At 42.5% G+C, this 72,089-nt stretch overlaps 1 protein-coding gene across 1 annotated transcript; it reads right to left on the bottom strand.

The window, feature by feature from the left end:
- Positions 1–29,522: 29,522 nt before the first annotated feature.
- On the bottom strand, positions 29,523–55,350 carry Eif2s3 (eukaryotic translation initiation factor 2 subunit gamma). The gene is made up of 12 exons (XM_052170699.1): positions 55,234–55,350; positions 54,409–54,472; positions 52,972–53,099; positions 52,767–52,888; positions 47,713–47,807; positions 46,607–46,765; positions 45,413–45,547; positions 43,030–43,124; positions 41,830–41,974; positions 38,405–38,574; positions 37,423–37,595; positions 29,523–32,027 (listed from the first exon to the last, which is right to left on the bottom strand). The coding sequence occupies exons 1-12, from the start codon at positions 55,300–55,302 to the stop codon at positions 31,964–31,966; spliced, it is 1,419 nt and encodes a 472-aa protein (XP_052026659.1). The 5' UTR covers positions 55,303–55,350; the 3' UTR covers positions 29,523–31,963.
- Positions 55,351–72,089: the final 16,739 nt, after the last annotated feature.

The following is a 72,089-nucleotide window of genomic DNA, read 5'->3' on the forward strand; positions in this document are numbered from 1 at the left end:
GGAACATTCTCTAGGATAAACTGTGCCATAGGCAGTGAGACACAGCTCTTTAAATTTAAAGGAACTGAGATAATATTGCACATTTTTGGACAATAATATATAAATATAGAAACCAAAATGTCTCGATGTATGGGAACAAACATCCTTCTAAATATTGAATAGGTCAAAGAGAAAGTCATTAGAAAACTATAATCCAGCAACTTTTAAAACATAGATACTAGATGGCTACTTATATGAGGGATGTAAACCATTCAAATTCATAATAACAGAAATCAGAATGGTGATTAGTCACAAATCAGAGGAAGTTATAAACAGTACTATTTAGGTGGGCACAGTAGCATATGCCAGGTACAACTCAGGAGACAAACACAGTGAGGATCCCTGTGAATTTGGGCCTAGCCTACTCTACACAGCAAGTTTCAGGCCAGCCTGAGCTACATAGTAAGACCTGCCTCAAAAAAAAAAATGAAATAAAACATAAAAATAAAAAAGTCTATTCAATGAGTGCTGTGTTCCACCACTGTGTATACTGCTGTATTCCCCTTTTATTTTAATATATACTCAGTCTGGCCAAGAATTCACTATATAGCTCAGGCTGATCTTGAACTCATGATGATTCTCCTGCCTCAGACTCTATAGTGCTGGAATTAAAGATATATGCTACTATACACCTGTTTTTCAATTTTTATGTATGTATGTATGTATGTATGTATGTATGTATGTATTTTGCAGTGCTGATGATCCAACTTAGGGACTTACACATGTCAAGCAAACTAGTGTTCTGCCCCTGTGCTAAGTCAATTTTTGTTTGTTTAGACACGGTCTTTCTATGTAGACCAGTAAGAAGAGAACCTGCCTCCTTCCACCTCAGCCTACATACTGCTGGGATTATAGGTGAGTGTTACCAAATGCAGCTTTCTCTCTGTGTGTGTGTGTGTGCGCGCGCGCGCGCGCACGATAGGGCTCAAAACCAGGGTCTCACACATGCTAGGAAAATAGAAAAATGTTCGACAAATGAGCACTACCCATAGTCTGGGTACATGGTTTTAAGCTAGCAAGTTTCATACCTAGGAATCTAGTTCACAGAACTATGAAAATATTTATTAATACTGAACTGTACACTTCAAATCGTTAAGACATGCCTGGAAATTTGGCTTAACAGGTAAAGGTGCTTGATGGCAAGCCTGATAACCCTCATTTGATCCCTAGAACCCATACTGTGGAAGGAGAGAACAGACTTCTGCAAGTTGTCTTCTGACTTCCACGCACATGCCATGGTATCTTTACTCTCCACCCCCAATACACACCACAAATAAAGAGGTGAAAAATTGTTTTTAAGAGGCTAAGATAGGTGGCTGAAGAGATGACTCAGTGGTTAAGAGCACTGGCTCAATTCCAGAGGATCACGGTTCAATTCCTAGTAACCACATGGCAGCTCACACCAATCTATGACTCCAGTTCCAGGGGATCTGGCACCCTCATACAGACATATATGTAGGGCAAAATGCCAATGCACATCAAATAAAATAAAATAAAAGTAATTTAAAAAGAGGTTAAATAGTAAAATTTGTTATATGTTTTTAAAATCATAATTTAAAATGTAAAAAATTATATATTTGGGATAAATTCTAAAGGAAAATAAATCACTTATTACCAAAGACAGTGGACAGAAGGAAAACAGATGTTTAAACATTTGCCAGACACAGTGCTGAAAGGACAAAGGCTCCAGGCATTTATCTAAGCTGCCATCAGAAAAGTCTAGAAAACAACACATCAAACAAACCCAAAAGAAGCAGAAAAAGAGATAATAAAGAGAACACCTGGAACTGGAGAGACAGCTCAGTGAGGCACATGCATGACCTCTGGCCCCTGTGTAAAAGCCACGTGAAGCCCTATGTCCATAGCACTAATGTTTGAGGTCTTTTGATTTCCTGACCTTCCAGCCTAGCCAAAAAAGAAAATCCCACAGACCCCAATGTGTTGGCTTCTGCACATGCACAGAGGAATATCTCTAGCTTCGCACATCATTATGCACACAGATAACATTAGAAATCAATGTGAAAACAGGACAATAAAGAAGAATTAAGCCGGGCAGTGGTGGCTCATGCCTTTAATCCCAGCACTTGGGAGGCAGAGGCAGGCTGATCTCTGAGTTCGAGGCCAGCCTGGTCTTCACAGTGAGTTCCAGGACAGCCAGGGCTACAGAGAAACCCTGTCTCGGAAAACCAAAAAAGACAAAAACAAACAAAAACAAAAAAAGAATTAAAGGAGTAAAAGACAAGCATGAAATAAATAGGGGACATCACTACAGATTCTGAGGGTATCGGTGGATAATAATAATTCAACACACAAGAGCTTGACAATTAAGATGAAATACACCAAGTCCTTTAAAAGCACAAACTACCACAATGAACCCAATTTTGTTGTTTAGTGTTAAGAGAAGGGATCTCTCTAAATTGTCCATATGTGCCCTGAACGTGCTTTGTAGCCTGGGCTACAAACTTTCAATCCTCCTATCTCAGCCTCCCAAGTAGCTAGGATTGCAAAAGCGAGACCTCCAACGCCTAGCTAGTCCTGGGTTTCTTAAGGAACCTGCATTCCTTTTCTTTTCAGTGGTTCAGAGCATACCTAGGGCCTCGTGAATCTTAAGCAACCACTCTAACACGGGACCACAGCCCCCACCCACAGACATTGAATTTTTTTAAGCTTAAAATTTCCAAGTGAAATGGTCCAGCCACTTTGGAAAAATAGTTTGGCGGTTCCTCAAAATGTTATAATATATAATTACCTTGGCCCAGAAATTCCACTTCTAGGTATGTACCTAAAAAAATTGAAAGCAGGTGTTCAAACAAAGGCCCGAACATGAATGTTCCAACCCAGATGTCCATCAACAGATGAACAGATAAACAAAATATGGCATGTTATGCACTTACAGAAAGAATAAAGTACTGTCACGGGATGCAGCATGGATGAACTTTGAAAACCTTATGCTATGTGAAAGAAACCAGACACAGAGGAACCCAAAATATGTGGCTCCATTTATGTGAGTTATCCAGAATTGGCAAATCATACAAACAGAAACCATGTTAGTGGTTGTCAGGAGCAGGGGGAATGGGAATGGTGACTACGTGCTTCGGGGGTACAGGGTTTCCTTCTGGACATAGCAGGAGTGGTTGCACAACATTGTGAAAGTACTTGACGTCAATTGTGCATTTTTAAAATGGCTCAAATGAGATATATTATATTTTGTGTACTTTGTACTACAGTTTAAAAGATTAGATCAATACTACAAGCAAGTTAGGTTCATTTCATGGATGCAAATCTGGTTCAATATTCAAAATTAACGTATTGACTAGCTAAAGAAGAAAGATCATAAAAATATCAGTTTTTTTTATTTTGCTTTTATGTGTATGTAAAACTTCTGGAAGCTTAGTTTCTTTTAAAAACACAGAATTATTGTATGACTATGTTTTCACTTTAGTCCCAGGCGGGGCTATAGGGCTGCTTCAGATTGTCCACAGCAGCTGACTATGAGTTGCCTCCTGCTCTAGCAGGGGCGTGATTTTGCCTCTGCTAGAGATAGCTAGAGATAGTTTCTACCATTGTGTGATGTTTGGAATTCTGGGGACTTTTCAGAGGGGATATAAATGCCAGGGTCCTGAGAGACCAGAGTTGTCGGTTGATTGTTGGATGTTAGATGTTGGTTGTTGTTGGTTGCTGTTTGTTAAGTAGACTTACACAAAAAAGAAACAAGAAGAAGAATAAATTAGATATCCTGACCTAACCTGACCTGATCTGACCTGGCCTGACCTGGCCTGATGTTGAAGATCAAACTTGCCCTAAAGGACTCCACACCCCAACCAGCAGGAAGCAGTCCAATTGTTCCATTGCTCCCTTTCACACCCTTGACTTCTTTCAGGGATCTCTTTCCTTTCCTCTCAACCCTTTTTTCTCTCTTATCTGGTGTTAGGAGGTTGAAAGGGTGGAAGAATGGGGTAGAAAAGAGTGGAAAATAGAACCCGCAAAGTAGCCAAAGGCAAACTACGTGAGGATGAGTGTTTTGCCTGCATGTATGTCTTTATGTCACCTCCAGGCCTGAAGGTCAGAAGAGAGACAGGAAATCAAGAGGGCTTTGAGATGCCACGTGGGTACTGAGAATTGAATCCGGGTATTCTGGGAGAGCAGTGAATCCTCTTAACTGCTGAGGCATCTCTCTCGCTTTTCTGTTTGTTTCTTTGTTTGTTTGTTTGTGAGAGGGGATTGTATATAGCCCAGGCTGGCCTTGAACTCAGGATGTACCCAAGGTTTTCCTTGAAGTCCTAACACTCGTGCCTCTGCCTCTCCAGTGCTGGGATTATAGATATGTGCCACCATGTCTGGCATAAAACTAATAAAGGAAAAACATCCGTAATTTCAACCATGATTCCTGTTAAAAATTATTCTGAAACAAGCTTGAGAGATGGCTCAGAAGAGCACTGACTGGCTTCTCTTGCAAAGCACCTAGATTTGATTCCTGGTACTCACATGATGCTTACAGCCTTGTGTAGCTCTAGTTACAGGAGCTACCTGGACACCCTCTTCTGGCCTTCACAGGTACCAAGCATACATGTATACAAAACACTCACACATAAAAATAAAACTTAGAAAAAATTCTTAGAAACTAGGAACAGAGTTTTTCATATATATATATATATATGAAATATACATACATACATATATATGAAATATATATACACATATATATATTTGGTTTTTCAAGACAGGGTTTCTCTGTGTAGCCCTGGCTGTCCTGGAACTCACTCTGTAGACCAGGGTGGCCTCAAACTCCAAAATCCACCTGCCTCTTCCTCCCAAAGTGCTGGGATTACAGGCATGCCCCACCACTGCCTGGCGTATTTTTTCATATTGATAAAGAAAAACAACCAAAAAATTCTTATAGCTAGCATTATACACACTGGTGAAAAGAAGGATGTCCCCTTTTGTCACCTTATTCAATGTAATACTGGAAGTTCTAGCAAGCGCAACAAAGTAGGGAGAAATATTTTAATTGACCAGAAATTGACCAAACAGTTACTTGTTTTAGATGATATTATTTTTTTATACACAATCTATAAAAGGAGGCTGGATGGATATCTCATCCATTAAGAGTATTTCCATTTCCTGTTGTTCCAAAGGACCTCACTTCAGTTTCCAGTACCCAGTTTATTTGAAAAGCAAAGTGAAAAAGAAATTTAATGGAGAAAGAAAAACTTTTTCAAAAAAAAAGATGCAGAAACAAAAACTTAAGAGTTCTTTGGAAAGACGGTTGGATGGTGTTTTGATCGGGCAAACACATGAAGGAACGTTTCATTAAAATGGACACAAGTGTGAAAGGCTAAGGCAGACTTGTGAAGGAATGTTTCTCAAAAGCAGACACAGGAGAGAGGATGTTCTGCTAAAGCAAACACGTGAAAGGACACGTGATGACAGATTCTTTGTTAACAACATGCATGTATGGGTCCGCCTTCCATTTCATAGTTGAGCTGCACTTGTCTCCATAGAGAGGAAAACTTCTGATGGCTGCTGCAGTTTCTCACACTAAGGCAAGGCACATGGAGGACACGTAATGTTTGGGGAGCATAAATAGGACTCCACCGAGTGACAGAGCTAGCTGTGTGAGGCTTGTGGGTCTCCAGTCTTTGCTGATCTTTGCTTCCCTGAGAGAGGTACAGCAGAGAACTTCCCTTGCTGTCCCTTCCGGGTCCCTCCTGCTGAGCCAAGACTGAGGCCTGGCTGTCTCTCTTAGGACATGTCATCACTGTTGCTAACCTGACTGAACTGGACTGCTGGAGTAACCGTGAAGTGTTTGCGAGTGGATCGAGCTGCTGCTGCCTGCTAACTTGTGAACTCAACTGCCGATTTCCACACAACACAGATAGGAGTTGCTCCAAAGAACAATTTCTAAACAGGTTCACTGCCCTTGTATCCTTTCTTTCCCACTACCTCTGGTAGGTGGTGGGCTAGAAGGGAAGTTAAAGAATTTAAGAACCTCAAAATAAGGTTTGAGGGCTGTAGAGATGGCTTAGCAGTTAAGACTGCTCTTCTGAAAGTCCTGAGTTCAAATCACAGCAACCACATGGTGACTCACTACCATACACAATGAGATCTGACACCCTCTTCTACAGGGTCTGAAGACAGCTACAGTGTACTGACATATAATAATAAATGAATCTTTAAAAAAAAATAATAAGGTTTGAAAAAATTAAAGTTATAAGGTGCTGTAGCAATTACACATCATGAGCCAAAACTACAACTCAGCCTAACCTCACACCTCATTAAAAAAATATAGTTCAAAACACACTGTAGTCTTACATGGGGGGGGGGAACAAGAGAAAATCTTTAGGATCTGGGGAAATATTTTAGAACCACACATTAAACAAAGGATGGTGTCTCAAAACTTAGCAAAAGCAAATAATGCAATACAAAATGAGGAAAATACATGAACCACTTTTGCCAAAAGAGATCTACAGACAGCAAATAAGCCTGTGGAAAGGCATCTGATACCATTAGCTGCTGGAAGACTCACTATATGCCCCTCAGAACAGTTCAAATGAAATGTAGCCAGATTGATTCCTGGCGAGGATTCAGGAAAACTGAACACATTGCTGAAGAGAATGTGAAATGGTGTATCTACTCTGTCTGGGAAACAAATTGATGGGTTTTAAAAAACTGAAACATGTTAGATGTTCCTATTTGGAGACACTTGGAAAGGGGACAGATTCTAGATATAAGCCTTATGTTCACTGAGATTTATGCCAGGAGCACAGATTGGTGTAATACCCCAAAATTAATGAACAGGGGTTAAGGATGTTACTTAGTGGTAGAGTGCTTGTTCAGCATGTGAGGTTCTTAGTTCCATTCTCAGAGCCGGGGGCGGGGGGAATAAGACCAGGAACAAAATAAATGTACTCTTGTTACTTAGGTTGGACACTAGGCCATAAGCACTTACCAGCATGTGCAAGGCCGGGTTTGACCTTCATCACCATTAAAATGTATTTGTGTATTCTGGAAGTTCTGGCTAGTGAAGTCAATCAGTAGGAAAAATTAAAAGCATCCAGACTGGAAGGGAATGAAGTTGTCTTTACTTGCAGAAGACATGGTCTTCTATGACAAAAATCCCATTCCAGGACAACCAGGGCTACATAGAGAAACCCTGTCTCCAAAAACAAAACAACAAAAGAAAAGAAAATCCAAGGAATGCATACATACTACACAAACAAGGAAAGTATCTCTACTCGAATCAATAAACATACGCTTCAGGATTGCAAGGGCATAAATAAGGCCACATGAAAACTCAACTGTACTTTGTTCTTGTTTTTCTTTTGTTTTTGTTTTGTCTTGTTTTTTTGAGACAGGGTTTCTCTGTGTGTAGCTCCGGCTGTCCTGGAACTCACTCTGTAGACCAGGCTGGCCTCAAACTCAGAAATCTGCCTGCCTCTACCTCCCAGAGTGCTGGGATTAAAAAGTTCGTACCACCACCACCCAGCTTCCACTGAACTTTTATATACAATTGAAAGTTGAAAATAAAAATAAACATCAAAAATAGAATTAATTTAATGAAAGAAGTGGAAGACATGTACACTGAATTAAGAAAATATTGAAGAGAAGTAAAAGAGTGTGAGATATGGAGAGATATTCCACACTTAGGAATTGGTAATATCAATATTGTCAAGATGGTAATACCCTCAAAACTGGGTCTAGAAATGCATTACAACTATCATCAAAATTCTAGCAGACTGTTTTAGAGAAATTACCAGGTTGGTCCTAAAAATATGAAAAATCAAGGGTAAACAGTTTTGTTTCTTTTTTGTTTGTTTGTTTGTTTGTTTCTGAGACAGGGTTTCTCTGTATAGCCCTGGCTGTCCTGGAATTCACTCTGTAGGCCAAGATGGCCTCAAACTCAGAATTCTGCCTGCCTCTGCCTCCCAAGTGCTGGGATTACAGGCATACTGCCCGGCAAGGTTAAACAGTTTTAAATATAAAAGAGTCAGAGGTGTTGCTTACTTGGGGGGGCTCTTCCTACCATGTGGGAGGTCCTGGGTTTCATCCTCCACACTGCCAAACAAAACCAAACCTATAAAGCTTCTAGAAAACACAGAAAATATCTGTGACATTGAAGGAGGCAACAAAATCTAAGCTATGACACTAAAAGCATTCCACAATGGGAAAACATTCTGTATTTAATGAAAATGAGGTTTATGAACTTCAAAAGATACCTTAAAAAAATGAAAGATAAGGCTTGGGGTGTAGCTTGGTGGTAGACTGTGGTTTCTGTGCACTAAGCCCTGAGTTCTATTTATAGCACCAAATCAAAAAAGCAAAAGGTCTGAGAATATAGACCAATGGTGTAGTGCTTGCCTAGCGCACATAATACTGTTGGTCTGATCACCGTTACACAAAGACAAGCAAGAGAGAGAGACAGACACAGACACAGACACAGAGACAGACACAGAGACACACAGAGAGAGATCTAAAAAATGAATGATAAGCTAAATATTTTCCTAAACAAACAAACAAACAAATAAAAGGCTCAGTGGTTCACTGCTTGCTTCACAGGCTGGAAGCAGCCATGGTCCTAGTTTAGCTCAGACCCCTGTATCGCATATCGCTAGGTGTTGTAATACAAATGTTTATTTCCAGCACTCAGAAGGCAGACAAGTGGATCTCTATGAGTTCAAGGCCAGCCTGGTCTACATACAGAGTTCCAGTCAAACCAAGGTTATATAATGAGGACTTGTTTCAAAAGAAAACAAAAAACAAAAATAAAAACAGGTATGGTGGTACAGACCTGTACCACTCTGGAAATGAAGGCAGAGTGATCAGAAGTTTAAGGTCATTATAGGATATATATATATATTATATATATATATATATATATATATATATATATATATATATATATAGAGAGAGAGAGAGAGAGAGAGAGAGAGAGAGACTTTGAGGCCAGTCTGGGCTATATCAGGACCTGTCTTTAAAAAATAAAAGGAAGAGGAAGGTTGGGCGGTTGGGCAGTGGTGGCGCATGCCTGTAATCCCAGCACTGGGAGGCAGAGGCAGGTTGATTTCTGAGTTCCAGAACACCTGGTCTACATGGTGAGTTCCCAGACAGTCAGGGCTACACAGAGAAACCGAGTCTCAAACAAACAAGGAAATAAATGGAAATAAAGACAAGTTGGAGGACTGGGGGTGTAGCTCAGTGATAGAGCATTTACTTACCTAGTACATGCCTCTCCATTTAGTTCCCAGATCCCATGCTTGTGCACACACACACACACAGACACAGCATGTATAAAGGGTTTTTTTTTTACCAAATATGAATCACTATTAAGCACATAAAAGATGTTCCCCATCATTAGTTAAGAAATTATTAGCTGAAATGGCAAGCACTGCATACCCACTAAAACGAACAAGGAACACATAGTACAAAGCACTAGAGAAGATTCAGGGAACCTGAGACCCTTCTCAGGGAATATAGAATGAAGTGGCTAATTTCAAAACTACTATAACACTTTCTTTTAAAAAGTGAACACAGATTCATCACACAAGCCAACATTACACTCCTAGGAATCTGCTGCAAAGAAATCAAAGCATATCCCTACACAAAGACTTACCATTAACTGACAAACAAGTAAACAGGATGTGCCATATCTCTTAGAAATTGTTTTTCAGTGGTGGTGCACACCTTTAATTCCAGCACTATGGGGGGCAGAGACAGGTGGATTTCTGAGTTCGAGGCCAGCCTGGTCTACAGAGTGAGTTCTAGGACAGCCAGGACTACACAGAGAAACCTTGTCTTGGAAAAAAAAAAAGATTGTTTTTCCTTATTTCATTTTTTTATTCACTTTGCATCTGGGTCTCAGCCCCCCTCCCTCATCTCCTCCTAGTCCCACCCTCACAAATCCCTCCCTCATTATCCTCTCCCCTTCTGCCCAGAGAAGGGCAAGCTGCCGTTGGGTGCCACCCTGCCCTGGGACATCAAGTTGCAGCAGGACTAAACACATCCTCTCCCACTGAGGCTTGACCAAGCAGTCCAGCTAGGGGAAGGGGATCCAATGGCAGACAACTGAGTCACAGACAGGGATGTGGCATATCTTTACAGTAGAATATTATTCTGCAATGAAAAGGTTAAAATTGACACTCATTACACCGTAGATGGATTTAAAAAAATATTCAAAATGAAAAAAATGCGGATGTAGTTCAGCAAGATGGCTCAATAGGTCAAAAGCACTTGCTGTCAAGCCTGATTGATGACCTGAGTTTGATTCCCTGCACCCACACAGTGGAAGGGAGAACCAACTCCTGCAAGTTGTCCTATGACTTCCACACACATACACACACAGTGACACATGGCATCCTCTCAAATAAACACATACAAAATACAAAACAACTCAGATCAATAAAAAGGTAAAAGAGAGAGAAAGAGAGACAGAAGGAGGGAGAGAGAAAAAAGAGGAGAAAAACAACTCAGATGCCAAAACATTACATATGGCAGGATGATGCTGTTTTTCTTTGGAGTGTGAGAATACTGTGTATTGTGTTTGGCCTGACAGATACATGGGTATATAAACTAGTCAGACTTGTCAAAATAAATTCTTGAGATCTGTACATTTTACCGACTATAAGATAGTTAAATAAGTAAACAAAACCTTATTAGATTTAGTCATGCAAATCTTTAGTGGGAAACAACTCACTTTGAATGTTTATATTAGAAGAAAAGAAGATGGAAGTTGAATTCCTATAACCAAAGCTGTCACCTGACCTCTTTTAGTGCACTGTGGCACAGGTGTGCCCCCCCACACACACACAGAGGAAGCATAATAGGAAAAATTAACAAAGTCAAAAACTGGACTTTTGAAAAAAGTAGTGGACGGGTGGTGGTGGCGCACGCCTTTAATCCCAGCACTTGGGAGGCAGAGGCAGGTGGATTTCTGAGTTCAAGGCCAGCCTGGACTACAGGGTAAGTTCCAAGACAGCCAGGGCTATACAGAGAAACCCTGTCTTGAAAAATCATACCCCCCCCCCAAAGTCATGCGACTAAGAAACTTGCGACAAACAAGATTATTGGATTAGTGCTTTTGATGCTGCTACAAGGCTATTAGGTTTTGTTGGTTTTCACAATCCTTTGGAGAAGGTTGATGATTACAAATTATGAGGTCTCTAGTACGTAAAGCGAATCCACAAGGGAGCAGAGTTCTTGTTTAAGTTTGAAGTACACGCATTATCTATGTTACTAATCCTAAAATGCATTCCTGGTTAGTTGAAGTTTTACTGTGACATTTCACACACACACACACACACACACACACACACGCACGCACGCACACGCGCGCGCACACACACACGCACACGCACGCGCGCACACACACAAGCACACACACAGCTTATCAATTTTGGAGTTTAACATTTAAAGTGATTATCTCTGCTAAGTCTGTTTCCGTGTTCATTATGGAGAATATATGACTAACTATAATAGGAAATTATACAGTTTTTTTAAAAAGCACTTATGTGTAGATGTGTGCCTGAATGTATATATGTGTGCCACATGCAAGCAGGATCCCTCAGAGGTCCAAAGAAAACTTGAAACTACAGGAACTGGAGTTACAAATACTTCGGAGGAACGCTGGGAACCAACTCTGAGCTCACTGCAAACACTGTTAAGGAGCAGTCTCTCCAGCTCCTTCTTTCTTTTCTTTTTCTTTTTCTTTTTCTTTTTTCTTTTTTTCTTTTTTTTTCTCCTTTTTTCTTTTTTCTTTTTTCTTTTCTTTTCTTTTTTTTTTTTTTTTTTGAGACAGGGTCTCACTCTGTAGACCAAGCTGTTGTAAACTCAGGGTCTGTTTGCCTTTCTCCTGAATGCTGGGCGCTTTTAACTCATGAGTCACCAACTCTCCCGCTCCTTTCCTTTCTTTTCCTTTTGATTTTTTGAGATAGGGTCTCACTCTATAACCAGGTGGCTGTTAACTCAGCGGTCTATCTGCCTTTCTCTGGAATGCTGGGCGCTCTTAACTCATGAGTCACCAGCTCTCCAGCTCCCTTTTTTTCCTTTTTCTTTTTGAGATAGGGTCTCACTAAAGTAGACCAGGCACCAGGCTGGCTGTGAGCTCCCAGAGCTCTGTCTGTCTCCTAGGTGCTGGGCGCTCTTAACTGATGAGTCACCGTTCCAGCTCCGGTTTTTATTGCTTTATGTTTTGAGAAAGGGTCTCACTATGTAGACCAGGCTGGTTGTGAGCTCGTAGAAATCTGTCTGCCTTTGTCTCCTGGGATTAAAGGTGTGCCAGCACACCCAGCTAGAAAATTATATTTGATAGGAAATACTCGTAGGAAAATCTATTGCAGTGGATACCTCAGCCAAATAGTGAGTAACTTCAATGTGTTACTTCACTAATATGACCATGGCATAGCTTGGCACGGTGGGGCAGACCTATAGTCCAAGCACTCAGGGTGCTAAGGTAGGAGGACTGCAAGTTTAAGGTTAGCATGGGCTATACAATGATACCCTGTCTCAAGGGAAAAAAAATGGCTTTCTCCCTATACAGCTGTGCTTCTAATACACTTGATGATAAGACTCTTATGGTGCTTATACAAGACTGGTGTGGCATTTGTTCCTTTGACCGTCCTCTTTCTTTGTGTTGAGGTGAGTGAGAATCAATACTTCATGGTGAAGTCTCATGCCACTCTAAGTCAAAATGATTATGTCCTCTCAGGGATTTCTACAAAACACTTTCTAAATCAATATTTTCACTGTTAAACGGGGCAGAATAAATATACCACACCACATATTTAATCAGTCCTTGACTAGCATTAAGGTGACCATCAGAATTAATATTTGTAGATGTATCTTTTGAACCTGAACAGTTTTTCTCTTTTGCTTGCCTTTTTAACTAATGAATTTATGTGTGAGGGTGTTTTGCCTGCATGAACATATCTAAGATAGCGTTTGATCCTCTGGAAATGGAACACAGTTGTGAGTATGCCGTGAGGAAGCCAGGGCTGGAGAGATGGCCCAGTGGTTAAGAGCAGGGATCCTGAATTCAAATCCCAGCAACCACATGGTGGCTCACAATCATCTGTAATGAGATCTGATGCCCTCTTTTGGGGTGTCTGAAGACAGCTACAATGTAGTTATATAAATAAAATAAATAAATAAATCTTTAAAAAAGAAAAAAGAAGTTATGTTCAAAAAATAGTAGTGGTACACGCCTGTAATCCCAGCACTTGGGAGGCAGAGGCAGGCAGATTTCTGAGTTTGAGGCCAGCCTGGTCTACAGAGTGAGTTCCAGGACAGCCAGGGCTACAGCCAGGGCTACACAGAGAAACCCTGTCTTGAGAAATCAAAAACAAAAGACTCCCCCCGCCCCCAGGAAAAACATGCAAACAAACTTGGCTGCTCTTAGTTGCTAAGCCATATATCTCCAGTCCAGTTTAAAAAAGAAATAGAAATTTAGTGTCTTTCCCATCATTACAATGCTTCAACCATTTATGTATGTGAATATGTATTTATATTTTATACTTATTTATTTAGAACTACATTTATTTATTATTTATTTTGTGGGGAGAGGGGCATGACCCCTTCTCTCTCCTTCTTTCTCTCTCTCCCTCTCTGTCTCTCTCTCTCTCTGGTGTGTGTGTGTGTGTGTGTGTGTGTGTGTGTGTGTGTGTGTGTAGGTCAGAGGATCACTTGAGGATCTGGCTCTTTGCTTCCACTATGTTGGTTTCCAGGATCAAACTCAGGTTTGTTTGATCTAAGGCAAAAACCTTGTTAAACTAAGGCAACATTTTACCTTTACCCACTGAATCACCTCATCAGCTCTGTTTTGTTGTTACTATTGGTGTATTTGCTTTTTTGTGGAGACAGAGTCTTTGGATTCCAAACTAGTTTGGTTTATAACCCAGTTTGGTTTGAACTTTGAAATCCTCCTGCCTCAGGGCTGGAGAGATGGCTTAGTGATTAAGAGCACAAACTGCTCTTCTAGAAGACTCAAAATTGATTGCCAGTGCTCCTATCAGGCAGCTCACAGCCACCTGGAACTGCAGCTCCAGGGGATTTGATGCCTCTGGGCTCTGCAGACACCTGCTTTCTCATGCACACATACCTTCCCTCCCCCCCATATATGCACACATAACTCAAAATAATAAAAATAAATCTTTAGGCTGGGCCGTGGTGGCGCACACCTATAATCCCAGCACTTGGGAGGCAGAGGCAGGCGGATTTCTGAGTTCGAGGCCAGCCTGGTCTACAGAGTGAGTTCCAGGACAGCCAGGGCTACACAGAGAAACCCTGTCTCAAAAAACAAAACAAAACAAACAAAACAAAACAAAACAAAACAAAACAAAAAGGCCGAATGGTGGTGGCGCATGCCTGTAATCTCAGCACTCTGGGAGGCAGAGGCAGGCGGATTTCTGAGTTCGAGGCCAGCCTGGTCTACAGAGTGAGTTCCAGGACAGCCAGGGCTATACAGAGAAACCCTGTCTCAAAAAAACCAAATCCAAAAAAAAAACCAAAAAAAAACAAAAAAAAAAAAAAAAAACAAAGTTCCATTGGGGGCTGGAGAGATGGCTCAGCGGTTAAGAGCACTGACTGCTCTTCTGAAGGTCCTGAGTTCAAATCCCAACAACCACATGGTGGCTCACAACCATCCATAATGAGATCTGACCCTCTTCTGGTGTCTGAAATGTACTCATATACATAAAATAAATAAAATCTTAAAAAAAAAAACAAGAAATGGCTAATTTGGGATATGATAGCAAACTTGTAAGATTTTCTGAGATGTTATTAATTCCAAATATTGGCATTGTCTGCTTCATCTTCCTGATAGCCTCATAACCTGAGTGTCATTCCTGTGACCCATGTGGTGTAAGGAGAAACAGATCCCAGCAAGTTGTCTTCACACACACACACACACAAATATTTAAAAAGCTCCAATTATAGTGTTTACAACTGTGTAAAATTAGCATTTACATTCAAAAGTTCGTAAGTGAGCCTAGGAAATACCACCTTGTTAGTTTTCCTGTTCCTCAGAATTTCACAAATGTAATGTCTAAGTACTTCAAAAATGTAATTTGGTAATTTCCAATTCTTCTCTTTTATAAATTGTTCATATATATACATATTACACAAGAGGTTTTCTGTGCTCTCATAAACCTAGAACCTGATGTACTTCTTGCTAATACTGCTTTATCCTGGACTGAGAATGTGGCTCTGTGGGGACAGTTGCCTACCATGTGAGGCTGGAGCTAGATGTTCAACATCACAGAGTAATAATAGTAATTCTTTATTCCCTAGAACATCGTGAATTTCCCTGATGTTCAATGTTTGCCAGAGCATTACCCTAAGTGGAAACACTGAGTCCAAACCAGCCCTGAATTGTGCACACTTGCACACTCAGCACTCAGAAGGTTAAAGCACGGGGGTGGTAAGTTAAAGATCAGCCAGACTCTGATCTACAAGACCAGCAAGACCCTGTCTCAGAAAATAAATACAGGATTGGAGAGACGGCTCAGTGTTTAAGATTGTTTGCTGCTCTTGTAGAGGACCTGGGTTTGGTTTCCCGAATCCACACCATAGCTCACAAGGGTCTGGAACTCCAGCTCCAGGGATTCTAATACCCTTTTTCAACATATATGGTACATTTGCACACATGCAGGCAAAAAAAAACAAAATAAGAATTTTTAAAATTGTTTTTATTGAAATGTAGGTATGTGTCTGTGAATGTGTGTCACATGTGTGTACCCACAGAGATCAGACAAGAGTGTTCTATCTCTGGAGTTGGATTTAGAGATGGTTGTGAACTACCAAACATGCTGGGAATTGAACTTAGGTCCTTTGGAAGAGCACCAGTGCTCTTGAGCACTAAGCCATCTCTCTAACCCCTGTGAAATAATTTACTTTTTTTTCTTTTTAAATATTTTTTTATTTTATGTATGTGAATATATGTACACTATATGTATACAAGCTGCCCTCAGAGGTCAGAGGCACTGAGTTCCATAGCCAGTGTTTGGCTACTGTGTGGGCTCTTCTCTCTTTTACCGTTCTCCACCATGTTTCTTCCACCCTTTCAACCCCCTAACACTAGATAGGAGAGAAAAACAATAGAGGAGAGAGGAAAGAGATCCCTGAATAAAGTCAGGGGTCTGAAAAGGGGCAACACTGTTGAATTCCTTGAGGCAAGTTTTATCTAATTTCTTCTTGTTGTTTCTTCTGTGCTCATGACTACTTAACAAAACTCCACCAAAACAATCAACTACAACAAACTACAATCAACACCAACCAACCAACAACCCGCCCTGCTTTTTGGAACCCTAGCATTTACATACCCTCTGAAAAGTCCCCAGAATTCCAAACATCACACAATCACAAAAAATATCTGCAGCTGACAAAATCACACCCCTGCTAGAGCACAGGTCAAATCATAAGTCAGCTGCTGTGGACAATATGAAACAGTCCCATAGCCCTCACACCGGAGATTAAAATGAAGCTATATTCTTAGAATATTTGTGTACTTTTCGAAGAAACAAAATTTCAAGAATTCTCACTACAGGATTCTCTAGAACTGGATTTACAGATGGTTGTAAGCTATTACGCGATTGATAGGAATTGAACACAGGCCCTTTGCCAGAACAGTAACTACTCTTAATTCCTGAGTCATCTCACCAGTCCCAAGAAATAAATCTTTAAATAAAAAAAAATGATGTTTGAGCTGGGCGGTGGTGGCGCATGCCTGTAATCCCAGCACTCTGGGAGGCAGAGGCAGGCGGATTTCTGAGTTCAAGGCCAACCTGGTCTACAGAGTGAGTACCAGGACAGCCAGGACTACACAGAGAAATCCTGTCTCGAAAAAAACAAATCCAAAAAAAAAAAATTATGTTTAATGGTTTCCTAAACAGTGATTTAAGCATTAAAAAATTTTTGATCCATCGAGACTCTGTTTTCTAACAAACATTGATAGTTCCACAACGCTTTCTCTTGTGCAGCCTGAGGCACAGAGAAAACTCCATTGGGATCTTATACTGCATTTGCTCCTGCTCTGTGGGAACCACCTCCAGCCACTAACTCTATTCACATCAAGCCACTGCAGTGTTGAGTCTGCATGTGGGTGTACACAAGGGCCTGTCTCCTGCCAGCCTAGAACACTGTACTGGCTAGATTTATTTGTCAATTTGACACAAGCTATAGTCATCTGAAAGGAGAGAACCTCAATTAAGAAAATGACTCCATAAAATGGGGCCATAGGCAAACTTATAAAGCATTTTTCTTGATTAGTGCCTGATATGGGAGGCCCCAGACCATTGTGGGGAGTGCCACCCCTGAGCTGGTGATTCTGGGTCCTTAAAGAAAGCAGGCAAGCAGGGGGTGGAGAGATGGCTCAGCTAACAGCACTGATTGCTCTCCCGAAGGTCCTGAGTTCAAATCCCGACAACTGTATGGTGGGTCACAACCATCTGTAATGGGATCTGACACCCTCTTCTGGGATGTCTGAAGACAGCTACAGTGTACTTACATAGAATAAATAAATAATTTTTTTTTTTTTTTTTTTTTTTTTTTTGGTTTTTCGAGACCAGGTTTCTCTGTGTACTCCTGGCTGTCCTGGAACTCACTCTGTAGACCAGGTTGGCCTCGAACTCAGAAATCCACCTGCCTCTGCCTCCCAAGTGCTGGGATTACAAGTGTGCCCCACCATGCCCGGCTTAAATAAATAAATCTTAAAAAAAAAAAAAAGACAGTGTCAGTATACTCATATACATAAAATAAATCTTGGGGAGGGGCAAATTTGAAGCAAGCTCTATTAAATACTAAATACTGATCATTTATAAATTTTCCAGCTGAACGGATGGGAGACATGTTACAGATGTTTATAAAGACAATCCATAGGCCACCATACTTTCCCATGAGGCTTTGTTATTCCCAAGAACTACAACTTCCATTATTCTAGGAGGTTACCTGGTCCTTGGGCAGGTGGGGTTTACAGGCTAAATTTTGGCATTACACACAACATTACAGTTTGGAGGACATTGTGCAAAAGATTATGTGAGGCTGAGTTCAATAGACCAACCAGTGGAAAACAAAATAAAACAAAGCAAGCAATGACCTAATATGAAAATATACCTAACTAATTAACATATATAAGCAATGGAAATATTTTGTTTTCCATGGAACAGAAGATTATTGAAGTGTCTGAAGAGAATGAGAAATATTTTCTTTTCATAGGAATGTTTAGAATTCTATCAAGAATGCATTGAGACTAAACTGGGGACAATAAAATTGTACCAGCCTCTTATCATTCACCTGTCTTTTGTGACTTAACACCTTCAAAATAGCTTAGCTGCACTCTGGGAGGCAGAGGCAGATGGATTTCTGCATTTGAGGCCAGCCTGGTCCTCAGAGTGAGTTCCAGGACAGTCGGAGCTACACAGAGAAACCCTGTCTCGAAAAAAACAAATCCACTCCCCTCCAAAAAAAAAAAAAAAAAAACCTTAGCACTTAAAATGTTCCTGGAGGCTTGGTAGCAAGTATTAAGCAACAGCTGATGACACGTTTAAATAAATAAATCTCACAAAAGAAAAGAAAAGAAAAAAGAAAAGAAAAGCAGGCCGAGCAAGCCCTGACGAGCAAGTCAGTAAACAGCAGCCCTTCAGGGCCATCAGCCTCTGCCTCCAGGTTCTACCGTGCTTGAGCTCCTGTCCTGAAGTCCTTCAGTAATAGACTATGATGTGCAAGTGTAGGCCACCTAGGCCCTTTCCCCCCAACTTGCTTTCTGTCATAGTGTCTCTCGCAGCAATAGTAACTCCAAGATAAGCACTAGAGCAAGACAATGTTTGTCTCGTGCCATTTTTCCTTCTCAATCATGTGTACTATGTTAACCATTCTTCTGTTAGGAGTTTTCACCCAGTCTATCTATCTTTTTGTGTGTTTGTTTGTTTCTTCTGGTGCTGCAGATGGAGCCCAAGCTTCCTGGCAGGCAGGTTCTCTATCCTTGACTTTCATCGTCTCCTCTGCCCTCAAACTATCATTGTTTGTATATATCTTCAGCCAAACATTTTGCTCTTTTTTTTTTTTTTCTGAGACAAGGTTTCTCTGTGTAGCCCTGGCTATCCTGGAACTCACTCTGTAGATTTGATCTCAAGAGATGCTCCTGATTCTCTGCCTCCAGTGTGCTGGGATTAAAGATGTGTGCTGCCACTGCCTGGCAAATTTTATATGTTAGCTGTCTCAACTCTCCTCTTAAGGCTCTTGGGTTTCTTATTATGCCGGTACCCCCAATTATTAAAAGAGTCGTTTATATTTTGTCTCAAAATTGAATCTTAAAAGTCCAAAGCCAGCTGGGCAGTGGTGGCACAGGCCTGTAATCCCAGCACTTGGGAGGTAGAGGCAGGCGGATTTCTGAGTTTGAAGCCAGCCTGGTCTACAGAGTGAGTTCCAGGACAGCCAGGGCTACACAGAGAAACCCTGTCTCGGAAAAAAAAAAAATCCAGCTTCATTGCTGCAAAGTCAAAGTGAATTTGAAATGCTGTGAAGGGCTAAATTAATCTCCAAAGCAATAGATGCCTGTCAGTTAAATTAAAATCCCAAACTCAAGTAGAAAAGAGGAGAGTCTTTGCTTCTACCAAATCCCTCACTTCGTCTTCTGAAAGCTTCACTTTGGTTAGTGCAGGTTCTTGCTCCATGCTGGTCGGGAATTCTCTATGGAGCTGACAGCAGTCCTGATTTACCTTCCCAACTATTGCGATTATAGGCATAAGTCACCATATCCTGCTAACCCTCTGCCTTTTTTCTTTAAACAAATAACATTTTTTAAAGATTTATTTATTAAAGATATTTTATTTTAAAATACCATTTATTTGTTTTTGCTTATATGAGTACACTGTAGCTGTCTTCAGACACCCCAGAAAAGGGCATCAGATCCCATTACAGATGTTTGTGAGTCACATGTGGTTGCTGGGAATTGAACCCAGGACCTTCGGAAGAGCGGTCAGTGCTCTTAACCACTGAGCCACCTTTCTAGCCCTAACCCTGTCCCTTTTAAAGCACATCATTTTACTGTGGTGGTGGACATTAGCACTGTTGCCAGGGACCTTTTGAAGCCTTCTTCGTGACCTGGCTTAATTTTCTTTTCTTTTTTGTTTTTTTATCCTGTGGGTTTTTTTTTTTCTAGTGGGTTTTCAGGACTTCTTCAATTTCACAGCTATCCAAGCTCCATTTCCTAAATTTTAAGAACTTGAATTAAGGCCCGGCAAGATGGCTCAACAGTTAAAAATGCTTGCCAGGTAAGCCTGACGAGCTAGCTTCTATCCTAGGAATCCACAGTAAAAGGAGAAAACAGATTACCAGAAGTTGTTCTCTGGACTCCACATTCACATCTCTCAATACATTAATAAAAATTAAAAAAGAAAGAAATAAATTTTGGCCTCAGTGGTTAAAAGTACTGGATGTGGGACTCAGTTTCCATTCCCAGCAAACGGTCTATTACTACAGTCCCACGGGATTCAAAACCTTCTGTCCCAAGGGCACTACATGCACATGGTATACAGACATATATGCAGGTAAAATGCCCATACACACAGAAAGGTTTAAAATTGTTAATTAAAATTTTGAATTCAAGGTAATGTTTATAGTCATACTGACTCAATGAAAGCCCAACCCTGAAGTCTTGAGTGTTCTCTAAGAAGCCATTGATGGTCTCTGTGGCTCCGGTATCTCCTGGGTTTTGGAGCCTGTCTCTGCTACTGCTGTTTCTGCTATTTCCCACCTCAAAGCCCTCTTACCCTTTGCTGTTCTGTGTAGTAATTTAGTGAAAGAAAGTGTTGCTTTGTCCTCCCAGCACCCCTCATCTGAGTTTTGAATTATTGCAATAAAAATGTTTTGTACTGGCTTTGGACTTTTTTTGGGGGGGGGGGGTTGGAGACGAGACAGGGTTTCTCTGTGTAGCCCTGGCTGTCCTAGAAGTCACTCTGTAGACCAGGCTGGCCCCGAACTCAGAAATCCGCCTGCCTCTGCCTCCCAGAGTGCTAGGATTACAGGTGTGCGCCACCACTGCCCGGCTGGAATGTTTCAATACATGATAAAAACTTCATCTCAGGGCTAGAGAGATGGCTCAGTGGTTAAGAGCACTGGTTGCTCTTGCAGAGGTCCTAAGTTCAATTCCCAGCAACCATAAGGTGGCTCACAGTCATCTGTAATGGGATATGATGCCCTCTTCTGGAGTGTCTGAAGACAGCTACAGTGTACTTAGATCAACAAAAAAATTACCCGTCATATGTGCTGTTGGTGATATAATTAATCTTAGACGTAGATCTAAATACCTGAAAAGAAAATCAATCATTTCCCAATTGAATCAAAATGTGTAAATTAAAAGCTTATGGAACATTGACAAGCAAAAGATGGGATGAAGATAAGGAGGCGTCCCAAGCAGAGCAGCGTGATGGAACAAGCTGAGCGGGGCGGATACAAGTGCATAGCAGAAAGCAGCGCATGCATTCATGCGCACGCGTCTGGAGGCACTCGAGTTCTCCATGGCGGATGAACGAGCAAAGAACTAAAGCAGGCCACTCCTCGTTCATTTTAAACGTTCCACGTGGAGCAAGAGAGTGGCGTGCGGTAGAGCGAGACCGCAGCCTAATGGCTCGGCGGGGTAAAGTCTAGAGTGCGTCAGCTCCGCTCTCAACCTGACTAATCTGGACCCTCCCCTTTTCCCAGCCTCATCACTTCCTGTTTGCCTAGCACACGCTTCAAGGACTAGTTTCGGGCCGGAAGGAGTCAAATATCTTTCCGAGCTCGCTCATCCAGGTGTAGCGCACTACGCAGGTTCCGCAGTGCTTCGGAAAAGCGGCAGACGACTAGGGCGGAGTTAGTCTCCACCAATACTCCCACGGTGGAGGCGGCGACACGGCGGGGTGGGGGGGAAGAGGAGGGGCCGCGGGAGAGGACCGGAAGTGAAGTCAGAGGCCGAGCGGATCTGGCTAGTTCTTCCGTGGTGTGTCCACTGCGCACGCGCGTGCCGCGGCTGCCGGAGCTGTCAGCCCGTCTGCCCCGCCCTTTTTACAAGGATGAGGGAGGGGAAAAAAAAAAACCCAAACTGGTTCCTAAACAACTAAGCAGTTTTATTTCAAAATTGCCTATCAAAATTGTGTATTCCAAGGCCTAATACTCCCATGTCTTAGGCGTGGCTTTTATTGAATGTTTTTTTTTTTCTGTTCAAAACTGGAAAGCCTTTTTCTCATTGATAGCATATGTTGCCTATAAAATATATTACTATAATTTTATGTGTGATTGTAGTCTGGTGGAATGATCGATCTATCTCTGTAGCAATAACACATTTCATATTATGATTTTAGGTTTGGTTAGGTAAAGTCAGCCAGTAAAGATGCTTGCTGTCTGACAGCCGAATTCGATCCAGAGTCTCCTCAAACCATAATGGAAGTCCTCCGACCTCCACATGGGCTGTGAAAATTCCACCACCCCCCCATACACTATAAATAAAATACATGTAATTTTTAAAATTGAATAATCTAAAAGAAGATATTTTAAAATGTTGTATGTCAGAACTGGAGATACGGCTCATCGGTTAAAAGTGTTGACTGCACTTTCATAGGACCGGAATCTGGCTTTTAACAGTTCTAGAGGAATCTGATGCCTCTGGCTTCCGTAGCCACTGCACACATGCATACCCCGACAATATGCATATACTCATTTTTTTTTTTTTTTGAGACAGGGTTTCTCTGTGTAGCCCTGGCTGCCCTGGAACTCACTCTATAGACCAGGTTGGCCTCAAACTCAGAAATTCGCCTGCCTCTGCCTCCCAAGTGCTGGGATTACAGGCGTGCGCCACCACCGCCCGGCAGCTTTTATTAGTCTTAACTGTGTGTGTGTGTGTATGTGTGTGTGTGTGTGTGTGTACATGAGTGATGGTGTCCAGAGTAGCTAGAGATTGGATCCCACCGGAGCTTGAGCTATTGGTGGTTAGGAGCCACCTGAAAGCTCGTGGGCCAGGCTTTCTGCTCTCAACTTCTGAGCCATCTCTCCAGCCCGCGGACAAGCTCTGTCAAAATCTTACTGAAATTTAGCAGCTGGGGAGTGAGATGGCTTAGCAGATAAAGGTGCCCTGCTGACAAGTCCTGTGACTTGAGGTCAATGTCCAAGACTCACGTGGTGGAAGGAGAGAACTGGCTCCTTTCAGTTGTCTTCCGCATGTACCATGGCATCCATGCATGTTGGCATGCATGTGTGGACATGTTCAGTCACATGCACAACTTCAATTTTGATTGAGATCACATGGAATGGAATGAAAAATTTGTAGGCATTGATGTCTCTATGACAGAGTTGTCTCTCTTTTTCTCTTTCTTTCTTTCTTTCTTTCTTTCTTTTTTTTGGGGGGGTGGGTTTCGAGACAGGGTTTCTCTGTGTAGCCCTGGCTGTCCTGGAACTCAGTCTGTAGACCAGGCTGGCCTCAAACTCAGAAATCCGCCTGCCTCTGCCTCCTAAGTGCTGGGATTACAGGCGTGGGCCACCACTGCCCGGCTAAGAGTTGTCTCAACCAAGAAGAATATGGTCTTTCTAGTTGTTCATGTCCTTTGGATGTTCAGCAAAAGGCTAGATTTACTCACACATATTTTTTGCTTTGTTTTATTTTTGTTTATATTTTTTAAATTTTTTTTTGAGACAGGGTTTCTCTGTGTAACAAAGCCTGGACTCAATTTGTAGACCAGGCTGGCCTCAGACTCATAGAGATCCATTTGCCTCTGCCTCTCAAGTGCTGGGATTAAAGGCATGTGCCACATATCCTATTCCATGTGAATATATGTCTGAAGAGTTTGTAGCTATTTAATTTTTATTGTATATGTATGGTAGATAAGGAATATTTTTACGTTTGTCTTTAATTTTCTCAGTTTATTCTCTCACCCATCCCAAGTTATGTTTTCTGCGTGGGTAATCAATATTTTGTAAATAATGTTCTGTCTTTTCCGTTACTAATATGTATATATCATTTGTGACGTGTCAGAGAGCAATGCTGTAGCGCTGAACTGGACGGTGGCAGTCCTGGACGGTTCTAAACATGAGCATGAATTTAAATCCAAAAAAACTGCAAAAGCTGCAGCCTCTAGCCGGGCAGTAGTGGCGCACACCTGTAATCCCAGCACTTGGGAGGCAGAGGCAGGCAGATTTCTGAGTTCGAGGCCAGCCTGGTCTACAGAGTGAGTTCCAGGACAGCCAGGGCTACACAGAGAAACCCTGTCTCAAAAAAACAGAACAAAACAAACAAACAACAACAAAAACCTGCCTCCTCTGAAATTCAGCCCAGTTGCTTCATTAATCCACAATTCTCACTCTGTCCCTTTTGAGACTTGTGTAGCTCAGAGTAGCTCCAATTACAATAGTGCCTCAGCCTCCTGAGTGTTCGAATTACAGATCCAAGTGAATAGACTTGTCTCTCTTGGTTGTATACATGTTAAAACGTTCCCTATTTAGGGCATGACAAGACATCATGATGTTCTGATGTTTCAGTAAGGTTTCTTTTTAAGTACTGAGTGGTGGAGACTGGTGCTTTGGACACACAGACGAGTGTTCTCTGAGCTATAACCTAGCCACTGTTCCATTGAATATGCTGCTTCTGGGTTTGGATAGATCTTTGCTTAGTATGCTACAACTTTTCCTTTTCTACATTTACTTAGGGTTTTTTTGGTCGTTTTTGTTTTGTTTTTAGAGACAGGATTTCTCCGTGTAACAAACCTGGCTGTCCTGGAACTCGCTAAACTGGCTATTCCGGTGAGAGTTTAAAAGACCACAGTGCTTAGAGAAATGCAGAAGTGGACCTTGGGAGGTTTCAGAAGGGACTCTAGAGGTCATTCCTGTTATATTCTGGTAAAGAATCTGTTTTCTACCTCCATCCTGAGAAGCCCAGCGTGGCTTAATTAAAAAGTAACGGGCTAATTTGTTTGGAGGAGGGAATCTCAAGACAGGAGGCTGCCCAGTTTTATGTCACTGCTTTTGTTCAGACCCACAGTAAGACAACAAAGAAAATAAAATATGAAAAACAGTTTGGCTGGGCTTGGGGGTTTTAAAATTTGTAAACAAGCCTGTCACTGAAGCAGCAGTTGTAATTGTGAAAGGACTTGGTGCCATTAAAGAGGACCCTTCTTTCCTGCACAATAAAGAAGGGTTCCCCTAAAGCTTACCCATCAAAGGCCCCAACTTGTGAAAATACAAATAAATTGAAAGAAGCCTAACCAGAAAACAGGGGTTCCCTGTTCTAAACCCACCATCTAGCCACAGAGCCCACTATAGAGCTGACTGAAACAGAACTGGCAGCATTGCCCATGTGTTCCTGGTTTTACAGGCATGTAAAACGCAAGATAGGTAGGGCAGTATCCTAAAATCTGCCAAGACCCAATGAGGCCAAGACCTGTGTAGCAGGGTGGGAATCCTTCTGAGGAGGCCCTGAAAGGCCACGGTGTGAGGCTCTGGAAGCGAAGCCTAAATTGCTATGGAGACCACAGGACTGTGAAGTTGTCAGGACTGTGGGGCTATGGTGCTGCTGGCCTAAAGGTGTACTAGTGGCCGGCAGCAGGGCGGCAAGCTTTGCGCTACCCAAGCTTTCTGAACCTGGGATGATTCCACCGTGGACCTCAGGTGCCTGACAAGGATCTGAGGTTTGATCTGCTGGGTTTTGGACTTGCTCTGGCCGGATCTTTTGGTCCTATACACCCATTCCTCCCTTTGCAAATGGGAATATTTATCTTCACAAAGTATATAATTTATATTTTGATTTTACACGGGCTTACAGTTAACAGTGCCTTAGGTCCCAGATGAGACCGTTTAATGACTATTGGAGACTTAGAGATGGATTAGATGCATTTTGTATTGAGATGAAAATGGGATTTTACAGTAGATTGTTATGATTTAATAATGACGTGGCAGTCCGGTGGAGTTAACAAAGGGTGGAGTTGTGAAGATTAATCTTAACAACTTGGCTGGATAATTTGCAATCACCATGGAAACACACCTCTCTGGGTTGCATATGGGCATATTTCCAGAAAGTGTGAGACCAAAGCCAGAACAAATACCTTGCAGGTTGAAGTAAGACCAAAACAGAGAACCTATCTTACAGGATTAGAGTTCCGTTTATAATTAAAGCAATTTGCTTGGTGCTAAAATCCAGCTAAGAGATTTTTTGTCTGTTTGATTTTTAAGTCTGTTTGCCACATGTGGAGTCCCCGAGAATTAAGGTCTCTATTTGCAATCAAATGTAAGTTCCTGGTGTGAAGCAGATTGCTTGTAGCCCCCCTTCCCCCTGGTGTGTTTCTTTGCCTTTGTCCCTCACCTTTCCATTGTATCCTTTTAACAATGAATACGCACCAACTCTTACCCATAGCCCACCCACCGCCCACCGTGAAAACCTTACCTCCTCTATGGGGGGAAAAAAAACTTCAAGTAGCCAGTGGGAGCTGCTCTTAGGGGAAACAGCCAGCTGGCCTGCCTAGAGTGCACTCGAATACAGCTTGCTTTAATTTGGACAATGGTAGAGTGGGGTTCCCCTCCTCCCTCGCCCCCACCCCCCCTTGTTTTTTTTTTCCTTAACTCTCCGGATTAGCAAAAGATTTAAGCAGGGGTGAACAGGAGTGGTACAATCTCATGGGCTGGGTTTCTAGGCTGAATAAAAGAAGCCAAGAGAACTGAGGTGCCGGGAGAGAAGGCTCAGCAATGAAAGCTGCCTACTGCTCTTGTCAAAGCATCCAGATTCAGTTCCCGGCACCCATAGGACAGCTCACACCTCAGCTCCAGGGGACCTGCCATCTTATTCTGACATCTGTGGTTTCTTGCATACATGTAATGCACATATATGCACTTAGGCACTAAGACATAAACAAAAATAATTGCCTTACTAAATTTTAGTGTGGACTTTATATCTACATGAAAATAGTCACTCATTTTGTGTTAATTGTGTTGGAAATTGACTCAGAGCCTCATCTATATTAGGCCTGAACTCTACCTCCTAACCATTTTTTTTATGACTTTTAAAAAAAGATTATGTATACAGTGTTCTGCCTGCATGTATGCCTGAAGGCCAGAAGAGGGCAGCAGATCTCATCATAGATGGCTATGAGTCACGAAGTGGTTGCCAGGAATTGGACTTTGCAGTGACTTCACCTCTGAGCCATAAGATTCTTTCCATTTTTAGGTAGCAGAAAAATTTAAAAATAATATTTATTTTATGTGCATTAGCATTTTGCCTGCATGTATGCCTGTGTGAGGGTGTTAGATTCTCTGGAACTGGGGCTGGAGAGATGACTCAGCGGTTAAGAGCACTGACTGTGCTTTCAGTGGTCCTGAGTTCAAATCCCAGCAACCACATGGTGGCTCACAACTATCCGTAATGAGATCTGATGCCCTCTTCTGGGGTGTCTGAAGACAGCTACAGTGTACTTACATATAATAACTAAATAAATCTAAAAAAAAAAAAGAAAAAGAAAAAGGCTGGGCCGTGGTGGCACAGGCCTTTGGGAGGCAGAGGCAGGCAGATCTCTGACTTGAAGGCCAGCCTGGTTTACAGAGTGAGTTCCAGGATAGTCAGGGCTATACAGAGAAACCCTGTCTCAAACAAAAAAACAAAAAAACAAAAAAACAAAAAAACCCCACCACCACAACAAAAAGATTCTCTGGAACTGGTGTTACAAATGGTTGTGAGCCACCATGTGGGTGCTGGGATTTGAACTCAGGACCTCTGGAAGAGCAGTCAGTGCTCTTTACCACTGAGCCATATCTCCAGCCCTGGGTGTAGATCCTCCCCGCCCCCCCCCCCCCAGACAGGGTTTCTCTGTGTAGCCCTGGCCATCCGGGAACTCTCTCTGTAGACCAGGCTGGCCTCGAACTCAGAAATCCACCTGCCTCTGCCTCCCGAGTGCTGGGATCACAGGCGTGCGCCACCACCGCCCGGCTTCTCGTGGCCTTTTCATACATAATTTTATTTGGCCCTTCTCTGCACTGCTCTCCTGCTTGTAGCCTCTTTCTCTCAATAGATCAGGCCCACTTTCATGTTGCATATATTGCCTTTAAAACCTTTTTTTCTGGGTGGGCATCGTGGCACAAGCCTTTAATCCCAGCACTTGGGAGGCAGAGGCAGGCCTGCTCTACAGAGAAACCCTGTCTTGAAAAACTAAAATCAAGCCATACCAGACCTACTTCCCCCCTTTTGAGACCCAAGCCTTCCCAGTGCTGGGGGATTATCAAGAAGCCTAAGGATATAATTATTCTGAACAAGTGATTAGGGTATCTGCTATCTAATGCTTTTTGTTGTTATTGTTTTAGAAGGAAGGCCTAAGGAAGCTTGAATCTTACTTAAAGGGGAATAAAATAGATGTGGATGGAGGAACTGGGAGGGATGAGGATGGCAGGTTCGGGATCAGGTGTGGCCTCCACGGCCATGAAAATGAATCGAAATCTGTAACTGATGGGGGTGGAGAGGTGGGGGGGCATCTCTAGGATGAGAGACCTGGGATAGGGGAGGTGCCCAAGAATCAATGGGGGTAACCTTAGTGTGACTCATAGCACTGGGGATATGGAACCTGAAGAGGCTACCTCCTGTACCTGGGGTACTGGCAGGAACCCAGTAGAGTAGTAGAAACATCAACCCACAACAAAACTTTCCACCCCAAAATTATCCTGCTTACAAGAAATGCTGGCATGGGGGGATGGAGCAGAGACTGATGGAACAGCCAACCAATAACTGGCCCCACTTGAGACCCATCCCATGGACAAGCACCAATCCCTGACACTATTAGTGATCCTCTGCTATGCATGCAGACAGGAGCATGTTGTTCTGAGAGGCTCCGCCCAGCAGCTGACTCAGATGCAGAGACCCACAGTCAAACAGTGGATGGAGCTTGGCTACTCTTATGGAATAGGAAGGATCGTGGATCCCAAATGGGATAGGAAGACCAACAGTCAACTCACCAGGACCCTTGGGGCTCTCAGAGTCTGAACCACCAACCAAAGAACATACTGGAGCTGAGGCTGTCTCCAAAGCTGTTGCCTGTATGTGGTTTATGTTCTTCTAGCTGGGCTGCCTTGTGTGACAAAAACCCCAAACCCAAAGTGTCTATTTTATGAAAAGCATCACCAAATTGTCTTTTTTAAGAAATGAGATTTATGAATCTAGCTATTTGCACACTTAGGAGTACAACTTATAGTTCTACTCCTCTGTACACAAACTAGTACACATATCTTTGGAGGATACATACAGAATATACAAATAGTCTTTGGGTGACATGGATGCTCCTTATTTTTTCGATTAAATCAGGTACTTATTTGCTGAGAATCACTGCATTGACCTGAAGTGACTTTTAAGACAAGGAGGTACGATTCACACAGATGCTTAGAATTAATGAGATCCTGGTTTCAGTTATGACACGAGAAGCCATTCATTATTTTTAGTCTCATACCAGAATTTCTAGTGTAAAAATCTATAAAACACATGGGCACATAAAAAAATAAAATGCTTGATTCAGACCCTTGTTTTATTTAAATGTTCTCTCCATGCTCCAACACAACCTTTCAGAGTCAATCAAATACATAATATCCATAGGATTCCCCAAAACTCAAGACTCACAGACACACTTCTAAACCTAAGGCAGCTGCAGTATCCACAACTCACAGCATAGCAACTGTGGCACTAAATCCCATTTGTTTGTAAATCACAAGGAAAGCAAATGAAGAACCAAAAACCAGTGAAGTTATTATTTAGGATGCATATTTCTTTTTTTGTTGTTTTTTTTTTGTTTATTTTGGATTTGTTTTTTTTTGAGACAGGGCTTTTCTGTATATCCCTGGCTGTCCTGGAACTCATTCAGTAGACCAAGGCTGGCCTTGAACTCAGAAATCTGCCCATCTCTGTCTCCCAGAGAGCTGGGATCACAGGCATGCACCATGTATTTTTCTAAACTCCCTTTTCCAAACACTGTCTTAAAAGATTATCAAAGACTGGAGCCCACTCCGGGCTCTTCTGTCAGCCCGAGTCGGAAATCACTGATGTGAAAGAGTATCTAATTAAGCAAAGACATGATTAATTTAAAAAGCACAGCACAAGAAAATAGCAGGCATGTGGGGAATAGATTCAGAAACTAAAGGACACACTGTTTTTGAATAATTCTTTTTACCTCTTTCAAGGCTCAAAGATTACCAATAGCACAATTTCTACCATAATCCTACCAAGGAAAGGTAGTACAGCTAGGGGCAGTGGAGCCAATGGTACAGTGCTTATTTATCATGCAAGAGGCTGTTCCACCCACAGCTCACTAAAACAAAGACCTCAAAAAAGCAACCTGGACAGAACCCTGCCAACTCTCACCAAGCACCGGCTATTGTACTCTTTGCCAGTGGGGGAAGACGGAGATTTCAGGCATTAATAATAAAGACATAGTCTCCGGGCACTGGATTCCTAAGGTCCCGTCCAGGATGCTGCTACGATCTACCTGTTAGGGGAATGGGCACGCAATTCTAAGAGCGGTGCTCATTTGAGCCCGTTGGCTGCCTTCCTTCAAATTTCAGACAACAGAACCCCAAACAGAAGGACAACTACAGGGGTAGCCTTTGGCTTTTACTAATTGCCCTTCACTATGGAGCTCCTCACAGATGAATCATGGGAAGACAGCATTTTCATTTTAGACAGGTTCATGATACGTGTGCTGCACCAAAGGCTGGTTGCAGCGAAGTTTCACTTCAAACTTTCATTGATTGATAAATTATAGAGACATTATTTTGGAATGCTTAACTTTTGCTAAAATGTAGATGTGATCTAATCAATTTATATAGTATACCACTTTTCACACTTAATTTTAGGCCCCATATTAGAAGTGGGTTATAACCCCAGCAATGGGCACAGACACACCTTGTTGGTAGTATTGTACTATATCAGGGGCAGTCCTTTATAAAGGTTCATCCTAGCTTGATGGCCCAAACTTGTCTTATGCCTAGGGCTCATAAAACTCAAATTAAGGCATGGGAAGAGGAACACAAGGTCTTACAGATCCCCATGCCACCCACAGACCTGCCCTTCAATGACTATAACAAATACCTGCTTGTCACTATGACAGACGGGAGAGAAAAAGCCTGCCTGTGGCTCCAGTGGCGGGCCAGTGTCCGTCCGTGGCTCACTCTTACCAGTAGAGACCACTGCGATGTCCGAGGCTGTGCAGATCTGGCCCCATCCCTCATTGGACATAGCACTCTCGACAGCTGGCTCTGCCACTCGGGTCTGTTACCAGGTGGTGTCGATGGGACACCCTCCCCCATTGCCACCTTTAGAAGGGAGAGCTGGCCTTAAGGGCATGAGCAGCCCCGGCACGGCACCTCACCTTCACAACACAGTGCAGCTGGCCCTGATGGCGAAGGTGCACTGTAAGAGCTGGCCCCACCCCTCCCCAGGGGCCCCAGCTGACCAGCTGAGCCACCACCCTGGCCCAGATCCAGGATTCTGAAGCGATCGACCCTAAAATCTATGTCATCTTCGAATGGTTGGGATCATGAAAGGGCCATCCTGCTATTCCAAAGCTGCAGGATCTCCATGATGCCGAACAGCACAGGATAACTGGAGGAAGTCTTGATGAGGCCCCAACATTGGTGTCATCACAGAAGCTACAGCTTCCATGATGGCATGTTTTCTATGCTATGTTTGGTTGCTGTCTGTGTGTTATTTATTTTGGGGGAGGTTGCAAGGGCAAAGGTTGGATTGGAGGGGATGCGCAGGACTGAGTTACATGATGTGAAACAAGGAATCAATAAAAAGAAAAAAGTAGAGGTTACATTTTCATCGCTAAAATATAAGAATAGTAAGGTAATGAGCAATGAAATTAATTCTCCCTAGTATTGCTTTGAAAATATACCCCTAGGCTATTAAAAGAAATTCCAACTCCATCCCAAGGCATTGTGTAACTTGAAGTCTTCAGTCATCATCTATAGTCGGCTTAATGGTCACTCCTCTTCTTATCTGACCCCAACCAATTAAACTGCAAAATAAAAATACAAGAAATTATGAGCTTCACCCCACTGTACTGGCATCACCACGCCATCATTGGACCGGGCATTACCTGTCTATTTTCTCGATACAGCTGCTTCTCTATAAAGAAATCTTACACCACTTTCTCAGACTTTATTTAGAAATAGATGGATGGATGCCGAATAACAGGACAAGAAAATCAAACAAACTTACTGTCATAAATGTACTAGTGAGTTGGGTGTGGTAGTACACGTTTATACATTCAAGCATTTGGGAGAGAGGAAAATGAGGAGTTAGTTTGTGGCTACATATTAAGTGCGTGGCCAGCCTGGGCAACAGGAAACTTGCCAGCTGTGGTGGTGCATGCCAGCACTCAGGAAGAAGAGGAAGGCAGAGCTCCGTGTTCAAGAACTTCCTGGTCTACAAAGTGAGCCCTCATAGCAAAGAAAACAAATAAAACCTACGTTATTTGGAGAGCCTGCTCAGTGTTGAAGGGCACTTGCTGCTCTTGCAGAGGACCCTGGTTCCGTTCCTAGCACCCATACGGTGGCTCACAATCACACAGATTCAGCAATTTCAACCTCTTTGAGCACTGGGTAAGCATGCAGTACACATATTCAGACAAACATTCATGTACATAAAATAAAATATATTCCTTAGTGGTCCATCAAAAAAAAAAACAACAAACAAACAGAACAAAACAAACAAACAAAAGCCACCTACCCATTCAGCCTGTTCAGATCCATTCAGGAGTCCTTCACACGACCCAAATTACATCTCTATGGCTTCTGTATATACACCTGTCTGCATATGTGTTTTGTTTTCGTTTTGAACAGGATTTTCACTATGTAATTTTGGAATGCATGGAAGTTGCTTTGCAAATTAGGCTGCCCTGGAACTTGAGGTCCACCTGATTCTGCTTCCCATATGCTAGGAGTAAAGGTCTGTGCCACTATACCAAGCTCAGATTTAAAAAAAAAACAAAAACAAACTATAATTCTTTGCCTATCTTTGGAAAAATGCTTTAATCCCAGCACTCAGGAGGCAGAGGCAGATGGATCACTGTGAGTTCCAGGCTAGCTTGGTCTATACAGTGACTTCCAGAGCAGCCAGGGCTACATAGAGAGATCCTGACATTGGGGGGTGGAGGTGGTGGTAGAAATAACAAAAAAGCTAATGACCGCTACACCAAAGGGTGACAATTCAGATCAATCATTTTAGCAAGAATGCAATGAGACTGTCACCTATACAAAAAAAAGACTGGCAAAGGATTGGTTGGTGAAGAATACAGCCGAGGGACCAGGAAAATTTGGGGAAAATCCAGGCAGTGGAATAGTCTACTTTAGAGGCATATATATCTTAGACAAACCAACAGAAAAGATTAAATGGACCAAACTGGTTTCCAGAAAGATCCCAAATATCCTAACCAGCAAGAAAATATTAGAAATTCTTTAGTGCAGCACTACATCAATTCTTCAGAGAGCTCATCCTGATTGAGCCCTTACGTATCAACAGATTAGGCAAAGCAGTCCTTTTTTGCTACAACCGGTGAAAGAGTAGACTCAATTACTAATTTGGGAAAGAACCCAGAATCAGAAATCAAAGATAAATGCGTGCTTTCCAGCTACGGCATATACCTGTATCTCTAAAAATTACTTCACATTCCCTTAGTTAGATGTCCAGTTCTAAAACTGAAACAGACAGGTACAAAACAAGCCTGGAACATCATGTGGCAGAAAAATAATAAGCTTGTACCAAAAGAACAATAAAATACAAAATGGATAAAAGGACACAGGAACTAGCTTAAGGGTCCCCAATGACAAACTCTTGGACAATTTGTACATCAAAATAAAAGACAGCAACAGAACAACAGATCATAGCCTGACTAAAACAGAACCCTGTGAGTCTGTATTATAAAAGCACGTAATCAGTGGTGGGAAGGAAAAATGCAAAACGAATGTAGACTGAGGAAATTGGTATGGGAGGGCCATGGAGGGTTGAGGCAGTGATTAAATCAGTAAATTCAGTTTAGGCAAAAATGATCAGTGATGGAAAATACAGGGAGGGAGATTTACATACATACACAGTGTCTCCCCACCTGTCTGTCTGTCTGTCTGTCTGTCTGTCTCTCTCTCTCTCTCTGTGTGTGTGTGTGTGTGTGTGTGTGTGTACACACTCCTATGAGTGTGTTTCTTTGAGCTGTCTGCAAACTTGGCACTGAAGATGACTTTGGAGTTCTAATCCTTGTGTATACACTTCTCAAGTGAAGGATTAGTCTGAACTATTACATCTAGTCTCCTAGGGGGTTTTTGTTGTTTTTCTTTTTTACTAATTTCAAGGGTAATTAAGAGTAAGTGACTACCCATGTGAGAACCCAGGGGATTCAGCTACCAGCTCCCTCCTCGGCTCCCAACCACCTGAAACTCCAGCTCAATGACATGTGACAACTCTGTCTTCCATGGGCACTGTAACTATGTGTACATACCCACACGCATGTATGAAATTAAAAATTAAAAAAAAAAAACTCAGTTAAGAATATATAACTGAAATCCAATCTTCCAATGAAATGTATAACTTTAGAAGTTCCAAAACCACCAGACAAACCCCAAAGCAGTTAATAAAATTGTTTTCCATAATCCTCAAATGTGTCAATGTCAAATAAAAACAAAAGAAGGCTGAGGAAGAATTGCTGGCTCGAGTGACAAACCTGAAGGCTGGACTATGTACTTAAGTAGTTTATCAATGTTATGTGCTCCTTTCTCCCTCTTTCCCATCATCTAAAAAACTGCATCCATCTGTTTCTTGTGTGTGCCAGGGTGCACATGTGGCAGTCAGAAGATGTAAGATAATAACCTTTTGCGACCTGGTTCTCTATATGGCTCCTGTAAATAAATTTAAGACACCAGGCAAGGGCTTTAATTAACCCGCTGAGCTACCTGACCTCACCACCCCCACTCCTATTTTCTTTTTAAAGGTTTATTTAAAGCGAGTACACTGTAGCTGTCTTCAGACACACCAGAGGAGGGCATCTGTAATCCTATTAGAGATGATTGTGAGCCGCCATGTGATTGCTGGGGATTGAATGCAGGACCTCTGGAAGAGCAATCAGTACTCTTAACTACCACCTCCCTTTTGTTTGTTTGCTTTTTTTGAGACAAAGTTTTACTGTTAGCCCAGGCTAGCCTTTACCAGAGATCCACCTGCCTCTGACTCCTAAGGGCCAGGAGTATAGGCATGTGCTGCAACACCCAACTTAAATTTTTTTCTTTTTTTAAACATTTTAAAAACATTTATATAGCTGGGTAGTGATGGCACACACCTTTAATCCCAGCACTCTGGGAGGCAGAGTCAGGCGGATTTCTGAGTTTGAGGCCAGCCTGGTCTACAGAGTGAGTTTCAGGACAGCCAGGGATACACAGAGAAACCCTGTCTCGAAAAACCAAAAAACAAAAACAAAAATAAAATAATTATTATTATGTATACTGTGTTCTGCCTGCATATGTCTATAAACCACAAGAGGGCGCCAGATCCCATCATAAATAGTTGTGAGCCACAATTAAGCTATCTCCCTAGCCCTCACTATTTTTTTTTTCCCCTAAAATATTTTTACAGTTTATTCATTTTTTCCCCTCACTATTCCTTTTGAGATAAAATTTCAGTCTATAGTGCAGAATGGTATAAATCTTTGTAGCCCAGGCTTGCCTTGAACTCCCTGTAATTCTTGTAATTCAATTTCTTGGTTATGAAAGAGAATGCCCTTGTTTTGTAGAGATATTGCTTAACGATTAAGACATCAAAAGGCATGACTGAATAATATGTGTGTGTATCTTTCTAGACCAGGGATATTTTTGAGTTTTGTATACAATTCTTGCAATGTCACAGGTAAGTATATATAGCATTTAGTGTTTGGTGTATATCTATGTCTAGTGAGGGAGTGTAACCTGAGTTACAGATACCTGTGAGCTGCCATGTGGGTGCAGGGGATTGAACCCCAGTCCTCTGGAAGAGCAGCTAGTACACCAGGCTAGCCTCGAACTCAGAAATCCGCCTGCCTCTGCCTCCCAGAGTGCTGGGATTACAGGCGTGAGCCACCCCCGCCCGGCTTAGCCAGTTCTGTTAACCACTGAGTCATCTCTATCACTCCCACTGTTAAGTACAAAATAAACTACAAATAAAAAGATTGGGAGCCAGGTATGGCGGTGCACACCTTTAATCTCAGCATTCAGAAAGCAGAAGCAGGCAGATAGATCTCTGTGAGTTTGAGTATAGCCAGGGTTACAGTGAGTATTTTTCCCCCAAAGCAAAGTCTATGAGGGGCAGACCTCGGAGGGGCTGGGAGAATTGATCATGATCAAAATATGCCCCCTCCCACTTAATTTTCAAGACTTTTTCTTTTCTTTTTTTTTTTGGATTTGTTTTTTTCCTAGACAGAGTTTCTCTGTGTAGCCCTGGCTGTCCTGGAACTCTCTCTGTAGACCAGGCTGGCCTCAAACTCAGAAATCCACCTGCCTCTGCCTCCCAGAGTGCTGGGATTACAGGCATGTGCCACCACTGCCCGGCAAGACAGTTTTTTTTTTTTTTTTGGGGGGGGGGGGGAGGTAATACATCTGACTATCCTACACTACAACTTGCTCTGTAAACCAGGCTGGCCTCAAACTCAGAGATCTACCTGCCTCTGCTTTCTGAGTGGTGGGATCAAAGGCGTGCCCACCGTTGTCCAGCAGATCAAAATACTCCTAAAGAATTAAAAAAATAAATAATAATAATAAAAAAACAAAATGAAGCTCCAGGCTGATACAGATTGCTCAGCAGACAAAGGCATTTATCACCAAGCCTGACTACCTGAGCTTAATCCCAGAACCCACATGGCGGAACAGGAAACTGTTCTCTGACCTCCACATGCACACGTGGCATGTGTGCACACCCACACCCACGAAGAATAAATAATGTTTAAAAGGATGTCTGCTGCCAGGCTGGATGATCTGAGTTCAATCCTTGGAACTCACATGGTAGCAAAACTAACGCCACAAGTTGCTATGACTCTCTCTCTCTCTCTCTCTCTCTCTCTCTCTCTCTCTCTCTCTCTCTCAGACACACACACACACACACACACTTTAAATAAATGAAGGGGGAAAAAGTCAAATGATGGAAATACTGAAACTAAGTCACTTTTTTTTTTTTTGCATAGGTTATACCTATAACAAAGGGAAGCCAACTGAAGTATTTGTACTAATAGAAAGGAAAATAAATCAAGAGTATAAATACAGCTTTAAAGACCAGCCAAACAAAAAAAGCTAAGAGCCAAAGTCACACTAAATGCCGTGTTCAAGAGAAAGTGTGTGCATACATACACTAGCAGGAACTCAAGCCCTTTGATAGACAGTGGCAAAGGAGAAGGAACTTACCGCCAGTGTTTCTCAACTCTTCTGCTAAGGGCAATTTTTTCTCCTACTTCTGTGCACACAGGATTGGTCAAAACAATTTTGCCCAAATCAGCCTTGACAGCACTAACTCTTCCTCCTGTTGACAGGGACCCTATGTTGACCATAAGCACTTCATTCTTAGACAGCTTTTGAACCTAGTAAAATAAATTGGAGAGAGAGGGCGGACACATAAGCAAGCACTTCCTGAAGACGGCGGTGGCAGCACACAGTTTGAGCCAGGTACCAGCAGGCAGAGGCACACTGAGCTCTGGGGCTCTGAGACCAGCCCAAGTAACATGGTGAGTTCTAGAACAGTCAGGGCAACGTCAAGAGACCCTGCCTCAAAAAACCAAACAAATATTTTCTGTTTTGGTAGGGATTTTAAAAAAATACCTAAAATGGATTGCTATAGAGGTGTTCTTGACCCCCCCCCCCCCCCCCCCCCCGCCCCCAGGGTTTCCTGTGGAGTCCTGGCAGTCCTTGAGCTAGAAAGCTCCCTGCTTCTGCCTCCCAAATGCTAGGATTAAAGGCTTGTACTGCTACTTCTGGGTATTTTAAATTTTAAAAATTTATTTATATTTTATGTGTGGGTGTTCTGTATTCATACCTGCATGACAGAAGAGAACATCAGATCCCATTATAGATGGTTTGTGAGCCACCACATGGTTGCTGGGAATTGAACTCAGGACCTCAGCCATTGCTCTTAACTTCTGAGTCATTTCCCCAGCCCTGTTCTTTTTTTTTTTTTTTTAATTGATTTTAAGGAAGTCAATGTACACATACATTTACTGGGAGGCAGAGGCAGGCGGATTTCCGAGTTCGAGGCCAGCCTGGTCTACAGAGTGAGTTCCAGGACAGCCAGGGCTACACAGAGAAACCCTGTCTTGGAAAAAAACAAAGACCAGAACGGAGTCTAGCATTGCTGCTGCTACCTTTCAGAAACACGAGTTAGACAAGCACATACCTTTGCTGCTTTCTTGTCTCCTTCAGTACGTACACCCAGAAGACGTCTAAGCAGGAAATAGGAAATTTCCAGTTCTGTGAATATTTCAGGTAAAGCTCCAACTGCACCAAGCACTTGTCCCACCATTCTGTCAGCTCGGCACAAAGTTGGGTCAATCTTTGTTCCAACTCCTAATATAAAGCAAGATACGTGTAGCCTTATTATCTAAAATATCCTTAGAATGATTTACTTCAAAGTCTAGTTAAGAATTGATACCCTTTTACAAATACTTCCATTTTCATACATATATGGTAAGCATAACAAAATACTTGTTCTATTTTAATTTGTCTTGGTTCTTTCGAGACAGGGTCTCTCTGTGTAGCCCTGGCTGTCCTGGAACTCAGTCTGTAGACCAGGCTGGCCTCGAACTCAGAAATCTGCCTGCCTCTGCATCCCAAGTGCTGGGATCACAGGTGTGCGCCACCACTATGCAACATTTTTTTTTTAGACAGGGTCCTAACATGTAGGCAAGGCTGGCCTCCACCTTACAGATCTATCCCCCTCTGCCTGGGAGTTAAAGGTTATGACATCTTTCATTTAAATTTAAATTTTCAGTGAAAATATTTAGAACAAGCCTTTTTAAGAGGTTCTTAATCTCCCTTAAGTTTTTGGAAAAGGTTTCCCCCCTCTGTGTTTTGATGCATCTGAGAGCACCATGTACATGTAGTTCCCACAGAAGCCAGCAGAGGGCGACAGACACCATGGAAAGAGAGTTCCAGACTGTTGGAGTTGTTTAAAGTACTAGAAACTGGGTCCTGTGCAAGAGCAGCAGTGCTGCTAGACATGGAGTCATCTCATGCCTTCAGACCCTCATTTTTTATATTTAAGCTATGTGTATAAGTATACATCCGTGTGTGGGTCTGCATGGGTTAAGTGTGGCACCAGAAGAAGGTACTGCTCTCCTGGAGCTGGAGTTACAGGTGGCTGAGAGCTGTTCATAAATGCAGACCTCCACAGAAGCAGTGCCATTCCCAACCACTCAGCCACACCGCCAGTCCTTATAGTAAACTTCTAATTACATGACAGAAAAGAAAACTCAATTGTGTAATTTTCTTTAGTTCAAAGGTGCATTTTCAATCTTGCCTTTTTCTCAGCAATGGAAAAGTTTTAAGAAACTAGAAAACCCTTAAGTCATGTTAAGAATTCCCACCTGGTAGAAGCTCTTATTTGATTTGCCCCTACCTCTATTTTTTCAGATTTATTTGGGATGGGATGTTACTTTGAGTATAAGGTCTTATATCTCCAGTCTGCATATACTGGCCACACTGGTCTCAACCTTCTCCTAAAGGCAATCCCCCGGCTTCAGACTCCCAAGTCTGTGGGACTGCAGGTACTCACTACCAGGCCTAGGCAGAAGGGCCTTTTTCTTTTTTTTAAAATTCTCACATCAGTGTGAGTATAATTTGAGTTTTGAGTAACTTTAAACTTGCAAGATACACATAGAAAGGAACCATTGTAACACCAAAAGTGTGACCAAACAGCAACGATAAGCCAGGACGCACCCTAGTCTGGCTTATAGTCCTTTAAGTCCTCATTACTTGAGGACCATTTTAATAAGGAATTCAAGGCCTTTGGACAATATAGGCAAACAAACTGGAATCCCCAAAGAAACCACTTATAGCTATGCTTTGAGTGCTAGGCCATCAAACTTACTTTATGCCAGGCACAGTGCATAGACCTGCAATTCCAGGTATTGGAGATAGTGAGTCTGGAAGACCTTAAGTTCTAAGTCAGCCTGAAATGGAGTGAGTTCAAGGACAGCCCGGAAGACCTTGTGAAATCCTTTCTCAAAAGGAAAACTGGAGAGACTGCTCAGTGACTAAGAAGATTCAGGTTGAGTTCCCAGCACCCAGGCGACAGCTCACAACTGTAACTTTAGTCTCAGGGGACTCAATGCCTTCTTCTGACCTTTGTGAGCACCAGGCACGCATGCACCCACACGCACACACATACACAATCCAACATACATAAAAATATATAGCAATCTAATTAAAAAAAAAAAAAGGACAAAGAGGGCTAAGGTTATATCTTAGTGACAGAGTGTCGGCCAAGCATGTTCGAGACTTTAGGTCCAAACCCTAGGACTTCAAAACAATACCCAGAAATAATTATTATTGCTAAAATTATCTTCGATCAAAACATACTTTAAAAATATTGTTCATTAGTAATGTGGATACTTGTTTGAGTAATCAAGCACCTTTGCCTGAGGCATACTGCCAGCTCCAAAATGCACTCCTTCTGTTTAAAATGGTTCAAGTTGTATGGATAAACCCAGGTGAGGTGGTACACGCCTCTAAGTGGACCACTTGGCAAGCTGATCCAAGAGGGTTGCCTCAACTACCAGCCTAGCCAAAAATACATGGCGGGAGTCTAGGTCAACATTAAAATGGGCTGGAGAGATGGCTCAGAGGTTAAGAGCACTGGCTACTCTTCCAGAGGTCCTTAGTTCAAATCCCAGTGACCACATTGTGGCTCACAGCCATCTGTAATGATCCAATGCCCCTTTCTGGGGTGTCTGAAGACAGCTATAGCGTATTCATTTACATTAAATAAATACTTCTTAAAATTTTTAAAACAGAGCCAGGCAGTGGTGGCGCACGCCTGTAATCCCAGCACTCTGGGAGGCAGAGGCAGGTGGATTTCTGAGTTCGAGGCCAGCCTGGTCTACAGAGTGAATTCCAGGATAGCCGGGGCTACACAGAGAAACCCTGTCTCAAAAACAAAAAACAAACAAAAAACAAAACAAAACAACAACAACAACAAAAAAACAAATCCAAAATAAAATAAAATAAAATAAAATAAAATAAAATAAAATAAAATAAAATAAAATAAAATTTTAAAACAGGATGTGGTGGGGCATACATTTTAATAATATCAGTACCTGGGAGGAAAAGGCAGGTAGAGCTTTCTGAGTCTGAGGCCAACCACGACTATGGAGAGAGGCTTCATCCCAAACAACAACAACAACAACAACAACAACAACCAAAAAAAAAAACCCCAAAACACCCTCCCCACCCAGAGAACAAAAACAACCGAAGAGAGGTAGAGAGACAGGTCAGTAATTACGAGCACTGGCAGAGAAGCTGGGTTTGGCTCTTAGAACTCACATGACAGCTCGCCATCTCTGCAACTCTAGCTTCAGGCTGCTCTGCTGCCCACTTTGGCATTCCTGGGCATGGGCATGCATGAGCGTGTGACACACACACACACACACACACACACACACACACACACACACACACAGACACACAGGACAGATATTTATGCAAACCAATACACATAAAAATAAAAAAGTCTGTAAACTCAAACCTTTCAATCTATCTTTGATCTTTCCCCATGAAATAGAGCATGAATCTCTACAAACTAAAGAGAGAGGAAGTCCTTACCGATGAGACCACCTGGGGCGGCATACTGAAGATCATTATGTTCGGCAAAAAGTGACACAATTTTGGAAAAGATTGGTTTACACATGAGTTTTCCTTCACTATCTTTGGAGACAATCCCGGGTCTGACTTCTATCTCCTGGCCTACCTGTAAATACATAATTGGTAAGGAGAATTATAAAACAATACATTTATTTGCCTACCAATGTTGTAACAAAAGGTCCACAAAACTAAAAGGCAATCTTTTCTCTAATTTCAAGACTACTTTTATTTACTTATTATTTTTATGGTCTGCAACTCACTAAGTAGAAGCGGCTGGCCTTGAATTCAGATACCAGTCTGCTTCTGTCTCCCAGCCGTGCACATCCATGCCAGGCTAAAATTACTTAAACACACACACACACACACACATACACACACACACACACACACACATACACACACACACACACACACACACACACACACACACACACACACACACACACACACACGTTTTTCGAGATAGCATTTCTCTGTGTAGCCCTGGCAGTAGCCCAGGCTGGCCCTGACCTGAGATCTGCCTGTTCTGCCTCTGATCTAAAGGCATGCACTACTATGCTTGGCTATTTTTTTTTAAAGGAAAAAAACTGGCTCGGAGGAGAAGATCAGATGGTTCTCAGCACCCACATGGCAGCTCACAACTCACAGCCGCCATCTCTAAGTTCCAGGGATTCAATACCCTCTTCTGGCCTCCTTGGAAAGATGGAGACAAACACCCATATCTATGAAATAAATCTAAAAATTTAAAATTAATGCCACTCAAGTGATACAAATTACCAAATAAACCCATGGTCATATAAAATATGCTCCATATTCACTAGAGAACTAAAAATTTAGAGATCAGACATCTTCCAAAGACAAAAATCAAATCCATATTCAATACTACGACAAAGCCCTTTTCCCTGGGCATAGCGGTGCATGCCTTTGGTCCCGGTACTTGGAAGGCAGAGGCAAGCGGATCTCTGAGTTTGAAGCCAGCCTGTTTAAGATGAGGGCGGTCTGATGAGCTGGCTCAGAGGATAAACATCTTCCCATCAAGCCGGATAACCTGAGTTCAATCCCAAGACAGCCTGGATGGAGAGTCAGCCCCTGAAAAGCTGGCTTACCTCTGCACCGCAGCACTGACACACATACACAATAAACAAGTCAAAACCAGTTTACCTTTAACACTCCTTTTAGAATACTCCCACCGGCTACACCTCCCTTAAGGTCATCAACTTCACAGCCAGGTTTGTTGACATCAAATGACCTGATAACTAAAAGAAAAATTCAAAACAAATTAAAGCCATTTCTATCTACTTTAATTTTAGCTTTAGAAGACATATTCTTTTCTAAGTCAACTTTTTTAAAAACAATCTAATGATATTGCTTTGACATTTGCTGAAGTCTTACTTGTAATAGAAAAAAAACCAAAACAAGAAATAGTTTGAAAGTTCATTAAAAGTTTAATGTGACAGTTTATTTAAGTATGTCAATACTATAAAAGCGAATCTACTGTGGAATATCATACATCCATTTGAAAGTAATGTTAAATTTATATGTAATGTTCTGGGATGGGTATCATACACTGCTAAAGAAAAATGTAGTTGCTGGGTGGTAGAGGAGGAGGCGGTGGGGAGAACGGCCAGGGCCCTCGAGGGACGGACGGAACACATTTAGAGCTGCAGAACGGAGGGTACTGGAAAGGTAGGAGGGAAGCGGAAGCGGCCCTGGAAGGGCTGCCCAGAAGCGGCTTGGGCAGCAAAGACCAATGAGCTTCACAGAAGATAACAGGGCAGCAAAGTTAAAAGCTTGTGTGAGTGTGTGTGTGTGTGTGTGTGTCTTTCAGTCACAGGTCCAAAGATATTTCCTAGGCAGTTAACAAAAATGCACCACTACAGACACATGGCTTGCCCTTTGCATCTAAGGGTTCTGTGTAATTCAACCAGCCAAGGAGAAGAAAAACACATATAATGAGCACAAAAGTCTTCTCCTGACCCCCCTTTTTTGGTGAGGGCCATTATCCCCTATGCATCCTAACTATTTACATAGTATTTACAATAAATTAGCTATTATTACATAAGGCACACAGGAGGGGCTGGATGCATACCAGTGGGACTGTCCTTGCCTGGCATGTATGAGGCCTTGGGCATCTATCTCCAGCATCGCCAGAAACACATACAGGAGACTGTACTTGGGTACCTGCACTGAGTGTGCCATTTAAATTATTTTTTTCTTTTTTTTTTATTTTTTTCAAGAGAGGGTTTCTCTGTATAGCCCTGGCTGTCCTGGAACTCACTCTGTAGACCAGACTGGCCTCGAACTCAGAATTCCACCTGCCTCTGCCTCCCAGAGTGCTGGGATTACAAGCGTGCACCACCACCGCCCGGCTTTTTTTTTTTTTTTTTTTTTTGAGAGGTTCTCACTATGTAGCCCTGACTGACTTGAACTCACCCTGTAGACAAAGCTAGCCTTGAAATCACAGAGAGCCACTTGTCTCTGCCTCCCAAGTGCTGGGATTACAGGTGTGTGCTACCATGCTTGGTATATATGTATCCATGTATGCACGCACGCACACACACACACACACACGTGTGTGTGTGTGTGTGTGTGTGTGTGTGTGTGTGTGTGTGTGTGTGTATATAGGTTTTTTTGACACAGGGTTTCTCTGTGTAGCCCTGGCTGTCCTGGAACTCACTCTGTAGACCAGGCTGGCCTCGAACTCAGAAATCTGCCTGCCTCTGCCTCCCAAGTGCTGGGATTAAAGCTGCGCGCCACCACTGCCTGGCCGAATACTTGGTATTCTATATGTAGAATTTTTGTATTTTATGGCTTCTACAGTACAAATTACTTTTAAAATAAAACAATTCTAAGACTATATGATTTATTCTTACATCACACAAGAGAACTTTCCCCAACAATCACACAAACAACTCTAAATGAAGACCCGGAAAGGCTGTGAAAAGGCTCCTACATCCTTGAGCAGTGAAATTACCCCTATTGGCTTTTCAGCAAGGGTACAATGACATCATTTGTATTGAAACTGTAATATCTCACCAGGTTATAATCCCCTAAAATTCCATGTTGGCCACCTAAAATACTATATATTCAGCACAAAGGGTTTCTTATTTCAAATAAGTTTTAAGTTATCACCACCTCTGCAGAAAGAGAAAATATTAATAAAAAACATGGAAGAGGGGCTGGAGAGATGGCTCAGGGCTTAAGAGCACTGACTGCTCTTCCGAAGGTCCTGCGTTCAAATCCCAGCAACCACATGGTGGCTCACAACCATCCGTAATGAGATCTGATGTCCTCTTCTGGAGTGTCTGAAGACAGCTACAGTGTACTTACATATAATAAATAAAGAAATCATTGGGCAGGAGCCAGCGGAGCCCGGAGCAAGCAGAGGTCCTGAGTTCAATTCCCAGCAACCACATGAAGGCTCACAGCCATCTGTACAACTACAGTGTACTCATATGCATAAAATAAATAAATAAATAAATCTTTAAAACAAAACAAAACAAAACATGGAAGAGTCGAGTTAAATGTGAGTCCTGTCACTCACCAATGAGGCGGGGCTCTGAGGTAAAGTCTCTTGGCGGCACAGGTATCTTCTTCACTATGTACTCGCAGACAACTTCAATGTTATACTTCAGCTGAGCAGAAATCGGAATAATTGGCGCCCCTTCTGCTACCGTTCCTACAGAAACAAATTTAAAAAAGATCAAAATCCTTGGGTTTTACAAAACTTGGGTCTATACGCTAAAGCAATTAGAGTTAATAGAGGCCAGTCAAAGACTAGAAAGATTACAATATATTCTATCTTTAACTCCTGAAAATGAATTCTTTGCCCTGTAAGGGGAAAACTGCTAAAATTATTTCAATGGGTCTATTTAGCAAAGGCAAAATGCTGTGCGTTTAAAGGAATAAAGCATGAGTGCTCCTGGGAAAGGGCACTTTACCAGCTACAAGATTTCTAACATATAATTAACCTTCCCATAAACGTCAAGAGGAAATTACAGACTCTTTGATAATCAAAGACTAGCTGGCATATGTATTTTTTCATTAAGCAAACTGGTCAAAGAAATAGCTCAAAAATAAACGGAGTTTAATCAAAGTGGATTATTCCTTTTCATGTTAGAACTGGATTCCCAACAATAAAAGGCTAAAAATAATCAAATGTTAGTAGTAACACGCTTCAGGTCCTCTCTGAAAGTGGACCACGGAATGTTACTAAAGAATAAACTCTGTAAACATTGCTGTTTGGCTTTTGAGACAGGGTCTCTTTATATAGTCCTTGCTGGCCTGGACCTAACTCTACACACTAACAGCTGGCCCTGAAGTCAGTAGTCTGCCTTCCCATGCCTCTAGGATGCTGGGATAAAAGACATGTGCCACAAGGCCCAGTAGGAAGATTGAATTTAAATTCTTTTATTCATTTTACTATCACTAAGAATTTTTTTTTTTTTGGAAGGCAGTGATGTGGATTCAATGTCCTGTGTATGCTAGGCAAGCACTCTACTATTGAGGAATACCCTGAAAGCTCCTGGGATTTAAAACAATCTGATTGATAGCATTTCCACAATGTACCTTCAGTTTTAACTTTGCACATTAAATTCTGAAATACTTTTGCAGTCTTATCAGGGCCCCAATAAGTAGTGAGTAGAAAAAGCCACACTTATATGATAGCTACATTTACTTTGTTTTAGATGAGGTCCATTACCTCTCAGGGATCCTCTGAGCCATTATAGCTTCTTACCTTGCACAAATGCGAGAATTTGCTCATATTGTTCCTTAGCCTGACTTTCTTTTACCAGATCAATTTTATTCTGTAAGATCAAAATATGCTTGAGTTTCATGATTTCTATGGCAGCCAGGTGTTCGGAAGTCTGGGGCTGAGGGCATGATTCGTTACCAGCTGGTTGACAGAGAATAAAAAACATGCATAAGAATAACCAGAAATATGCAGAGCATTCAATTTCAAAAACAGAAAGCAGCTTGTTAGTTGTAAGGGGCTGGAGGGAGTATAACTGGGCAGTGACTGCTGAGCAGTCAGTGCGTTCACTTTTGTGGTGATGAAATTTTAAGTGGACGACCTGTCACTGAGGTGGCCCCTCCGTGATAAAATGGTAAGCTTTACATTATGCACAGATTTACTGCCCACTCTGCTTCACACTGTATCGTCATTCACTGCAGCCTCACACTCCTCCAAGCAAGAAGCTTCCAAAGAACAAGAATGTCTTCCAGAGCTTTTGCTTAGGACTTCGAGCTCAATCTAGTCTATGCATGTTCTGTTACACTCCCGCTCTTATGAGGAGACTTGACCTCAAGGCTACTTCTTAAGCGAGTACTGTGAAGACAAGCAACAGTACTCCACGGCAGGCAAATTTCACTCAGCACACTACCCACCCCCTCAGTCTGTTCATGTCCTGTGCAATATCCTCTCACATACCTAAAAATATCACATTCAAACCTGTCAAATCTCTTAACAGTACATATAAGGAAACACAGCTTTAACTGTGAAAACTCAAATGTTTCCTAGACCATTACTATACTATAAATAGACCATTACTATAAATAAATCATCTACGTGGAGGGGCAAGCATAATACATATGCGTTAACACACATTCTAAACAGAAATAAGATGGGAAAGCACGCCATCTTTAGGATACTATAAGACTTTTCAGAACCCATAATGCCCAGGACTCCTTTGCTTGTAGTTGGTTTGTGGTAGCTTAGAAGGAAATGGCATCCCGCATGTCACATTTCTCTTTATGCCTCACTTGGATAAGGGACATGGCCTCCCAAGGTTTTAGTTCTTCCTGAAATATTCCACTCAGATTAGTCCTCCATTCTGATTATACCTATCAACAGAAGAGCTGCGTCCATCACTGCTGCACCGTTCAGCATCGTAGCCATCAAAATATCATGGCCAGGACAGTCAACAAAGGAAACATGCCTAGTGATCGAGAAATAACAATCAGTCATAAGATCAATCAAAACTATAAGTAAACTATAGATTTCTTAACATCAAATCACATGGGAGCTAGTTCTCAATGTTATTATAAAATGGTCATTTAGACTTGGTGTTTACAGATTTTGGGTCTGATGCTTCTGGCTTCTACAGGCACTGGCAATACGTAAGCACAACCAGACAAATACATACATATAATAAATATGGGGCTGGAGAGATGGCTCAGTGGTTAAGAGCACTGACTGCTCTTCCAAAGGCCCTGAGTTCAAATCCCAGCAACCACATGGTGGCTCACAACCATCAGTAACAAGATCTGGCACCCTCTTCTGGAGTGTCTGAAGACAGCTACAGTGTACTCACATATAATAAATGAATAAATCTTTTAAAAAAAAAGAAAATAATATGAAAAAAAGAGAATGAGGATTTTCATTTGAAAAAATACTTTGTCCAAAATACCACTACCCCTAAAAAACTGGAATTGTGCAACTAAAGTGAGAGACAGCGTGACTTTCAAGCTATGGTATTCAGAGTCATGACTTTATATGAATTACTTTTCATGTCTTATTTTAATCTCTCAGAAGATGGAAGAGAGCATCAGATCCCCTGAAGCTTGAGTTACTGGCAGTAGTGACTGTCAAAACTGAATTCCATAGCCGGGCGGTGGTGGCGCACACCTGTAATCCCAGCACTCTGGGAGGCAGAGGCAGGCAGATTTCTGAGTTCGAGGCCAGCCTGGTCTACAGAGTGAGTTCGAGGCCAGCCAGGGCTGCACAGAGAAACGCTGTCTCAAAAAAACCGAATCAAAAAAAAAAAAACAAAAAACAAAACAAAACAAACAAACAAAACAAACAACAACAACAAAAAACCAAAAAAAAAAAAAACCCTGAACTCCAGTTCTCTGAGTAAGAATAAATGTTCTTGGCTAGGCTGGAGAGATGGCTCAGTGGTTAAGAACAGAGTGCTCTTCCAGAGGTCCTGAGTTCAATTCCTAGCAACCACATGGTGGTTCACAGTCATCTGTAATGGGATCCCATGCCCTCTTCTGGTGTGTCTGAAGACAGATACAGTGTACTCATGTACATAAAATAAATCTTAAAACAACAACAGCAACAACAAAAAGACTGTTTAAAAAAAATGTTCTTGACTACTGAGTCATCTCTCCAGCCCGAGTCACAATTTTTAAAAAGAGCAAAAATGGGGCAGAGGGATGAGGGCTTATGGGACTTATGGGGAGGGAGGAACCGGGAAAGGGGAAATCATTTGGAATGTAAAAGAATATAGAAAAAAAAAAAAAAAGAACAAAAATGTATGCTAATACTGCCATGATCTAAAACTGGGATCAAGGATCAGAAAACTATGGACCTCAGATTTGGCCCACCACAATCTCATACGTGTGCTTCTATAGAAGAGCAGATATGACAAAGATAAGGCCCACAAAGCAGAAAACATTCGCACTTCACAAAAGAAGAATCTTTCACAGAATTCTCTCTGACCAGTGCTAGGACCAAAGTAAGGAAGAGAGCCACCTCGTGCACATTTTAAGGGAATGCCTAAACTGTAAAAACAGACCCTAGAATATAAATTAGTGGTAGAGCATTTGCCTGCTAGCATATGGGGCCTTTGGTGCAAGTCCTGGTGCTAAAGAAAAAAAATAAACTCAATCTTTGCATAAAGAAAACCAAACTTCAAAATCAATGCCAAAATCCGTAATGATCAAAACCTCAACATTTTAAATAGAAAAAGAATTATTAACAATAGCTTGTCTGAAAGGAATAATGGTGAACACCTTTAATCCCAGCATTTGGGAGGCAGAGGCAAAGCAGATCTCTGAGGTCTAGGCCAGCCTGGTCTACAGTGTGAATTCCAGGACAGCCAGGGCTACACAGAGAAACCCTGTCTATAAAACCCAAACCGTATCAAACAAACAAATTAGCTGGTCTGTTTGCTGCTTTGTGGGTTCTTTCAACCTTTTTACTTCAACACTAGATGAGAGAAAAGAAAAGATAGAAGGGAGAGAGAAAAAGACCTCTGAATAAAGCCAGGGGTCAGAAAGAGGGTGATATTAATGTTAGACTACTTCCTGCTCATGACGGGTGTCGAGTTCCTTGGTGCAGGTTTGATCACCCACATCAGGATACCTAATTTCTTATTATTATTATTATTTCTTCTTTGTGTACGGTTACTTAGCAAACGACTAACAACAACCAACAACAACCCACCACACCTCTCGGGGCTCTGGCATGTATAGATTCCCTGCAAAGTCCCCAGAATTCCAAATGCCACACAACTGCAGCAACTATCTGTGGCTGGCAAAGTCACGCTCCTGCTAGAGAGGCAAGTCAGTCAGCTGCTGTGGGCGGTCAAGTCCCAAAGCTTATACCCAGACTAAAATGAAAACACACTCTGATAGTAATAGTACTGTGTGTTTTAAAGAAACCAAAAAAGAAACTCTAAAACTGTCACTACAAATAAGCAAAGCAAGTCATACAGAAGCAAGAAAATATCTGGAACATGGTCGGCCTCGGCCTTTATTTATAGCTCTGACGCTGGTGACTTTGTATAGCCCTGGCTGTCCTGGAACTCACTCTATAGACCAGGCTGGCCTCGAACTCAGAAATCCGCCTGCCTCTGCCTCCCAGAGTGCTGGGATTATAGGCGTGCACCACCACCGCCTGGCCGCTGGTGACTTTTTGACAGTCTCCCCACATCCTGGAGTGTTTCTGGTTTTCCGAGCACCCCATCTTCACCTAAGTGTTTAACATGCATACTAAAATACCTTCAATAAAACCCCAACCCAACTCTGTAGGGGAAGGGAGTGTGCTAGGTATGGTGGTGTAAGCCTTAATCCCAGCACTGGGAAGGAGACAAAGGCAGGCGGGCCACTCTGAGTTCCAGGCTAGCCAGGGCTACAGATTGAGACCCTACCTAAATGAAACAGAATTTCAATATATACTATTCATTACAATTTTCTGAATTAATTTTAAAAATTGCACTAAAGCAGGGCTGGAGAGGTGGCTCAGGGGTAAAGAGCACCAGCTACTCTTGCACAGGACTGGGTTCATTCCTAGTATCCTGTCCAACTCCATTGAGGGATCTGGCGCCCTCATGCAGACATACATTCAGATCAGGCAAAACAGTACTGCTCATAAAAATTGGATAAATTTAAAAATAGCCAGGCTGTGGTGGCGCACACCTGTAATCCCAGCACTTGGGAGGCAGAGACAGGCAGATTTCTCAGTTCGAGGCCAGCCTGGTCTACAGAGTGAATACCAGGACAGCTAGGGCTACATAGAGAAACCCTGTCTCGGGAAAAAAATAAATAAAAAATATATAATTGTATCAAAGTATCCTGATCATTGAGATTCACTGTCTTCCCCTCCTTCCCTAAATTTTGGGCCTGAGAAGAATACCTGATCTAAATACCTTGATCTAAAATGGTCTCATGGGCTTGCAATCCCTCAAGATGTTAGTAACTAGATCCAGCACCCTCTGGTAAAGAACCAACATGTAAAGTCATATTCAGAAAATTGTGAAGTAATTCTAAAAATAGACTCATCAGCCAGGTACCGGTGACACACACCTTTAATCTCAGCACATGAGAAGCAGAGGTAGGAGGGTCTCTAGTCAAGGCTAATCTGATCTATAGAGTGAATTCCAGAGCTATACAGAGAAACCCCTGTCTCGAAAAATCACAAAAGGAAATTAAAAAAAAAAGGGGGGGGGGGGCTTCATTCTCCTCTAAGGAGCAGAAAGGACTGGTTAACTACAGTGAGCTGTGCTTCCCTCCCTTCCTTATTCATGCGATGTTTGCCTTAAAAAAAGAAAAAGGGTTGTAAAGTATTTTCTTTTCTTTTCTTTCTTTAAAGATTTATTTGTTTATTTTATGTAAGTACACTGTGGCTATCTTCAGACACCCCAGAAGAGGGCGTCAGATCACAGTGCAGATGGTTGTGAGCCACCATGTGGTTGCTGGGATTTGAACTCAAGACCTTCCGAAGAGTAGATGGTGCTCTTAACCTCTGAGCCATTTCTTCAACCCTTATTTTTATTTTCTTAAATAAGTGTTTCATGTCTAGTGCCCCCAAAGGTGGATCTCCTGGAACAGGAGCTACAAATGGCTGTGAGCCACCAAGTAGATGCTGGGAATCAAATCTGGGGAGCAGCCACAGGATTTAAGAGCTGAGCTTCTCCAGCTCTCTTATGCATTTTCCCAGTTTGTACAACTTTTAAAATTGCCGGGCGGTGGTGGCGCACGCCTGTAATCCCAGCACTCCGGGAGGCAGAGGCAGGCGGATTTCTGAGTTCAAAGCCAGCCTGGTCTACCAAGTGAGTTCCAGGACAGCCAGGGCTATACAGAGAAACCCTGTCTCCAACACACCCCCCCTCCAAAAAAAAAAAACAAAAAAACAAAAAAAAAACTTACCTTTCCATTATTATCATTATAAAAAATAAAAACACAAAATAATGGAAAAATGATGAAACCATTCATCAACTGAGTTTAGTGTTCAGTATCTTTTGTTGTTGTTTTTTTTGGTTTTATTCGAGACAGGGTTTCTCTGTATAGTCCTGGCTGTCCTGGAACTCACTCTGTAGACCAGGCTGGCCGAGAACTCAGAAATCCAGCTGCCTCTGCCTCCCAGAGTGCTGGGATTACAGGCGTGCACTACAATCACCCTGACTTTTTTTTTTTGTTTGTTTGTTTTTATATATTTGGGTTTTTTTTTTTTTTTTGGATTTGTTTTTTTTTGAGACAGGTTTTCTCTGTATAACCCTGGCTGTCCTGGAACTCATTCTGTAGACCAGGCTGGCCTTGAACTCAGAAATCTGCATGCGTCTGCCTCCCAAGTGCTGGGATTAAAGGTGTGCACCACCATTGCCCAGTTAGTGTTCAGTGTCTTAAATACTTCAAAAAGCACAAAATAGTAATTTAAATATAAAACTTACCTGACTAATTTGAAGTTCCCTTTGGTCCCTGGAATGTCTGTAGGAAACTCATCTGGTGTACTGCTTCCACATGATCTATAACATTCTGGTCTAGGACAACTTGGGTCATCAAGTTTATAAATCTATTAAGAAAAAAGAAACTAGATTTGCTACTTATGCAAAAATTAAAGTTAAATGGTTTCTAGTTTCATTGTACGTGGATCACCTTAGCATTAGCATATCCGAGCTTGATTGTAATGTTTCTTTCTAGCTCATTTTTGAATCTGACAGTGTGAACTCCAGAAATAGCCTTCACCACGGTGGACTTCCCATGAGCTACATGACCAATTGTGCCTATTAACAAAAGACAACAAAATGAACTCCTGCATTCACATACACCAAGTGTTTTTTCAAAGAGTGTTGAGTCAAATACTCTAACCATAAACATCAATGTAAATCCAACAGCGACAGGGCCCGGCATGGCTTGTAGCTGTCTTTGGCTACTTGGTGGGTTCTCTCTTCCTCCCTTCTCCACCCTCTTAACCACCTACCATATCCCATGCCTGGGACTAAAATGAAAACATATTCTTTAAAATATTTCTGATTTTTTTAAAAGAAAATAATCCCCTAAACTATTATTTATAATGACTTAACAGGTAAAAGCACTTGTCACAAATGCCTTAGGACCAGATTTCAATACCCAGAACCCAACAAAGGTAGAGAACCAATTCCTGAAAGTTGTCCTGATTTCCACACATTATAAATCTTCTCAGACCAGTTTTAGTAGAGTATATACTTGGGAGGAAGAAGCAGGATTTGAGGCCAGCCTGGACAATGTGGGGAGATGTCATAAAACTTCAAAGAGTCAGGCATGGTAGTGCACACCTTTAATCCTAGCTCTTGGGAAGCAGAGGCAGTCTAAGAACTCACTTCAACTCTATGAGTGCAAGACTAGCTTGGTCTATGAAGAGAGTTCCAGGACAGCCAGGGCTATGTAGACAGACCTTGACTTGAACAAAAATTAGATATTTTTTAAATGTTCACTTGAAATGTTGTTAACCCCTAAAATCACCCCCTCCAAAACAAAACAAAAACACCAAAGATGCCAACCACATACCCAGTTAATATGACAAACTCTGATATAACAAGAAAAGAACACACTCAAAATCTTTGTATTCAGAAGTCTGAGGCAAGAGGATTGCCTCTACTTAAAAGTCAGCCCAGACTACAGAGTGAATGCCTAGTTGCTAGCCAGAATACCTAGCAAGCCTGTCTTACCTCCCCCCCAAATCCAACAACAAAAACCTGACCACACCATATTTTATTCTCAAGCGATATACCTCAACAGTTCTAGGTGCCAATTAAGGGGGAAAGAATTCGACTTAATTATAGCTTATTTATCAAATAAAACTTCTATAAACTGTTCTATATGGCAAGAAAATACATTTGAGCCTCATAACTCACCACTCTGATTACACACTGCCTTGTACTATTAAACTTTTCTTTCATACATATCTCAAAAAAAGAGCAACATTTTCTTTACATTCTTTTGACATACTGACGTGCTCAGGTCAATTTCCAAACAAATGTCCACATTACTCAATGATTTACACAAAAGGAGAGGTTAAAATTATTTGTAAGTTAAGACTTCAAGTTATCTTACCAATATTAATTGTAGCTTGTCTGCTGATAACTTCATGTGAAAGTGGGGTCAACTTAGTAACATCCTGCAATGAAATATATTGTGAAATATAATCAATACAAACCACAAGTTTTCCCTTGACTTTATTATTTCTCAGGTTCAGCTCTATGCTCTGTATAAAAAGTTCTCTTCTCCTGCTAAAGCCGTCTTTCCCCGATAACATGATGTTAAGAGTGGGAAGACTATAAGCACATCACTGTCACACAAGACAAGTCCAGTCACTAAGAGAGGCCAGGAGATGAAAGGCCACCTAATCCTGGAGTCATAATAAATCCTCAAAAGTCCAACACAGTGAACAGTGTCATCCAGTTTCCAACCCTTTACAGATTTACACCTTAATGATTGTTTTTAAACCATCTCGTTAGTCTCATACTGGCCTTCAACTAGATATGCAGCCAAAAATGTCCTTTATCTTCTAATCTTTGTATTTTCATCTCCTAAGTGCTAGAATTACAGGCGTGCGCCTCTCCGGATGGAACTCAGGAGTTTGTGGATGCTAAACATACACTGTACGCTATATTAGTCATCTACATTATATTTATTATAAAAGCTTAACTCCAGGAATTCCAAGTCTCACAATCGTTCATCAGTTTTGGGACTAGACAAGATATTGGCGGTGGAGCGGGCACACAAGTCTTAGACTCTATGGCTTTGGAGGGTCCAGCTCTAGGATACTCCACCCTACGCTCCAGGTACCCACGAAGTGCCTCATCTCCAGGCTCTCCGATTGTCCATCCCCAGCCCCCAAGCTCATTGTGCTACTCCCGCCGCAAATCGAGAGCTCACCAATGTGGCGAGATCCTGTCGGGAAAGATGTGGTTGCCCGAGAGTCACTCCAACCTCACCCCCAGCCATCTTGCTCAGAGAGAAAAGGAAAATGCTCGGCAGCCGCCGGACATAATGTAGGCCCCCTTGGGCGGAGCGAAGGAGAAGCGGCAGGAAGGCCGACTGCGGCACAGACCTGATAAAAAGGATTGCAATTGCAGCACCGACCTTACTGCTTGTACTTCACTCTGTTTTAAGTTGCAGAGGAACTCCTGCAGACCTTACTCGAGAACGGGATACAAAGTTTCGGAATGTATCCATTTCAGTCCAGTTAGATTTCTGTGCAGGCAAGATTCAGGGCAGCCCCAGGAAAGTCCCCTGGGGGAAGATTATTGCTGTGACACTGCGCGCAGCACAGAGAAGCCATTTCCGGTTCCTCTTTTTTTTTTTTTTTTAATTGTGCTTGTCGGAAGAACTTAACCGGTGTCTGGGCATCTTTACTTTTGGATGTAAATCAGAAAGTGGAAATGCTTCTTTTGTTTTATTCCATTAATTTATTTGTTTTACCTATTTGTATAATCTAATAGAGCGATATCAGTTCGGGGGCCCTCTTCCGTTTTGCTGGAGTTCTGGACCACGCCGCGTGCTGGGCTGACCATGCTCAGGCCGATCGGTCCCCAGCGACCTTGCACAGAACGCCCTCGCGCGGAGATCTGGGGAAGGGCTCAATGACGTACTGTTAGAAGAAGAAAGTCCACGACACCCTCCCCCCACACCCCGAGCCCCCCCTATTTGTTCGCTGGAAAAATGTCTAAGGCCAGTAAGGTGGTGCGTGCTGACATTAGTCTGTATCCACATGAATGTAGCCTGGAAGCCGGCTGTCCAGATATATTTTTTTAACCTGAACCTAGGAAACCCTCCATTAGGGAAAAAATACCAGTATTTAGAAGTCTTTGATGTCTTGTTTTTCCTCTTGTGTTAAAAATAAGTGATGTTGGAGAGATGGCTCAGTGGTTAAGAGCACTGACTGCTCTTCGGAAGGTCCTGAGTTCAAATCCCAGCAACCACATGGTGATTCACAACCATCCATAATGAGATCTGACGCCCTCTTCTGGGGTGTGTGAAGGCAGCTACAGTGTACTCGTATATAAAATATATCTTTAAAAAGTGATGTTTTCTGTGAAGTCTGACTGCCACATAATCTGCACTCAGGAGGCAGAAACACGAACTGGCCAACCTAGGCACTGCACAGGAGACGTTGCCTTAAAAACAAGGCTTAAGAACATAGTTCTTAATGGCAGAGGTTGGCTCAGCAGCTCAGAGCATCAATTTGCTCTTCCATAGGTCCTGAGTTCAATTCCCAGCAATCTCGTGGTGGCTCATAAACATATATAATTGGATCGAGTGCCCTCTTCTGGTGTGTCTGAAGACAGTGACAGCATACCCACATGATATGATAAACCTTTTTTTTTTAAAGTAATGGCAGAAACCAAAATGTAGTGAATTCTAGTGAAGGTATTTTGTTTGACTTTTACCTTTTGTTGTTGTTTGAGACAGGGTCTCACTATATAGGACTTGGCTGGCCTGAAATTCATGGAGATCTACCTAACTGTCTCTCAAGTGCTGGGGTTAAAGGTGTGAGCCACCATAGCTCCCCAGTTTAACCTTATACCGTTACCTTTTGGTTTTATCTTACATTCAGGTTTTTTTTTTTTTTTTTTTTTTTTGCATTCTAAGTAGCTATAGCAATCAATTAAAGTATTTTTCATCATCAGATAAAAAGAAGTGATGTTTGGCCAGACAGTGGTCGTGCATGCCTTTAATCCCAGCAGTAGGAAGTAGGAGGAAGGCAGATCTGAGTTGGAGGTCAGCTTGGTCTACATTGAAACCCTGTCTTCAAAACCAAAAAAAAAAAAAAAAAAGTGTTTTGCTCAGTATGCTGGGGCCCTTGTAATCTCAGCACTGAAAGCATTCAGGAGGCCCAGGCACGAACTCAGAAAGACTGGGATACAGTTCCAATAGAACATTTGTGAGGCCCTGGATTCACTCCTCAATACCAAAAAAAAAAAAAAAAAAAAAAAAAAAAAAAGAAACAAGAGGATCACAAGTTCATGGCCAGCCATAGCTATGCATAGAGAAAATTTCATGGAAAAAAATGAAGTCTCAAAAAAATATTGATGAAGAAAATGGTATGGAATTTTGTGCAGTGATGGTTGTTCTTCCTTCATGAATATATGAAAACCCAGATAATTAGGAATTTTAACAGAATGAATTTCTAGATATGTGATTTGTAGGACAATAAACTTTTATTTATTTTTCTTAGATATTTTCTTTATTTACATTTTAGATGCTATCCCTTTTTCTCATTTCACCTTCAAAAGCCCCCTATCACATCCCCCCCTCCCCTTGCTCACTAAACCACCCACTCCTGCTTCCCTGTCCTAGCATTCCCCTACACTGGGGCAGCGAGCCTTCACAGGTCCAAGTGCCTCTCCTCTCATAGATGTCCAATCAGGCCATCCTCTGCTACACATGTGGCTAGAGCCATGGGTCCCTCCATGTGTACTCCTTGGTTCATGGTTTAGTCCCTGGGAGCTCTGGGGGTACTGGGTGGTTCATATTGTTGTTCCTCCTATGGGACTGTAAACCCCTTCAGCTCCTTGGGTCCTTTCTCTAGCTCCTCCATTGGGGACCCAGTGCTCAGTTCATTGATTGGCTGAGAGTATCTACCTCTGTGTTTGTCAGGCACTGACAGGGCCTCTCAGGTGTCAGCTATATTCGACTCTAGTCAGCAAGCACTGTGGGCATCAATAATAGTGTCTGGGTTTGGTAACTGTGTATGGGATGGATCCCCAGGTGGGGCAGTCTCTGGATGGCCTTTCCTTCAGTTTCTGATCCACACTCTGTCTCTGTATTTCCTCCCATGGGTATTTTGTACCCTATCTAAGGACTAAAGTATCCATACTTTGGTCTTCCTTCTTCTTGAGCTTCATGTGGTCTGTGAATTGTATCTTGGGTATTCTGAGCTTCTGGGCTAATATCCACTTATCAGTGAGTGCATACCATGTGTGTTCTTTTGTGATTGGGTTACCTCACTCAGGATATTTTCTTGTTCCATGCATTTGCCTAAGAATTTCATGACTTCATTGTTTTTAATAGCTGAATAGTACTCCATTGTATAAATGTATGACATTTATAAACTTTTAAAATCATTTATACCAAATAGGACATAATGTGCTTTATCATAATAAACTTTTTGGTAGTAGAAATATTGCAGTGGGACCAGAAAGATGGTTGAGTGGGTAAAAGTGCCTGCCACCAGCAAGGCCAGTAACCACAAGTTGTCTTCTGATCTCTAAATGTGTGCAGCTACACAATACAGCTACAAAAAATGATAAAATGCTAAAAAGAAAAGATGGGAAGGGAAAAAATCACAGGGCAAACAGGTATGGTGGTACGTGCCTTTAATTTCCAGCACCTAGAACATGGAGACAGGAGAATCAGCAGTTCAAAGTCTTTCTTAGCTAAGTAGAATTTGAGGGCAGCCTGGACTACATGTGACCTGTCATAAAAAGTCCAAAAATTACCATTTAGTGAAAAAGCTCAGTTGATAGAGTGCTTTCCTGCCCAGGCATGAGGCCCTGGATTCAATTCCCAGTACTGAAAAACAAGACTTGTCACCAATAGTGACACTCACCTTTAATTCCAGCACTCAGGAGACAGAGGTAGGGGGGTCTCTGTGAGTTCTAGCTCAGCCTGGTCTATATATGGAGTTTTAGATCCTGTCTCAAACAACAACAACAACAAAAACAAAAACATTAAAGCCCACAACAGTTGTTATAGTCAAGAGGCAGTAGCAGACAGATCTCTGTAAATTCAAATCAGCCTGAGTGAGTCCTAGGCCAGCCAAATCTACACAAAGAGATCCTGTCTCTAAACACAACACAAAACAAACAACATAGAATCATATTTATTAATAAAGACATTAAAAGCCCTTACTGAAGGCTGAAGCAGGAGCAACACTCTCAAAATGAAATGCCCCCAACTAAACGTTAGTCTTGTTTTATGTGTCTGTACCATGTGCAAACCTAGTGCTGGTGGCATCCAGAAGAGCCATCACATCCTCCGAAACTAGAGTTACAGTTGTGTGAGGCATCACATGGGTTCTCTCAACCTGCGTCCTCTTCAAGAGCAGTAAGTACCTTAGCCATGGAAGTATCACTCCAGCCCCATGAGTGCAGTTTTAATTTAATCCTCTAATGTAATAATGACTGGTGTGTGTGTTTGTGTGTGTGTATGCTGGGTAGTACTGTGGTAGTAGTGTGGTGTGATGGTGCTGGTGATCTGATCGTTGAGAGAGGCACAGCAGAGAACTCCTGCTGACTTGCACTCATTCGGCTGAGGCCTGGCTGTTTCTGCTGGGTCATGCCGCCGCTGCTGACTATTCCGACACTACTAAACTGGACTGCTGGTATATTCCTGAAGTATTTGTAAGTGGATCAAGCAGCCACTGCTGAATCCTGTGAACTGAACTGCTGATTTCCCGACAAAGTCAATGGGATTTACTCCAAAGAACAATTTCTAAACAGGTCCACTTCCCCCCGTATTCTAAAACCTTTCTTTTCCATTGCCTCTGGTGGGTGGGTTAGAAGGGAGGTTTGATAAAGAAGCCAAAACCATACAGTGGAAAAAAGAAAGCATTTTCGCCGGGCGGTGGTGGCGCATGCCTTTAATCTTAGCACTTGGGAGGCAGAGGCAGGTGGATTTCTGAGTTCAAGGCCAGCCTGGTCTACAGAGTGAGTTCCAGGACAGCCAGGGCTATACAGAGAAACCCTGTCTTCAAAAAAACCAAAACAAACAAACAAAAACAAAAACAAAAAACAAAAGCATCTTCAATAAATGGTGCTGGTCTACATGTAGAAGAATGAAAATAGACCCATATTTGTCACCCTGCACTAGTCCTAGTGGATCAAGGACTTCAACGTAAAATGAGATACATTGAATCTAATGGAAGAGAAAGTGGAAAAGTGCCTCAAACACATTGGCAGAGGGGGAAATTTCCTGAACAGAACTCCAATCACACAGGAACTAAGATCAACATTGATAAATGGGATCTCATGAAAACAAAAAGCTTCTGTAAGGCAAAGGACACCGTCAATAGGACAAAACAGCAGCTTACAGACTGGGAAAAGATCTTCACTAACCCTATATTTGAGCAAAGGCTAATATCCAAAATATATGAAGAACTCAAGAAGTGAGATTCCAGGGCTGGAGAGATGGCTCAGTAGTTAAGAGCACTGACTGTTCTGAGTTCAATTCCCAGCAACCACGTGGTGGTTCATAACCATCTATAATGGGGATTCAATGCCCTCTTCTGGTGTGTCTGAAGACAGCAACAACATACTCACATAAATAAATAATTAAATAAATAGATAAATAAATATGTCAGACTCCAAAAAAAAAATCCGATTAAAAAAGAGGTACAGAGCTAAACAGAGAAGTCTATTTATTTATTTATTTATTTATTTATTTATTTATTTATTTTTGTTTTTTTCGAGACAGGATTTCTCTGTGTACCCCTGACTGTCCTGGAACTCACTCTGTAGACCAGGCTGGCCTCAAACTCAGAAATCCACCTGCCTCTGCCTCCCAGAGTGCTGGGATTACAGGCGTGGGCCACCACTGCCCGGCTAAACAGAGAATTCTTAACAAAGGAATCTCAAATGTCTGAGAAGTACTTAAAAAAATGTTCTACACATGCGGGGCAGTGATCGCGCATGCCTTTAATCCCAGCACTTGGGAGGCAGAAGCAGGAGGATTTCTCAGTTCGAGGCCAGCCTGGTTTACAGAATGAGTTACAGGATAGCCAGAGATATAGAGAGAAACCTTGTCCCCAAAAACCAACAACCCCCCCCCAAAAAAAAAACCAAAAAAAGAAATGTCCAACATCCTTGGTCATTAGGGAAATGAAAATCAAAATGACCCCAAGATTTCACCTCACACCAATAAGAATAGCCAAGATTAAAAACTTAGGAGACAGCAGATGCTGGTGAGGATGTGGAGAAAGAGGAACATCCTCCATTGTTGGTGGAATTGGAAAATCAGTTTTGAGGTTCCTCAGAAAATTGGACATAGTATTACCTGAAGACCTGGCTATACCACTCCTGGGCATATACCCAAAAAATGCTCCAACATATAACAAGGACGCATGCTCCACTATGTTCATAGCAGCCTTATTTATAACAGCCAGAAGCTGGAAAAAACCCAGATGTCCCCCAACCAAAGAATGGATACAGAAAATATGGATCATTTACACAATGGGATAAATTATTCAGCTATTAAAATGAGGACATTGGGATTTTGCAGGTAAATGGATGGAACTAAAAGACATCATCCTGAGTGAGGTAACCCAGACCGAAAAGGACATGTGTGGTGTGTACTCACTGAGAAGTGGTTATTAGCCCAAAAGTACAGAATACCCAAGATGCAACCCACAGACTGTAAGAAGTTTAGCAAGAAGGAAGACCCAAGTGAGGATGCTTCAATCCCACTTAGAAAGGGGAACAAAATAATTATGGGAGGCAGAGGGAGGGAGGGAAGTGGGTGGGAGAGGTAAGAGGAATGGGAAACAGGGATCAGAATTAGGTATGGGGGGGGGAACAGGAGAGAAGCCCAGAGGGCCAGGAGAATGAATGGAAATATGCAGCCTCTGAGGTTTGGGGGATGGAGGACCCTCTAGAAAGTCCCAGAGACCTGGGATGTGAGAGACTTTCAGGACTCAGTGGGGGTGACCTTAGCTGAAATGCTCAACAGTGGGGAGAGGGAACGTGAAGAAACCACCTCCAGTAGACAGATATGGCCCCAAGTGGAGGGGCAGGGTTACCAACCTACCCCCAAATTGTTTCTCTCTAAAAGAAGTACAGGGACAAAAATGGAGAAGAGACTGAGGGAAAGGAGGTCCAGTGACAGGCCCAATGAGGGATCCATCTCAAGGGGAGGCTCCAGGCCTGACACTATTACTGATGCTACGATGTGCTTGCAGACTAGAGTCTAGCATGGCTGTCCTCTGAGAAGCTCTACCAGCAGCTGACTGAGACAGATGCAGATACAGCCAACCATTGGACTAAGGTCAGAGACTTCTATGGAAGAGTTATTGGAAGGACTGAAGGAGCTGATGGGGTAGGGCCACTCCATAGGAAGACCAACAGTGTCAACTAACCCAGACTCCTGGGAGCTCCCAGAGACTAAGCCACTAACCAAAGAGCACATACAGGCTGGTCCAAGGCCCTCAGCACATATGTAGCAGAGGACTGACTGCCTTGTCTGGCCTCAGTGGGCGAGGATGTGCGTAATCCTGTAGAGACTTAATGCCCCAGAGAAGGGGGTTGGGGGCAGGGGGAGCACCAGGGGAATGGGATAAAGAACTGTGGGAAGGGGGACCAGGAGTGGAACAATGTCTGGAATGTAAATGAATGAATGAATGAATGAATTAAAAAAAGAACTCTTATTAAAAGTAGGGTTTGAAAAATCGAAGGCTACAGGTAATGCCTACAGAGACCAGAAGAGGGCATCATATCCTCCTTGGGCTGGAGTTACAAACAGTTGTGAGCTACCACATGAGTACTGAGAATAATTGATCTGGGTCCTCTTGAGGAATAGCCAGTATTCTTAACTCCTGAGATATCTCTCTTCTTTAGTAACACGGTTTACTTCGAATGTCTCCTCAATTTAAATATTGAGTGGTTATTATTTATTGGGTTGTGGCTATTGAATCCAGAGCCTCATACTGCTAAGTATATCCTCTGTCACTGCACTATGACTTCTTTTTAAAAGATTTTATTATTTATTTCATGTATATGAGCACACTGTTGCTGTCTTCAGATGCACCAGAAGGGGGCATCAGATCCCATTACCGATGGCTGTGAGCCACCATGTGGTTTCTCGGAATTAAACTCAGGACCTCTGAAAGAGCAGTCAGGGCTCTTAACCTTAACCACTGAGCAGCAACTCCTGCACCTCTCCAGGGCAGACTTTTTTCTAACTGATTATTTATTTTATATCCCAACTAGAGTTTCTCTCCCTCTTCTCCCAGTCTTCCCCCACTCCCCTGCTCCTCCATTTTTCTTCAGAAAAGAGGAGCCTCACATGGCTATCAAGTTGCAGTAAGACTAGGAGCACCCTCTCCTATTGAGGCTAAATGAGGCCACCTGCTAGGAGGAAAGGGTCTCCAAGGCAGGCAGTAGAATCAGAGATAGCCCCTGCCCTGCTGTTAGGAGTCCCATATGAAGCCTAAGCTACACAACTGTAATAATATATGTGCAGAGGGCCTGGATCAGTCCCACACTGGCTCCCTGGTTGGTGGTTCAGTTTCTATGAGCTGTTATGGGTCCAAGTAAGTTGATTTTGTAGGTTTTCTTGTGGTGTCCTTGACTCCTCTGACTCCTACAATCCTTCCTTCCCTTGTTCCGAAGATTTCCCCAAGCTCTGCAGAAATGTTTGGCTGTGGGTCTCTGCATCCGTTTCCACCAGTTGCTGGGTGAAGCCTCTCTTATGATGGTTATGTTAGACTCCTGTCTGCAAGTACAGCAGAATGTCATTCACAGTGTCAGGGGTGGGCTCCCTCCCATGGCATGGGTTTCAAGCTGGGCTGGTCATTGGTTCACCACTCGCTCAATTTCTGCTCTATTTTTGGGGGGGGGGGTTTGAGACAGGGTTTGTCTGTGTAGCCTTGGCTGTCCTGGAACTCACTCTGTAGACCAGGCTGGCCTCAAACTCAGAAATCTGCCTGCCTCTGCCTCCCAAGTGCTGGGATTAAAGGCGTGCACCACCACTGACCGGCTTCTGCTCTATTTTTAACCCAGAACATCTTGTAAGCAGGACAAATTGTAGGTCTAAGGTTTTGTGGCTGGGATGGTGTCACAGTCCCTCCACTGGATGCCTTGCCTGGTTATAGGAGATGGCCTGTTCAGGCTCCATATCTCCCATTGCTATGAGCAATGATGGCTTCATATATTCCTTCATAGATTCCTGGGAGTTCCCATTGCCCTAGGTTACAGAGATGCCCCCCCATTCCAGTTGTCTCTCTCAGTACTCTCTCCCTCTACCCCCCCCCCCCCGACTGATCCCTTCTGTTTCCATCCTCGCCCTCTCCTCAACCTAGTCCTCTCCCTCCATTCACCACCCCCATGTCTATTCTATTTCTCCTTCTCAGTGAGAATCAAGCATCCCCACCTTGGGCCCTCCCTGATACTTAGCTTCTTTGGGTCTGTGGACTGTGGTGTATTTATCTTGTGCATTATGGCTAATATCCACTTATATGTGAGTACATATCATGTTTGTCTTTCTGAGTCTGACTTACCTCACTCAGGATATTTTCTAGTTCTATCCATTTGCCTGCAAATTTCATGATGTCATTATTTTTAATAGGTGAGTAATACTTCATTGTGTAAATGTACCACATTTTCTTCATCCATTTTTTTTTTTGGTTAAGGGTCATGTAGGTTGTTTCTAGCTTCTGGCTATTATGAATAAAGCTGCTATGAACATAGCTGAGCATGTGTCCTTGAGGGATGATGCAACATCCTTTGGGTATATGCCCAGGAGTGGTACAGCTGGGTCTTGAGGCAGATCAATTCACAATCTTCTGAGAGACTACCATACAGAGTTCCAACGTGGCTGTGTAAGTTTTTACTTCCATCAGCAATGAAGGAGTGTGGGGTATAAGACAGAATCTCAGAGTTATTTTTATTTGTACCCCACTGATGACTAGGGATGTTGAACATTTCCTTTAGGTGCTTCTCAGCCATTTGAGATTCCTCAGTTGAGAAGTCTCTGTTTAGCTCTGTCAGATGTGGGGTTGGGGAAGATCTTTTCTGATTCTGTAGGCTGCCATTTTGTCCTTTTGATGGTGTCCTTTGCCTTACAGAAGCTTTGCAGTTTTGTGAGGTCCCATTTATCAAGTGTTGATCTTAGTTCCTGTGTGATTGGTGTTCAGCTCAGAAAGTTGTTGTTTCTCTTTTAACTGATTTATGAGAGTTATTTTTAAATACTGGATATAAACCCTTCATTAAATGTATAAATTGCAAATGTTTTCTCATTCTCTGTACTTTGTCCTTCCACTTTCCTGTTTTTGTCCTGTTTGGTTTTTCTTTTGGAGACAGTCTCCTGTAAACCCAGGCTGGACTCAAACATGCTGGGTTGCCCCGGAGGATGGCCTGAATTCTGATCTTCCTGCTTCTACCCCCCCCCCCAGCTCCCCAGGTGCTGTGATTCCAAGAGAGATTACAAGTTTGGCCTGGTGCTGGGGTAGGGGATCAGAGTCTCATTTTATAGCCTAGCTTGAAACAGGCTGCCCTTAAATTTGATTTCCAATTTTCCTGCCTTGGTCTCTCAAATTCTGGGATTGCTTGGATTGCTAGCATGCACCATCGTGCCTAGTCTTTCCATTTCTTGGTGTATTCTTCTGCCAAGCAGAAGTTTTAAGGCTCCAAGTATTCAAATGCCTGAGCCTGAGGCATTGATCATAAAAACCAGTGACCATGAAAACAGGAGGTGGCACCATTGAGCCGCATTCTTAAAGGGCTATGGAGATAGCCTGGTAAGTGAAACACTCGCTGTTCCTGAATTCAGATTACCAGGACTCACTCTAAAGCTGGACATGGTGGTGGTTCCTGTCTGCAACCCCTGGTAGATATTGGAGAAACCCTGGAACCTCACGACCAGAGAACCTGGTGTACGGAGCAGCAAAGGCAGAAGTTGGGGGTTGACACCTGAGGTTGTCCTCTGACTTCCAAATGACCTCCAAAGATGTACTTCCTTCAGTGAGGTCACACAAACACAAACATGCACAGGCACACATGCATGTGCACAGTAAAATTTAAATAATTTGTAAAGTGCCATTAAAAATATTGTGCTGGCAAAGAGCATACACAGGCTGGGCCTAGGCTCCTACAGGTCTGTAGCACATGTGCAGTCTTTATGTAGATACCCCAGCAACTGGAGCTGGGGCTACCCCTAAAGCTGGGGCTACCCCTAAAGCTGGGGCCTGTCTGCGGAACACGGTCTCCCAGCTGGCTGCCTTGTCTGGCTTCAGTGGGGAAGGGCGAACCTAAGTCTGCAGGGATTTGATGTGCCAGGGAGGGGGTTAACCAGGGGGTGCCGCCACCTTCTCAGAGGAGAAGGAGAATGGAGATGGACTGTGTGAAGGGGGGGGGGACTGAGAGGTGGGTAGCAATGGGGTTGTAAAGTGAATAAATAAATACATTTTTAAAATACTATGTTGGGACTGCAAAAAAAAGGTTTAAGTCTCAATAAGGTCCAATTTCTATATTAATTTTTCTTTTATGGACCATACTTTTTGGATTCATATCTTTGAATGAAAAATACTTTGCCTGATACAAGGTTACAAAGATTTACCTGTTATACTTTCTTCATAAAGGTTTTTAATTTTAACTCTTAAAAGTATGTTCAGAAAAAAAAAAGTATGTTCAGTGGTGACACATATACTTTTAATCCCAGCACTTGGGGGAGGCAGAGGCATGCAAATTTCTGAGTTCGAGGCCAGCCTGGTCTACAGAGTGAGTTCTAGGACAGCCAGAGCTACACAGAGAAACCCTGTCTCAAAACAAACAAACAAACAAACAAACCAACAAAAAAAAACAAAAAAAAGAAAAGAAAAAAAAGAAAAAGAAAAAAGAGAAAAGAAAAAAAAGAAAAAAGTTCTTGGGGGCTGGAGAGATGGCTCAGGGGTTAAGATCACTGACTACCCTTCCAAAGGTCCTGAGTTCAATTCCCAGCAACCACACAGTGGTTCACAACTGTCCGTAATGAGATCTGATGTCCTCTTTTGGTGTGTCTGAAGACAGCTACAGTGCACTTATTTGTAATAATAAATCTTTGGGCCTGAGCGAGCAGGGCCTGAGCGAGCAAGGTTAACCAGAGTGAGCGGGGCCGACTCGAGCAAGCAGAGGTCCTAAATTCAATTCCCAGCAACCACATGAAGCCTCACAACCATCTGTATGGCTACAGTGTACTCATATACATAAAATAAATAAAGAAATCTTAACAAATATGTTCTCTTGGGGCTGGAGAGATGATTCAATGGTTAAGAGCACTATCTGCTCTTGTAGAGGACCCAGGTTCAATTCCCAGTACCCACACGGCAGTTCACAACTGTCTGTAGCTCCAGTTACAGGGAATCTGACCCCCTCACACCAACATACATGCAGGTAAAATACCAATGCGCATTACATAATTCATAAATAACTAAATCTTAAAAATTAAATAAGAGACAATAAAACATCCAATGAGAACTATGTATTATTATTAAATAATAAAATTCATATTTAAAATATGTTCTTTTACAAATGTATGTATTTATTTTATCTGTATGAGTGTTTTGCCTGTGTGCATGTACATGGACCATTCCCCAGTACCTGGGGAAGTCAGAAGAGGGAATCAAATCTCCTAGAACTGTAGTTAGAAATGGTTGTAAGCTACCATGTGGGTACAAAAAACTGAACCCAGGTCTTCTGTAAGAGCAGTAAGGGCTGGCTGGAAAGATGGCTCAGCAGTTAAGAGAACTGGCTGCTGTTGCAGAGGACCTGGGTTCTATTCCCAACAGTTCCAGGGATCTAATGATCTCATGATCTAGTTCATGGGAACTAGACAACAAATGGTGCATAAGGCGAATATATTCAGGCAAAGTATTTATATATATATAATAAATAAATCAGACTGGAGAGATGGCTCAGTGGTTAAGAGCACTGGCTGCTCTTCCAGAGGTCCTGAGTTCAATTCCCAGCAACCACATGGTGGCTCACAACCATCTGTAATGAGATCTGGCGCCCTCTTCTGGCTTGCAGGCATACATGTAAGGAATAATAAATCTTTTTTTTTTTAAATAAATAAATCCAAAAAACTTTTAAAGCAATAAATACTCTTAATTGATAAGTCATATCTCTGTTTAATGCTTTTAGCTCTTACCTTTGTGTTTAATACCTATTTTTTTGACATATAGTTTCACTGTGTAGTCCTGGCTGTTCTGAAACTCTGTAGTCTAGTCTGTCTTTGAACTCACAGAAATCCACTTGCTTTTGTCTCCTGAGTTCTGGCATTAAAGGCACATGCCACCCCACAAGTTATTAACATTTTAAACTTTTAATTGGCACACAAGTATTAGGCTTCATTATGGTGTTTTATTTTGTTTTCGGAGACAAGGTCTCACTGTGTAGCACTATGTGACTCAGACCTTGCTATCTATACCAGGCTAGCCTCCAGCTCATACAGATCTATCTGCCTCTGTTTCCTGAGTTCAGGATTAAAGGCGTGTGCCACTATGTTACTTATATTATTTTCTTTTAAAATATTTTATTGCAGTTTGTTTATTTATTTATTTATTTATTTATTTATTTTTAGAGATGTATTTTAACTGTGTGTGTGTCTACCACTGTGCCACAGTGGAGCCCAGAAGAGTACATGTTCAGTCATCTGGAGATGGAGTGACTGGTGATTATGAACCACCCAACTTGAGTGCTGGGTGCTGAACTCAGGTCCTCTTGAAGAAGACCAGGTACTCTTTAATTACTGAATCATCTCTCCTCTCTCCTGCTCTACATTATTTATTCTCTCTCTGTCTCTCTCTGTCTCTGTCTCTGTCTTTTCTGTGTGTGTGTGTGTGTTTACCTGTATGTACCACAGTGGCTGTGTGGAGGTCAGAAAACAACTTGCACGGAGTCAGTTCTTTCCTTCTACTGTGCGGGATCTGAGGATTGAACTCAGGTGGTCAGGCTTGACAGCAAGCCCCTTTATCCACGGAGCTATCTTACAGGCCCATGATGGTATTTTCAAACATTCTGTTCTCGTCGAACCTCCTCCCTGCTCTTCTTTCCCACCCACTGCCCCCTCTCCCCTTCCATCTCTGTGGTTTCTTCTTTACTCACATGCCACACGTGTCCTATTATCCCTTCTTCTTCCTCACCCCTTCCCTTATGGCTTCCTTTCTAGTTTTATGACCTATGCCCACAATCACGTGCCTATATACAATCATCAATAACTAGAATCCAGGGATGAAGGCTCAGTGGTTAAAGTGCTAGGCAAGTGTGATGTTGACCTGAGTTAGGATCCCCAGAGCCCAAACAAAAACAGATGCATTAACACTTGTATGTAATCTTATGGTGAGATGGGGACTGGAGACAGGAGAGTCCTTGGAAGCTTGAGGACCAGCTAGCCTGGCCTATGCATTGGCAAGCAAAACCCTGTCTCACACAAGGTCACAGGCAAGCACTGACATTGGAGGAGGTTGCCCTCCAACTCTCACACTCATGCTGGGGCATGTGTGCCCACAGTCATATACATAAACATACATACACACAATATATTTTTATTTTATTTTAATTATTTTATTTATTTATATTCTAAATGCTGCCCCCTCCTGATACCGCCTCCTCTCTGCCTCTGAGGGTGCTCCCTCCCGCCATGGGCATCCCCCTTCCCTGGGGCATCAAGTCTCTACAGGATTAGGCACATCTTCTCCCATTGAGGCCAGACAAGGCAGTCCTCTACAACATATATGCGTCAGGGGTCTTGGACCAGCCTGTGTATGCTCTTTGGTTGGTGGCTCAGTCTCTGGGAGCTCACAAGGGTCTGGTTAGTTGACACTGTTGTTATTCCTATGGGGTTGCCATCTTCTTTGGCTCCTTCAGTCCTTCCTCTGACTCTTTCATAAGGGTTCCTCATCCCCATCCAACGTCCAATGGTTGGCTGTAAGTATCTGCATCTGTCTCAGCTGCTGGTAGAGCCTCTCCGAGGACAGCCATGTTAGGCTCCTGTCTGTAAGCACAACATAGCATCAGTAATAGTGTCAGGGATTGGTGCCTGCTTATAGGATGGATCCCAAGCTGGGCTGATGTTACTTTAAAACGGTCACTGGATGGTCTTTCCTTCAGTCTCTGTTCCATTTTTGTCCTTGTATTTCTTTTAGACAGGAACAACACTGGGTCAAAATTTTTATAGATGTTTTGATGTGCCCATCCCTCTTCTGGGGGCCCTGTCTTTCTTCTGGAGGTGGTCTCTTCAGGTTCCATCTCCCTGAGCATTTTGGCTAAGGTTGCCCCCATTGAGTCCTGGGAGTCTCTCACATCCCAGGTCTCTGGAACTTTCTAGAGGTTCCCCACCCCCAAAACCCCCAGCAGAGGCCTATTTCCATACATTCTTCTGGACTTCTGGGTTTCTCTCCTGTTTCCCCCACTACCTGATCCTACCCCTCTTTCCCCTGCTCCTCTCCTCTCCCATCCAGGTACCTCCCTCACTCTGCGTCCCATGATATTTTATTACAATGTATATTTTAAAAAGATAGGATATGCATATGAAAGGAAACATGAGATTTGAGTTCCTTCTTGTATATTGCTGAAGAGAAAGGTTGGAATCTACCTTTTTGTGTGTAGACATTTATTTGTCTTAATAGGATTTGTTGTATCAGCTAGTAAAAACAATGAATTCATGAAATTCTTAGGCATATAGACAGAGCTAGAAAATATCATCTTGAGTGAGGTAACCCGATCACAGAAGGACATACATGGTTCGCACTCACTGATAAGTGAATATTAGCCCAGAATCTCATAATACCTAAGATATAATACACAGACTGCATAATGCTCAAGAAGGAAGACCAAAGTGTGGATACTCTGGTCCTTTTTAGAAGGGGGATCAAAATACCAACAGGAGGAGATACAGAGACAAACTGTGGAGCAGAGACTGAGGGAAAGGCCATCCAGAGACTGCCCCACCTGGGAATCCATCCCATATACAAACACCAAACCCAGACACTATTGTGGATGCCAACAAGTGCTTGCCGACAGGAGCCTGATACAGCTGTCTCCTGAGAGGCTCTGCCAGAGCCTGACAAATACAGAGGGGGATGCTCTCAGCCAACCATCAGACTGAGCAGAGGGTCCCCAGTGGAGGTGTTAGAGAAAGAACCCAAGGAGCTGAACGGGTTTGCAGCCCCATAGTAGAAACAACAATATGAACCAACCAGTACCCCCAGAGCTCCCAGGGACTAAACCACCAACCAAAGAGTACACATGGAGGGACCATGGCTCCAGCCGCATATGCAGCAGATGATGGCCTTGTTGGACATCAAAAGGAGGAGAGGCTCTTGGTCCTGAGAAGGCTTGATGCCCCAGTGTAGGGGAATGCCAGGACAGGGAAGCAGGAGTGGGTGGATTGGTGAGTGGGGGGGAGGGGCAGGGGATAGGGGGCTTTCGGAGGGGAAACCAGGAAAGGGAATAACATTTGAATTGTGAATAAAGAAAATATCTAATAAAAAAGAGAAAAAAATAGTATTTGTTGTAAAGACTACCTTTTCTTTTTCTGAATAAAAAATGGTGTAACACGAGGAGGACAGCTCAGGTTGCCTGCAGGTATAAAGCCATTCCTAGTGCCACAAAAAAGTATTGATAATAAAAAAAAAATACAACTGGCTGGGCAATGGTTGTATGTGCCTTTAATCCCAGCACTTAGGAGGCAGAGGCAGGGGTGGGGGTTGGGTTGGGTGGGGGATATTCTAAGAATTTAAGACTAGCCTGGTCCACAGACCTCATTGTAGGACAGCCAGGACTACACAAAGAAACCCTGTCTTGAAAAAACAAAATGAAATGAAACAAAACCAAGCCAAACCAAAATGACTACAACAAACAAACAAAAAATACAGCTGGGCATGGTGGTCAATGACTGTCATTCCAGTGCTCGAAAAGCAGAAACAGGAGGACTGTACAAAAGTGTGAGATCCGCCAGGATTACCCAAACAAAAACCTGCATTTATGGACTTTCAATTCAGTTCTGTTGTTCTATATGTCTGTCCTTATATGGGGAGTACA

This window comes from Apodemus sylvaticus, chromosome X (genome assembly GCF_947179515.1).
Source record: "Apodemus sylvaticus chromosome X, mApoSyl1.1, whole genome shotgun sequence".
Taxonomy (NCBI): Eukaryota; Metazoa; Chordata; class Mammalia; order Rodentia; family Muridae; genus Apodemus; species Apodemus sylvaticus.

Bases quoted from the DNA above. Each gene is read 5' to 3' on its own strand.
- Eif2s3 (XM_052170699.1), bottom strand. From the start codon at position 55,302: ATGGCTGGGGGTGAGGTTGGAGTGACTCTCGGGCAACCACATCTTTCC. The intron at 54,473-55,233 runs GTGAGCTCTCGA...ATTTCATTGCAG, and splicing joins GACAGGATCTCGCCACATTG to GATGTTACTAAGTTGACCCC. The intron at 38,575-41,829 runs GTAAGGACTTCC...GCTTTATATTAG, and splicing joins CGCCCCAGGTGGTCTCATCG to GAGTTGGAACAAAGATTGAC.